Source organism: Pristiophorus japonicus, chromosome 1 (genome assembly GCF_044704955.1).
Source record: "Pristiophorus japonicus isolate sPriJap1 chromosome 1, sPriJap1.hap1, whole genome shotgun sequence".
NCBI lineage: Eukaryota > Metazoa > Chordata > Chondrichthyes > Pristiophoridae > Pristiophorus > Pristiophorus japonicus.
This window is the reverse complement of record NC_091977.1, coordinates 518,471,310-518,543,398: the sequence shown is the minus strand read 5'-3', so window position 1 is coordinate 518,543,398 and position 72,089 is coordinate 518,471,310.

Below are 72,089 nucleotides of genomic sequence, written 5' to 3'. Positions count from 1 at the left end.
GTCATCGACATGAAAGGGTGACCTCCGCAACCCTCGGGGAGTTGTAGGAGTTTGCAGAGCTTTGACGAAGGAAAACAATTAAATGTATTTTCGGCGAAGGTTAGAGGGGCTCTTTGAAATGGAAACCGGTCGAGCAGCAGCTGCGGTGAGCTGGGTGACATTGTCCCGTCACAACTGCACTGATGTGCGAAATATTAAAGCCCCTCATGGGAATTGTTCTGTCTGGGTGCTGCTCTTTTCCACGTTTCTCAATTAAGCTCCTGTACCCTGCCCCCCATACACTCCCCTCCGACCCACCATCTCGTTTCTGACATCCCCTGCGCTGAGCCCCAAGTCATGCAGGTCACACAAATAGACAAGCATTCCTTAATCCCCTCAGGTCACCATGAAAGAGAGAAGTGTTATTAACCAGGCTATCGGCTACACCTCGTTCTAATCCATTTCCCCACAAAAAGTTCAGGTTTCCGAGAATTCCCTTTGCAGCTCTCCAAAAATTGCTGGAGTAAAGACTCGGGCAACCTGTGTGGGTGGTTCAGGCTGCCAGAGTGCGTTTTTTTTCCCCTTCGGTGAGAGTTTTGTTTCCTACGTGTTTCTACCATGATCGTGTGTCTATGCTTCACCCATTCCCCTCCCCTGCCACTCCACCGTCAGGAATCCACACTGACAACCCAGAGCTGTGCCAGTGATTTGTAACTGTTGCTAGCTGCTGACCGTGTGGGAAGATATCCCTTGTAGGCTGGGTATGGCAAGCTGGTAAAAGCATTCTTTATAGACAGCTTTATGATTTTTGCTGCACCTAAGTACATCTTCCCACCGTGTCGGGAATCACCTGCATCTTATCGCTGACAAATACATTAATAGCACCGTTTTATTACTGCACTAGCCAAACATACTTTTACCCTGTAATCCCTTCATTCGTTTGCTGTTGTTTTTCAGAGTGTATAGAATTAAAGGCAGAATTCCATTCTTTTTGCAACACCACAGGCCAAATTATGCGCAACGCAACAGGTGCTTAAAATTTCCTTTAGTGGCAACAGAAAGAATACATTGGGGCTCCAAAATTCTCCAGAGCTCTTCCCAGGCTCCTACTACAAGCTCCCAGAGGATCAGCCCAGGTGGCCATTTCTAGCTGTTTACACCGTGGAGTCAGGGGAGGGAATCGAGACTGCGAGAAACGCTGAGGAATTTCAGGGCTATTGACTCTATGGAGGATAATTCTCAACTGCACCACCTGGACAGGAAGGAAGGTTGAGTGGATCGTTCACCCGTTATAGAACAGGTCTGATTTTCAAGGGTATGTCAAATCAGACATTCCCAGCTTCAGTGCAGAAATCATGACTAGAATTTATTTTTCACCTTATTTTATTACTAATGTCAGCTGTGTGTGGCTCAGTGGGTAGCACACTCTCCTCTGAGTCAGAAGGTTGTGGGTTCAAGTCCCACTCCAGGGACTTGAGCACAAAAATCTAAGCTGACCGTCTGAGGGAGCGCTACACTGTCGGAGGTGCCGTCTTTCGGATGAGACGTTAAATCGAGGCCCAGTCTGCCCTCTCAGGTGGACGTAAAAGATCCCATGGCATTATTTTGAAGAAGAGCACAGAAGTTATCCCCGGTGTCCTGGCCAATATTTATCCTTCAATCACTATAACAAAAGCAGATTATCTGGTCATTATCACATTGCTGTTTTTGGAAGCTTGCTGTGCGCAAGTTGGCTGCCGCGTTTCCCACATTACAACAGTGACTTTACAACTGGCTGTAAAGCGCTTTGAGACATCCAGTGGTTGTGAAAGGCACTATACAAATGAAAGTCTTTCTTTCTTTAATTTTATCCTAGCCGATTTATGAAAGTTCTCCGACTTAGCTTATTTTCTTCAGATGTTTTAGTCAGACAACTTGTCCTCACAGACTCCAGATCAAACCTTTTATGGGCGACTTTAACTCGGAAAAATTGGAAGGTGCGGGCCATAAGTGGGTGATGAACCGTCTGAACCCCGGTGTATAAGATTTTAACTCCTGGGCCCCATTTGCAAGCACTGACTCAGATTCCCTCCTGAAGCTGGTTGGAATGACTTCACCATCGGCAGGCAGTGGTTAGAATTTGGCCACCGCAGGGGACCCATGGAAATGGTTCCTGGCAAGGTAAATACAGATTGGGCAGGGGGGAGGGGGCAACCAGTCCACAATCGAGGGAGGGAGGTACACCCAGGGCAAGGGATGTCCAAGGTATCCTTGTTGTGCCAAGTGGAGAAGTCCTGCTCCTTCTGGCCCACAAGGAACCTTTAAGTATTTTTAAAAGATCACTTACCTGGGTCTGGATTCTTGCTGCCAGCATCTTTCATTGACCGGCCGAAGATTGTGCAAGCCATCGGACCCATGGGTAGAATTGCGTGCACATCCCAGTGACATCATCGGGATACGACACTACCATTTAAATTAGGTCACACTCTTCTGGGGCAGGTGGCCTTTCCATGCCTGAATTCCGGCAAGAAGAAATGGTGGGGGAGGGGTGCGGAAACGGTGCAAACGTCCCCTGCCATCTTACCCTCCACCACCCACACCCTTCCCGCTGGGCAAAGGGTTGGATTAAAATGGGCCCCTTTTGAATTGAAAAGTCCAGGTTAATAAGTCCGACCGAAGCAGTAAAATTTGAACAATTGTCTGCTAACTTCACACGGCTGCCAAACACACACAGGTCACACAGCATGCTTCTATTTGAATTGAGTGGCTTGGCTTTCCCCTTTCAAGCAAGCTGCCCCACAACCAATTGCACAATAGTTGTAACACCGTGTATCGTGACAGAAATAAAGAAATCAATGCCAAACTAAATCCTGAATCTTAGGCAAATCATGTCACAGCCTCTACAGCTGCCCAGCCAAGTTCAACTAAGTTAGCATCAGACCGGGGTCAAAGGTGCGCCTTCCTGGTCTACATGTTTTAATGAGCACAGCCTGAGCTATTAGCATAAGAATTTAGTAATACAGAACTCTGCAATTGCCTTCACTCGAAATGGCATTTTTGGAATGTTTCGTATGCAATCTTTATGTGAGGCCCGAGTGTCAAACATGCTTCAGAAACTCGAATAATATTAAAGACTGCTGGGGACTTGCACATCTCTGTCATCACGTTCGATGTGATCAATACCCCCCCTTTGTTTACAAACAAGAATTTCTGTTCCGAGAAGCACAAACCCCTTAGCACATGGAAGATCTAACACGCAGTTTCCAACTGCTCCATACTCAAGCGGCAAGGAAACAATTTGATTTGTAATACTGATGCAAATGAAAAACATACCCCAACCAGATTCCAGTATTATAAAAATAATGTATTTTTTCTAAAAAAAATATTAAAACTGATTACTTCTGTCATCTCCAATATTTCACTAATTTAATCTTCAATAACAGACTTAAAGCAGAGCACTGACAACCATGTCATCCACAGATTTTTAACAGATGTGCACTGACCCATATTTCTCTTTTTTTAACACAAAAGGGATTGGGCTTGTTATATATATATTTTGTAAAGAAACACAAGATTTCGAGCAGGCGACATGTTGCATTTACAGATAGAATTGTTGGAAATAGCTGGTTGGTGTTTGGATAGCTTGCAATGCCTAACCTGTCTCTGACTGAGGATCCATTGCAACAAAGCTATCGAAGAGACAATGTAGAATGTGTCTGGTGGGTGCACAGCCCAGGCAACCCTTCTCTCTCACATACTGACTGACTTGCTGTCTGTCCGTAGTATTATTTACAGCATTCACACTTTCTCTTCCATCACGCTCAAGCTATTTACCCAATTTTATAGATTTACGATACGTCCACTGAAGTACATATTAAATTAGCAGTAAAATACATAACAGAAGAACATACATAAAAAGGACAGGAATAGACCATCTGGTGCATCAAGTCGAGCCCATCCAAACACAGCCCACGTGCACCATTAACCCACAGCCCCAAGTTATGTAATCTCCTGAGACAGGCAAACATCAGGTAATTTAGGAAAACATTTAAGAAATTGCACTCTAACCCCCACCCAAAGGCAATCAAACAAACTCCAGCAGACCACAGTAGCATGAAGAAATCAAGCGCGGGCAGTGGAGAGAGCGTGCGGCAAACCTGTCCCACCCACCCTTTCCCCCAACGACTATCTGTCCCACCTCTGGCAGTGACTGTGGTTCTCGTATTGGACTGTTCAGCCACCTAAGGACTCATTTTTAGAGTGGAAGCAAGTCTTCCTCGATTCCGAAGGACTGCCTATGATGATGATATCCCCCAACCCTTCACCGATCTGCAATAATTAAAGATGCCCTCCACTCTCAGAAGTTTGCCCAGCTCTCTTTTGAAGGACCACAGAAGATAGATAGCTGTGGAGTGGGCAATGGTGCCTGACCTGCTGAGTATTTCCCACATTTTCTGTTTTTATGTCATGTTTCTGATGTTTGATGATATATCCTACAAGCGAAGAGTCAGTGATTCCGTTTAATGTAGGCTGTGAATGACTCCAAACACTTCAGTAGAGTTCAAAAAAAGAAAGAAAGACTTGCATTTATATAGCGCCTTTCACAATCACTGGACATCTCAAAGCACTTTACAGCCAATTAAATACTTTTGGAGTGTAGTCACTGTTGTAATGTGGGAAACACGACAGCCAATTTGCAAGCAAGCAAGCTCCCACAAACAGCAATGTGATCATGACTAGATAATCTGTTTATATTAATTTTAGGGAATAAATATTGCCCAGGACACCAGAAATATCTCCTCTGCTCCTCTTCGAAATAGTGCCATGGGATCTTTTACATCCACTTGGGAGAGCAGACAGGCCTCAATTTAACGTCTCATTTGAAAGACGGCACCTCTGACAGTGTAGCGCTCCCTCAGCACTGCACTGGAGTGTCAGCCTAGATTTTTTTTGTTGTGCTCAAGTTTCTGGAGTGGGACTTGAACCCACAACCTTCTGACTCAGAGGCAAGAGTGAGCCACAGCCGACACTGTAAGATTTCTAAATCTGTGGCATTAAATTGACAGTGAGACTGATTCTTTTAAAACAATTCAGAACAGTTTATTAAACACACACACATGCACATTTATCAGCAGTTGTCAGTTACTAGTTATAACAGATACAATGTTACAATAATGATTTATAAAAAGGTATACGTCACTTTCCTCTGGCTGGCTGGTTGAACACACAACCTGCTGTTTCGGCTGGTCTTTGAGCGGGCGTTTTGCCGTGTGCCCAGGAGAGGAGAGATAGAGCAGTCTGTCCTTGGGTTTTTATATCCCTTGGGTCCATTGTTCCTCCAAAAGCCTCAGGATTGGACCTTGGTTCCAGGGCAGTTCCTTATTGGCTCTCCTCACTCATGTGTCTGCTAAAGGGCCCAGGCATCCCTGATTAGGTCAATGGCTTTCCAATACACATCTTTAAGCTCTGTCCAGCCAGAAGACATGCTGGAAGTCTGTGAGCTTCCATTTTGAATCTTTCAAAACTGTCTTTTCGTATAATCTAATTTTTTAAACATTTATACATACACAGAATCAATTTTATCATAACTGAACACCTTTATTCTTACAGCACTGTGATAAAACACTAGATGAAGTTTCAATTCAACATTTGTAATTTTTCATGTAAACATTACAGCAGGATTTTAACTCCCGGATGGAAAGCACGGAAAAGACGCTGGTCTTGCCACCTAGCCTAGTCGATTTTAAAAGCTGAGCCTCATGGACATTTTGCCAGCCAGCCGCCTGCCCAAAGTAGAGGCAGCCAGCTGGCAGCTGCCCTGCGAAGATCGGGCAGCCTAGATGGCGCCCACCTGCATTGAGTTAAGCTGCGGGGGTGCTGGGCGATGAGAAAGGTATCGAGTGGTGAGTTGCGGGGGTGGGGGGGGTGGGTGTGCGGGGCATGCCAATCGGGGCAAGGGCCCAAACATTCCTACTGGGGCCCAGATAGGGGTTACCAACTCTGGTTTGACATGTTCCTGGAGGTTTCATCACACGACCTCCCATCTCCCACTGCCCCATCCCCACTATTGATCTACCAATTCATCCATTCTCATGACGCACTGCCTCCCCAAGCTAATTGACAAGCGAACAGACCCTATATTAGACGATTGAATGATTCTTGACTTCAGTCAATCTTCTCTTTTCACCAGCTCCAACATTTTTTTAATAACTATTAAGCAAAGTGCTCAAAGAAAATTTTATTTTCCTCCAGGATTACTCGCAGCAGTGCCCCAGAGATCAAACTTCAATTCCTGGAAGCTCCAGAACAATCCAGGAGCAGAGAAGCTCCTCCTGGCACTACAAAGATACATTATGTACTCATCTTTCAGGTCCTCTTCTTCTGCTACCGTAGGCTTTACTGGTCGAGGCATCCATGAAAAATGGTCCAAAGGTGGCCCGTTAAAATCTTCTAACTTCTCCCTTCATTTTTCTATTGATTATCCTGAGTCTACATCCTTTTGTTACCAATCTGTCAAATGGAAACAATCTTTCACTATTTATCTTCTCAAAACTCTTGCTGATTTTGAAAGCCTTTATTATCATTTAACCTACTCTGTTCCAGTGAAGAATGCTTCAACTTTCCAAACCTTTCTTCATAGCTACAACCTGTCTTTAAAGTGCGAGTACTAATAGAAAAGGCCGTTAAAAAGATGAATGGAAATAAGGATTCCATCCATAGGAGTATTGAATTCAAAAACAAGAAAATGATGTTGCAAAAGACATTAGTTAGGCCACAGTGGCATGCGGTTCCAGGAATCCCATTGGAAGAAGGATATTAGAGTGATGGAAAAGGTACAGTGAAGATTTGTTGAAATGTCAATGTATTTGTACCCAGATTCCTCTTTCCTCCATAAAAATGTTATCATTTATGATATATTTTCTTTCCCTATTATTCCAGAACTAGCAGTCACAGTCTAAGGATAAGGGGTAAGCCATTTAGGACCGAGATGAGGAGAAACTTCTTCACTCAGAGAATTGTGAACCTGTGGAATTTGCTACCACAGAAAGTTGTTGATGCCAGTTTGTTAGATATATTCAAAAGGGAGTTAGATGTGGCCCTTACAGTTAAAGGGATCAAGGGGTATGGAGAGAAAGCAGGAATGGGGTACTGAAGTTGCATGACCAACCATGATCATATTGAATGGTGGTGCAGGCTCGAAGGGCCGAATGGCCTACTCCTGCACCTATTTTCTATGTTTCTATGTTTCCTCCCATGTCAGCTGTGGCTCAGTTAGCACTCTCACCTCTGAGTCAGAAAGTTATGGGTTCAAATCCCACTCCAGAGACTTGAGCACAAAAATATAGGCTGACACGCCAGTGCAGTACTGAGGGAGCGCTGCACTGTTGGAGGTGCCATCTTTCAAATGAGACAATAAAACATCCCATGGCACTATTTCAAAGAAGAGCAGGGGAATTATTCCCGGTGTCCTGGCCAATATTTATCCCTCAACCAACACCACTAATACAGATTATCTGGTCATTATCACACTGCTATTTGTGGGAGTTTCCTGTGTGCAAATTGGCTACTGCGTTTTCTATATTACAACAGTACTTCATTGGCTGTAAAGTGCTTTGGGATGTCCTGAGTGTAATATAGAGCTCCACCTAGTGCACTAGTGTGGTAATGCAACTGCTGCTACAATAAAAGGGTCATGTGACAAGCCACATGATAAGTTCCTGATTGGAGCCATCATGTGTGTGTGCTTCAGTGATGTTGTAAAGAATATATCACATTGACAAATGAGGAGATGATTTCTGGATTCCCTAGCTGAAATTTTTGTTGGTGGATGATTTCTGCCAACCAACAGAGAGACTTTAAGAGGTACTTTGTTTTGCAGCACAGCTAAAAATCCAAGGTAAATTTCAAGCACACTTGGCTGAACTGTCAACATTGCCAGAGTCCAGATGGCAGCGCCTATGGGAATAATAGGGCACCTGGGTGAGCTCCATCATGACGAGAAACAGTCAGAGCGTACGTGGAGTGGCTAGAAATGTTTTTCACCACAAATAATCCCCGATGATTAAAACCATAACCGGGTGGTGTTGGAAAGAAAACAGGCTACTTTCCAGACTGAAGCAGGTCCCGAGGTGTATGCAACCCTGAAAGATTTGCTTGTCCCTTTCAAGCCAAAGAACACGCCACCGACTAAGAACAGCACTACAGTCCTGAGCCCCTGGAAATTGCCGAAATTGCTGAAAGTTATCGTTTTGGAATAATTGATGAGGGTATTAGTGAGTACATTGTAGCTTTATTTCGGAAACTTTCAGGACCGAGCATTGCGTGACTGCTTCATTTTTCATCCCACAAACAAAGCGATCAGAAGGAAGTTATTGACAACTCATAACTTGACTTTAGATTTAGCTTGTTAGACAGTTATGTCAATGGATATGGCCGACTAATATTCCAGAGAATTTCGTGCCATTTCCAGTCGTCAGACAACCAAGGTGAATCACTTGAAGGTTAAAAGTAACAGGCAGGTGGGTCACAAGGTCTCAGCAACTGGCCAAGGTAATCTCCAAGTTTGCGGATGACACTAAGCTGGGTGGCAGAGTGAGCTGTGAGGAGGATGCTAAAAGGCTGCAGGGTGACTTGGACAGGTTAGGTGAGTGGGCAAATGCATGGCAGATGCAGTATAATGTAGATAAATGTGAGGTTATACAATTTGGTGGCAAAAACAGGAAGGCAGGATATTATCTGAATGGTGACAGATTAGGAAAAGGGGCGGTGCAATGAGTCCTGGGTGTCATGGTTCATCTCACCTTATCGACATATCCTTCTATTCCTTTCTCCCTCATTCGGGTATAGTGGTTATGTTACTGGTAATCCAGAGGCCTGGACTATTGATCAGGAGACACACGTTCAAATGCCAACATGGCAGCTGGGGAATTAAATTCAGTTAATTTAATAAGTCTGGAACAGAAAGCTAGTATCAGTAATGGTGACCAAGAAACTACCGGATTGTCGTAAAAACCTATCTGGTTCACTAATGCCCATTAGGGAAGGAAATCTGCCATCCTTACTCAGTCTGGCTGACTGAATGGTGACCGATTAGAAAAAGGGGATGTGCAATGAGACCTGGGTGTCATGGTACATCACTCATTGAAAGTTGGCATGCAGGTACAGCATGCGGTGAAGAAGGCAAATGGCATGTTGGCCTTCATAGCGAGGGGATTTGAGTATGTAGGAGCAGGGAGGTCTTACTACAGTTGTACAGGGCCCTGGTGAGGCCACACCTTGAATATTGTGTACAGTTTTGGTCTCCTAATCTGAGGAAGGACATTCTTGAAATTGAGGAAGTGCAGCGAAGGTTCATCAGACTGATTCCTGGGATGGCAGGACTGACATATGAAGAAAGACTGGATTGACTAGGCTAATATTCACTAGAATTTAGAAGAATGAGAGGGGATTTCATAGAAACACATACAATTCTGACGGGAATGGACAGGTTAGATGCAGGAAGAATGTTCCCGATGTTGGGGAAGTCCAGAACCAGGGGTCACAGTCTAAGGATAAGGGGTAAGCCATTTAGGACCGAGATGAGGAGAAACTTCTTCACTCAGAGAATTGTGAACCTGTGGAATTCGCTACCACAGAAAGTTGTTGAGGCCAGTTCGTTAGATATATTTAAAAGGGAGTTAGATTTGGTCCTTACGGCTAAACGGATCAAGGGGTATGGCGAGAAAGCAGGAATGGGGTACTGAAGTTGCATGATCAACCATGATCATATTGAATGGTGGTGCAGGCTCGAAGGGCCAAATGACCTACTCCTGCACCTATTTTCTATGTTTCTATGTAACATCGTGCTATCAGTGCCTGGGATAACACATTGCTCAAAGTTGTCCATATGTGAAGGCAGAGTGTTTATTCTGAAAGAAAACTGGATATCTTGTGAAGGCATGCCAACTGAAGAGTAAACCAACTTTCAATGCTATAAGTAGAAATCGTCACATACAACATAACATTGAAGAGAAGCAACAGGACAAGTAGGTTCTGGAGATACACGTCATCAGGAGGGTATCTAACAACCATTCACGAAGTACCGTCATCCAAGTAGATGTTGCAGGAACCAGGATATCAAGGAAAAGCATAGTACCGGACTCACTATATCTGGACAAGTTGAGTAATTTTCCACTGGAGAAGTCGAAGATAGAGCTGCAAGGCTACTCAGGAGAGCAAATCCCAGCTGTAGGACGTATCACCGTACCGGTGAAATACAGTTTCAGAACTTGTCTCTCTTAGTAGTGGCAGGAGACAAGCCTGCCTTGATAGATAGAAATTGGGTGGGATCACTGAAGCTGGGATGGAATGAGATTTTTCATGTTGAAACGAGACATACATCGAAGGATGATGTCATCAAGCAAAACAGGCAGTCCGATCCAAGGTTTCAAGGCGAGTGTCAGGGTACAGAAGGAAACTAGACCACTTTATTGCAAGCCACATCCCGTACCATGCATACTCAAGGAGAAAGTTGAGCAAGAACTCAAAAGACTCGCGACTGAGAACATTATCTCTAAGGTAGATCTAAGTAATTGGGCTACACACATTGTTGTTGTACCTAACTCAAATGTTAATGTTGTCGCTATGTCCAGGTTGCCATCCCCTTCACAAGTTACACCTAATAGGGCAGAAGTGTTCTATTTTTCATACATTGACAAACTGCCAGTCATAGCTGAAGATATTGGTAGAGCAACCAAACGTAACCCAGTTTTGTCAAAGGTGTATGATTGCATAGCAAATGTATGGCCAAACCTAGTATCAGAGAAAGATATTCATGTTGCAATAATCATGGGTGATTTTAACCTCCATATTGATTGAAAAAATCAAATTGGTCAGGGTAGCCTTGAGGAGTTGTTCATAGAATGCATAAGGGACGGGTTCCTTGAGCAGTATGTAATGGAACCAACCAGGGGGCAGGCTATCTTAGATCTGGTCCTGTGTAATGAGACATGATTAATAAACAATCTCCTAGTAAAAGATCCCCTTGGAATGAGTGATCATAGCATGATTGAATTTCAAATTCAGATGGAGGGTGAGAAAGTTGTACTAAGCTTAAATAAAGGAGATTATGAAGGTATGAGGGCTGAGTTGGCTAAAGTGGACTGGGAAAATAGATTAAAGCGTAGGACAATTGATGAACAGTGGTGTACATTTAAGGAAATATTTCACAACTCTCAAGAAAAATATATCCTAGTGAGGAGGAAAGGGCATAAGAGAAGATAGCCATCCGTGACTAAAGAAATAAAGGACAGTATCCAATTAAAAGCAAGGGCATACAATGTGGCCAAAACTAATGGGAGGACAGAAGATTGCGAAGCATTTAAAAGACAACAAACAACGACTAAAAAAATGACTAAGAAAGGGAAAGATAGACTATGAAAGTAAACTAGCACAAAATATAAAAGCAGATAGCAAGAGTTTCTATAGGTATATAAAAAGGAAAAGAGTGGCTAGAGTAAATGTTGGTCCTATAGAGGACGAGACCGGGGAATTAGTGATGGGGAACATGGAGATGACAGAAACTCTGAACAAATATTTTGTATCAGTCTTTATGGTAGAGGAAACTAACAATATTCCAACAGTGGATAGTCAGTGGGTATAGCGGGGAGGAACTTAACACAATCACAATCACTCAGGAGGTGGTACTCAGGAAGATAATGGGACTAAAGGTGGATAAATTCCCTGGACCTAATGGCTTGCATCTTAGGGTCTTAAGAGAAGTAGTGGCAGGGATAGTGGATGCATTAGTTGTAATTTACCAAAATTCCCTGGATTCTGGGGAGGTCCCAATAGATTGGTAAACTGCAAATGTAACGCCCCTATTTAAAAAAGGAGGCAGACAAAAAACAAGAAACTATAGACCAGTTAGCCTATCATCTGTGGTTGGGAAGATGTTGGAGTCCATTATTAAAGAAGCAGTAGCAGAATTTGGTCAGGCAGAGTCAGCATGGATTTATGAAGGGGAAGTCAGGTTTGACAATTTTGCTAGAATTCTTTGAGGATGTAACGAACAGGGTGGATAAAGGCGAACCAGTGGATGTGGTGTATTTGGACTTCCAGAAGGCATTTGACAAGGCACCACATAAAATGTTACTGCACAAGATAAAAGTTCACGGGGTTGAGGGTAATATATTAGCATGGATAGAGGGCAGGCTAATGAAGAGAAAACAGAGAGTAGGCGTAAATAGTTCATTATTGGTTTGGCAATCAGTAACCAGTGGGGTGCCGCAGGGATCAGTGCTGGGACCCCAACTATTTACAATCTATATTAACGACTTGGAGGAAGGGACTAAGTGTAACGTAGCCAAGTTTTCTGATGATACAAAGATGGGAGGAAAAGCAATGTGTGAGGAGGACACAAAAAATCTGCAAAAGGACAGACAGACTAAGTGAGTGTGCAAAAATTTGGCAGATGGAGTAAAATGTTGGAAAGTGTGAGGTCATGCACTTTGGCAGAAAAGAATCAAAGAGCAAGTTATTATTTAAATGGAGAAAGATTGCAAAGTGCCGCAGTACAACGGGACCTGGGGGTACTTGTGCATGAAACACAAAAAGATAGTATGCAGGTACAACAAATGATCAGGAAAGCCAATGGAATCTTGGCTTTTATTGCAAAGGGGATGGAGTATAAAAGCAGAGAAGTCTTGTTACAGCTGTACAGGGTATTGGTGAGGCCACACCTGGACCTGGAATACTGCGTGCAGTTTTGGTTTCCATATTTACGAAAGGATATACTTGCTTTGGAGGCAGTTCAGAGAAGGTTCACAAGGTTGATTCCGGAGATGAGGAAAGGTTGAGTAGGTTGGGCCTCTACTCATTGGAATTCAGAAGAATGAGAGGTGATTTTATCGAAACGTATAAGATTATGAGGGGGCTTGACAATGTGGATGCAGAGAGGATGTTTCCACTGATGTGGGCATGATCTTAGAATAAAGGGCCGCCCATTTAAAACAGAGATGAGGAGGAATTTCTTCTCTTAGAGGGTTGTAAATCTATGGAATTCACTGCCTTACAGAGCTGTGGAATCTGGGACATTGAATAAATTTAAGACAGAAATAGTTCTTAAAAGATAAGGGGATAAGGGGTTATGGGGAATGGGCAGGGAGGTGGAGCTGAGTCCATGATCAGATCAGCCATGATCTTATGGAATGGCGGAGCAGGCTTGAGGGGCCGTATGGCCTACTCCTGTTCCTATTTCTTATATTCTCATGCTCTTATGTGGGGGTTGATTTATGAAGATAGGTTGAGTAGGTTGGGACTATACTCATTGGAGTTCAAAAAAATGTGAGGTGATCTTATCGAAACATATAAGATAATGAGGGGGCTTGACAAGGTGGATGCAGAGAGGATATTTCCACTCATAGGGGAAACTAAAACTAGGGGACATAGTCTCAGAATAAGGGGCCACCCATTTAAAACTGAGATGAGGGGGAATTCTTCTCTCAAAGGGTCGTAAATCTATGGATTTCTCTTCCCCAGAGAGCTGTGGAGACTCGGTCATTGAATATATTTAAGGCGGAGATAGACAGATTTTTGAGCGATAAGGCAATAAAGGTGTCATGTATCTTACATTATTATATATAACTGTATCCTAACATGCTATACATGACTGTAATAAGATATGACCTGTAACCACCAGCATACCTTACCACCAGGGGTGCACTTGCAAGAGACAGGTATATAAGGACAGGTCTCAGGCAAGTGAAGCATTCCAGAGCTGTGAAATAAAGGTGCAGGTCCAGAGTGACCTTGACTTCACTACATGCCCCGTGTGAATCTGTACTGAGGGGACAGGACTTTACAGTGGCGACGAGTTACGGGATTACAAAATCCACAGAATGATGAACAACGGATCAGATGAAAAGTACAATGCTGGAGACAATTGGGAGGACTTTATAGAAAGGCTCCAGCAAAGCTTTGTAACCTAAGACAGGTTAGGAGACGACAAAGCAGACAAGAGAAGAGTGGCTCGAAAACATACGCTTTAATGAAGGATCTGCTGGCACCCGAGAAACCAGCAAGCAAGTCGTTTGAAGAATTGAGCACACTGGTAAGAGACCACCTGAAGCCAGCGAGCAGCCTACACATGGCCAGGCACAGGTTCTACAACCACAGACGCTGTGTGGGCCAGAGCATACCCGACTTCGTGGCGGAACTTCGGAGGTTGGCTAGTTTATGTGAGTTCTCCGATGAACTGAGGAGAGAACTGCTGAGAGACTTTTTCATTGAAGGAATAGGCCACACATGCATATTCCAAAAACTCATAGAGACCAAGAACCTGACCTTAGAGGCAGCAGCACTGGTTGCACAGACATTCTTGGTAGGGGAAGAAGAAACGAGGTTGATTTACAATGCAGGTACGACAACTAACGAAATATCAGAACAAGAAGTTCACAGCATTAAATAAGCTGCTACCCCCACACACAGACAAAACCGGGAGAACAGGCTCTCGACAGCAGACAGTGGCGCCAGAAGCCATCAAGGGCCACAGGAACGGCCGTTCACATCTCATCAACCCACAATGCGAGCAATCAACTACAAACTGAGAGAAGCTCAAGAGAGATCAGCCAGACGCAGCTCATTCTTTGCAAGCAGTCTGTGCTGGAGGTGTGTGGGTGGGCATTCGTCAAGGGGATGTCGATTTCAGCAGGCTGTTTGCAGTAACTATGAATATACAGGGCATTTGGCCCGCATGTGCAAAAAAATGGCAGCTCGGCTGGTATACGAATCGGATGGGTCGGAAAGCGGACCAGAAGACGGTGGGGACAGTACCCGGGACACCGATGTACAGCAGGTCAACACGATCAATGGTCGCTGCTCCGACAACAGGACGCCTCCTATAATGATGAGGATCCTACTCAATGGGATATCTGTCAACATGGAGCTGGATACGGGAGCGAGTCAATCTCTCATGGGCGCTCAACAATTTGAACAACTGTGGCCACTTAAAAGAGACAGACCAAAACTCACAAGGGTCGACACCACACTAAGGACCTATACCAAAGAAATTGTACCAGTCCTCGGCAGCGCCATGCTCTCTGTCACACACAAAGGGACAGTGAACCGACTTCCCCTGTGGATTGTCCCCGGAGACCCCCCAGCACTGCTGGGGAGAAGCTGGCTGGCAAAACTAAACTGGAAATGGGATGATGTCCATGCCATGTCATTAGAGGAATGGACCTCCTGCTCAACAGCTATAAAGCGCTTTGAACATCTCTTTCAGCCAGGTGTGGGCACTTTCAAAGGGGCCAAAGTCCAAATCTACATCACACAGGATGCTAGACCGGTCCATCACAAGGCCAGAGCTGTACCCTATGTGATGAGGGAAAAGATTGAACACGAACTAGACAGGCTTCTGCGGGAAGGCATTATATCACCTGTGGAATTTAGCGACTGGGCAAGTCCCATCGTCCCAGTCATGAAGCCTGATGAATCCTTACGAATCTGTGGGGACTACAAATCTACCATAAATAGAGTCTCCCTACAGGACCAGTACCCGCTGCCCAGAGCGGAGGACTTATTTGCCACATTGGCTGGAGGTAAACTTTTCTCAAAACTAGACCTCACATCTGCGTATATGACGCAAGAATTGACCGAGGAATCCAAGCTACTCACCACCATCAACACACATCGAGGCCTTTTCATGTACAATCAATGCCCATTCGGCATCAGGTCGGCAGCTGCCATATTCCAGCGCAACATGGAGAGTCTGCTCAAGTCTATCCCGGGGACGGTTGAATTTCAAGACAACATACTTATCACGGGCAGGGACACCGACTCCCATCTCCGTACTTTGGAGGAAGTACAAAAGCGGTTGGATCGGGTAGGCCAAGAAATCCAAGTGCCTGTTTCTCGCACCCGAGGTTGAAATTTTGGGCAGAAGGATTGCCGCTGATGGAATCCGCCCAACAGAGTCCAAAACAGAAGCAATTCACCTGGCACCCAGGCCCCGGAATGTCTCAGAACTGCGCGCCTTTCTCGGGCTATTCAATTACTTTTGGAACTTTATGCAAAACTTAAGCACGCTGCTGGAGCCTCTCCACGTGCTACTCAGGAAGGGGTGAGATTGGTTTCGGGGGGACGCCCAAGAACGCGCCTTCAATAAGGCACGCAACCTTCTGTGTTCCAACAGTGTTTTGACTTTCTTTGACCCAGGTAAAAAGTTAGTTCTCACATGCGATGCGTCAGCGTATGGGTTCGGGTGCTTTTTGCAACATGTCAATAGTGCGGAAAAATTACAACCCAAAGCTTATGCCTCGAGGTCACTTTCGCGGGCGGAGCGCTGGTACGGAATGGTAGAGAAGGAGGCGCCCGCGTGCATGTACGGTGTCAAAAACATGCACCAATACCTTTTCGGGGCCAAGTTCGCGTTAGAAACTGACCACAAGCCCCTCACATCCCTCCTATCCGAGAGCAAGGCAATAAACGCCAACGCCTTGGCGCGAATTCAACGGTGGGCACTCATGCTGGCGTCCTACGACTATACCATAAGGCATAGACCAGGCACAGACAACAGGCGCATGCATGAGCTATCACTACAAGCAGACTGCCTGATGTGGGGCAGCCGAGTAGTCATGCCTCTGCGAGGCAGAGAGGCATTTGTCCGGGAGCTCCACCGCGAGCACCCTGGGATCATTCTCATGAAGGCCATAGCCAGATCGCACGTCTGATGGTCTGGTCTTGACGCGGACTTGGAGCTCTGCGTCCGAAGGTGCACCATTTGTGCCCAACTCAGCAATGCCCCCATGGAGGCTCCACTGAACCCCTGGCCCTGGCCCACCAAACCGTGGTCGCAGGTGCAAGTAGACTATGCGGGCCCATTCATGGGCAAAATGTTCCTCATAGTTGTAGATGCATTTTCAAAGTGGATCGAAGGCACCATTTTAAACTCGAGCACAACCTCCACCACTGTGGAGAGCCTCGCAACCATGTTTGCAACGCACGGAATCCCTGATATATTGGTCAGTGACAATGGTCCGTGTTTCACCAGCGCAGAATTCCAAGATTTTATAATTGACCACGGCATAAATCACGTCAAGACGGCACCGTTCAAGCCGGCCTCCATCGGCCAGGCGGAGAGAGCAGTGCAAATCATTAAACAAGGCATGCTTAAAATCCAAGGTCCCACGCTGCAGGGTCGGCTGTCACGACTGCTGCTGGCATACAGATCTCGTCCGCACTCACTGACTGGGATCCCCCCCCACGCTACTGTTGATGAAAAGGACTTTAAAAACAAGGCTCTCATTAATCCTCCCAGACATGCATGAAATCGTTGAGGCAAAGCGCCATAAGCTGACTGAGTACCATGACAGAAATTCGAGGGGGAGATGGAATGAGATAGGGGACAAAGTGTTTATACTAAACTATGGCTGGGGTCCCAAATGGCTTGCAGGGACAGTAACGGGCAAGGAAGGAAACAGGCTACTGGTAGTATAAATGGACAATGACAAAACCTGCCGGAGGCATGTAGACCAAGTCAAAAGCAGATTTACCAACAACACTGCGGAACCAGAGGCAGACTACAATGTGGAACTCGCACCACACCTGGTGGACAGTCAGAGGGAAGAACCTGAGGAAAGGGCAATCCCAACAGACAGCCCAGGCGAGTCAACAACAATCACACCAATCAAAACAGATAGCCGAGGCGAGATACCAGCAACCACACCCAAAGAAAAACAAACACCAAGGCAAACAACTGAACCACAACTCAGACGCTCCACGCGAGAGTGTAGACCACCTGAGAGACTGAACCTATAAAGACAATAAGACCTTGGGGGAGGGTGATGTCATGTATCTTACATTATTATATATAACTGTATCCTAACATGCTATACATGACTGTAATAAGATATGACCTGTAACCACCAGGGGTGCACTTGCAAGAGACAGGTATATAAGGACAGGTCTCAGGCAAGTGCAGCATTCCAGAGCTGTGAAATAAAGATGCAGGTCCAGAGTGACCTTGACTTCACTACATGCCTCGTGTGAATCTGTACTGAGGGGACAGGACTTTACAAAAGGGTTATGGGAAGTGGGAGCTGAGTCCATAATCTGATCAGCCATGATTTATTAAATGGTGGAGCAGGCTCGATGGGCCAGGTGGCCTACTCCTGCTCCTATTTCTTATGTTCTTATGTGACAAGTCACATGATGACAAATTCCTGATTGGAGCAATCTTGTGTGTGTGTGCTTTATTGATTTCGTAAAGAATATATCACACTGAGGTTGTGAAAGTAAGCTAGAAAAGTGATCGACCTCACTGCAGATTACAAATGTCATGCTTAAATCGCAATTTAATTTTTGAATGAGCCATCAGTGTCTCAACGAAAATTGCAGCTCGCAAAATATATATATTTAATTTCGTATTGGACTAACGTGTAAAGCATTCCGATTGCAGTCAATAATACTAATGTATAGATATTTGATTAATTTATAATATCTTAGCCTGCAATTATATAATTATAGTTCCAGAAACATGTTGGCAGCCTTTAGGAGAGCTTAGCACTGGCAGGATCCTCTGGATAGGGATCTGAGGCCTCATCGACCACAGCAGAGATGAATGTTGGCCTCAGAATTTCTGCAGAAAGGCCTCCTGGGAGCTCAGGGCAACTCTTTATGAAAACATCCTGGGGCAGTGTGCAAGAAGAACACTGGTTTCAGTTAAGAGTGGTGGGCAAATAGATCAGGCAGCCAATTGGCTCCAATAACTGTGCCCAGCATCATTGTATAATATTACATAGAAAACACAACGCAGAAGCAAACCTTTCGGCTCACCCAGTCTGTGTTGGTGTTACTCTCCACATCTCACATTACCACCCTATTCCCATATCCTTTTATCCCGCTTTCCTTCAACCACTTATCCAACCTATTCTTGTATGTTGACATGATTTCTGCTTCAATCACTAACTCCAGTGTTATATTATACAGTCTCACAACACTCTGTAAAAAAAAAATAGTTTCCTCTGCTCTGTGTCCTAAATCTTGCATATTTAATTTTATATTAAACTCATTTCATTAAAATCATATAGCACAGAAGAAGATCATTCAACAAATTCATGCCTGTGACGGCTCTTTGAAAGAGCTATCCAATTAGTCTCACTCCGCTGCCATTTCCCCATAGGCTGCCAAATATTTCCCCTTCAAGTATTTATCCAATCACCTTTTAAAAGTTTATTATTGATTCTGCTTCCACTCCGCTTTCAGGCAGTGTATTGACGTAGATGGAGAACTGGTTGGAAACAGGAAGCAGAGAGTAGGAATAAACGGGTCCTTCTCAGGATGGCAGACAGTGACTAGTGGAATGCCACAAGGTTCAATGCTGGGACCCCAGCTATTTACAATATACATTAATGATTTAGACAAAGGAATTGAATGTAATATCTCCAAGTTTGCAGACGACACTAAGCTGGGTGACAGTGTGAGCTGTGAGAAGGATGCTAAGAGGCTGCAGGGTGACTTGGACAGGTTAGGTGAGTGGGCAAATGCATGGCAGATGCAGTATAATGTGGATAAATGTGAGATTTGGTGGCAAAAACAGGAAGGCAGATTATTATCTGAATGGTGACAGATTAGTAAAAGGGGAGGTGCAACAAGACTTGGGTGGCATGGTACATCAGTCACTGAAGGTAGGCATGCAGGTACAGCAGGCGGTGAAGAAAGCAAATGGCATGCTGGTCTTCATAGCAAGAGGATTTGAGTATAAGAGCAGGGAGGTCTGACTGCAATTGTACAATGCCTTGGTGAGACCACACCTTGAGTACTGTGTGCAGTTTTGGTCTCCTAATCTGAGGAAGGATATGCTTGCTATTGAGGGAGTGCAGCGAAGGTTCACCAGACTGATTCCCGGGATGGCGGGACTGACATATCAAGAAAGACTGGATCGGATAGGCTTATACTCACTGGAATTTAGAAGAATGAGAGGGGATCTCATAGAAACATATAAAATTATGATGGGACTGGACAGGTTAGATGCAGGAAGAATGTTCCCGATGTTGGGGAAGCCCAGAACCAGGGATCACAGTCTAAGAATAAGGGGTAAGCCATATAGGACCGAGATGAGGAGAAACTTCTTCACTCAGAGAATTGTGAACCTGTGGAATTCTCTACCACAGAAAGTTGTGGAGTCCAGTTCGTTGGATATATTCAAGAGGGAGTTAGATGTGGCCCTTATGGCTAAAGTGATCAGGGGGTATGGAAAGAAAGCGGAAGTGGGATACTGAAGTTACATGATCATCCATGATCATATTGAATGGTGGTGCAGGCTCGAAGGGCCGAATGGCCTGCTCCTGCACCTATTTTCTATGTTACTATATTTCTATTCCAGATCATCACAACCTACTGTGTAAAAAAAATTCTCCTCATCTCACCTCTGGCTTTTTTTCCAATTACCTCAAATTTGTGTCCTCTGGTTACCAACCCTTCTGCCTCTGGAAATGGTTTCTCCTGGTTTACTCTATCAGAATCCCCCCCTAAGTTTGAACACCTCTTTTAAATCTCCCCTTAACTTTCTCTGCTCTAAGGAGAGCAACCCCAGCCTCTCTAGTTTCAGTCTAGGCTCCTCAAGCAGGAAACTGTGTGTGTCTATCTATCCTGTCACATTCCTTCATCATTTTAAACACCTTTATACAATTACCCCATAATCTCCTCTGCTCTAATGAAAACATTTCCAATTTGTGAGGTTTTGGCCCGGAATTTTCACAGGAGAAAACAGTTGGTTGGGGGAGTGCAAGTTGTATAAATCTAAAACCCAACCCCAACCTGTTTCCAAAACGCCCACTTTCACCTTTTACTCAGGTGGGATAGGAGGACGGGCAGCCAACCCTTTGCCAGGAGGTGGGTTGACAATTTAAATGTGATAATGAGGCCTGAAGTCTCCACTTTAACTGGCTTTGCAGGTTTAACTGCAGGCGGCTGGAGATCCCGGAGCTCTGGATTCCCGGTTGGCAGCAACGAGACGGCTTCAGCCTCGGGAAACTGTCCTTGTGGGCTGGGAGGGGCAGGAGTGCTTCCTGCCCCACAAACTTCCCCACCAGCAGCCTGCACTCCACGGATCTGTGTTCGGACATCGCCGGGCTTGCAACATGCCCGCGGGATTGCTACTCAGCCCCGAGGTCAAGAATGAGACCCCCTCTCCCATCCACCCCACAGCTTGGAGCACCACCTGCCCCACCCTCCCCCCCAGCTCCCATCCTGTGCCCAGCACCTACCTGGTCCTGCAGCCTTCTTGTCCATTCACCCCGCCTGACTGGAAGCCATCCTGTCAATCAACCCGCCCTTTACGTCACACGCACGCTGTGGAGTTAAAACACCACAGCACACCGGGGAACCTGAACTTTCGGGTTTCCCGCTGTAATGTATGCACCGGTGAGTATGCTCACAGGTTTGTAGAGCTGATGAGTTGTTAGCCAGTCACGTGATGTTCACAAGACTCAATAAAACCTCAGCCAGCTGGGTTCGGGGCATCCACGATGAGGCAGGTGGTTGTGAGCCTGCTGGATGAACTGGTAATGTGTCATTCATTCATCATTCATAGGCAGTCCCTCGAAATCGAGGAAGACTTGCTTCCACTCTAAAAGTGAGTTCTCAGGTGACTGTACAGCCCAATACGGGAATTACAGTCTCTGTCACAGGTGGAACAGACAGTCGTTGAGTGAAAGGATGGGTGGGACTGGTTTGCCGCACGCTCTTTCCATTGCCTGCGCTTGTTTCCTGCATGCTCTCGGCGATGAGACTCGAGGTGCTCAGTGCCCTCCTGGATGCTCCTCCACTTAGGGCGGTCTTTGGCCAAGGACTCCCAGGTGTCGGTGGGGATGTTGCACTTTATCAAGGAGGCTTTGAGGGTGTCCTTGAAGCGTTTCCTCTGCCCATCTGGGGATCGTTTGCCGTGTAGGAGTTCCGAGTAGAGCGCTTGCTTTGGGAGTCTTGTGTCGGGCATGCGAACTATGTGGCCCGCCCAACGGAGCTGGTCGAGTGTGGTCAGTGCTTCGATGCTGGGGCTATTGGCCTGATCGCGAACTGTGTAATGTGATTGTTAAATCTTTTGCTAATAAACCAACTATTTCTTAATAGCACTATGTTGCTATGAACTTGTAAGCAAAGAACCCATGAAGCAAATATATTACACCTGCCGTGCAGGTGGGAAATGGGAAAATCCAGCCCTTTGGCATGCGTTTGAATGTTTCCGTTCCACACACTTGTTGACCTCAGTCGGTCAGACATTTGCCGACTGTACCATACTGGGAGGGTTAGTGGAATTCAAGAACGCAGTTCAGAAATGACAGCATGTAGCATGTACTAAATGGGGGGAAATTTTAATCCCCAAGAATGTGTGTGATGGGGAAATAAATTTAGATTTTAAGAGCGGGAGCGCACCCCGGATTCAACGTGTCCACGTGCGCTTTAACGGAGACATGTTTGGATGCTGGCGAGAAACTTGCTCTCTGTAGTCGGGTATTCCCTAAATGGATGTGGGCGGATACTTATTGGTGCATTTAACGTCCTTAGACGACGTTACTGAGGTATTTTTAAATTGTTTTTAACTTGGCTCCAAATTTTACTTGAGCAGCACGGGTTTCCTGGAGCTTGTGACACTGACACCGAGCCACATAAGGAGATATTAGGGCAGACGACCAAAAGCTTAGTCAAAGAGGTAAGTTTTAAGGAGCGTCGTAAAGGAGGAGAGGTGGAGAGGTTTAGGCAGGGAATTCCAGAGCTTAGGGCCCCGGCAGCTGAAGGCACGGCCACCGATGTTTGAGCAATTATAATCAGGGATGTTGAAGAGAGCAGAATTAGAGGAGCTCAGATATCTCGGGGGGGGGGGGGTGGGGGGGAGTTGTGGGGCAGGATAGGGAGGGGTGAGGCCATGGAGGGATTTGAAAACAAGGATGAAAATTTTGAAATTAAGGCATTGCTTAACCGGGAGCCAATGTAGGTCAACGAGCACAGGGTCTGATCTTTGAGCACCTCGAGTCTCGTCACCGAGAGCAGGCAGAAAGCAAGCGCAGGCAGCGGAAGGGGCGTGCGGCAAGCCAGACTCCCCACCCATCTTTCCTTCAACGACTGTCTGTCCCACCTGTGACAGAGACTATAATTCCTGTATTGGACTGTTCAGTCACCTAAGAACTCACTTTTAGAGTGTAAGCAAGTCTTCTTCGATTTCGAGGGACTGCCTATGATGATGATGACGTTAGGACACGGGCAGCTGAGTTTTGGATGACCTCTCGTTTATGTAGGGTACAGCGTGGGAGGCCAGCCAGAGTGCGTTGGAATAGACAAGTCTAGAGATAACAAAGTCATGGATGAGGGTTTCAGCAGCAGATAAGCTGAGGCAAGGGCGGAGACGGGCAATGTTAGAGAGGTGGAAATAGGCGGTCTTAGTTATGCTGAGGATTTGTAGTTGAAAGCTAATTTCAGGGTCAAATATGACACCAAGGTTGCGAGCAGTATGGTTCAGCCTCAGACAGAAGTTGGGTAGAGGGATGTAGTCAGTGGGTAGGGAATGGAGTTTAGGTGGGGCCCCAAAACAATCGTTTCGGTCCTCCCAATTGGAGAAAATTTCTGCTCATCCAGAACTGGATGTTGGACAAGCAGTCTGACAATTTGGAGACCGTGGAGGGGTCAAAAGAAGTTGTGGTGAGGTAGAGCCAGGTTTCGTCAGTGTACATGTGGAAACTGACGCTGTGTTTTCAGATGATGTCACCAAGGGGCAGCATGTAGATGAGAAATAGGAGGGGGCCAAGAATAGATCTTTGGGGGACACCATAAGTAATGATGCAGGATCATGAAAAGAAGCCATTGCAGGTGATTCTCTGGCTACGATTAGTTAGATAAGAATGGAACCAGGCAAATGCAGTCCCACCCAGCTGGACGATGGTGGAATGGCATTGGAGAAGGATGGACTGGCCAACCGTGTCAAAGACAAGTCAAGAAGGACGAGGAGGGATAGTTTACCTTTTGTCACAGTCACAAAGGCTGTCATTTGTGACTTTGATGAGAGCCATTATGGCACTGTGGCAGGGGTGGAAACCTGATTGGATGGATTCAAACATGGAGTGGCGGGAAAAATGGGCACGGATTTGGGAGGCGACAACACGTTCAAGGATTTTGGAGAGGAAGAAGAGGTTGGAGATGAGGCGTTAGCTTGCAAGGATGGAGTCGAGGGTTTTTTTGAGGAGAGGGTTGATGACAGCAGATTTGAGAGACGTTCAACGCAGAGTAGAGCCACGGGGTTGAACCCAGTGTCAAATGTTTTTGATTGAGATGCAGTAGAACAGAAACATTTCTATTCCTTGTGGAGGGGTTCAGAGCATTATGATCATTTTTGTAACTCAACAGTCGTCTTTGTGCATTATTTATCCAGATGTGGAGACTGCGGCTATTTCCTGGACTCCACTCAGTCCTCAGAACTATCTTAGTCAACAGCTCAAAAAGGCATATTTTAATAATTTATTACAGGACTAATCTAAATTTCAATCACCATGACTCACTGGCACTATAAACACAAATATATTTCAAAAATGCCACTTCAGGAAGGAATTGAAGTGGGGAATGCTCCAGGCAGCAAACACATATCCTGTTGGCAGAGCCAGAAGCAACACTGGCTTCAAGAGCTGGCGGGGAGTCAGTGACCCATTTACCTGTCTTCAGTACTGATGGAGGTTCCATGCACACATTCCAAATGAGCAAATGTTAAATGAAGGCAAGCGTGAAACAGGAGATGGATTTAAAAGGAAAGTCAAAGCTGTTTTACTCTGCCTTCTGGGAGAACACGTATTCCATCCTCTGGGTTCACAGTCCAATTTTGGTTAGAACTTCTGTCAATCCCGGCTCCACATAATTCCCGGGGCTCTGCGGGCTACCACTCGCCTCCATAGACTCTCCTTACCACCTTGGTGCCTTCTGGGTCCAGCGAGCTTCCTCTAGGCCACCGACTGGCCACGTCGTCTGTAATAAAGAAGTGAGGCCTACAGACCAATTGTCTCCTGGTCCTGCACGCCTCTTTAGATGCGTGCAGTGTTCACAACAATGGGATCGTGTGTCCAATTCGGGAGTGATCCAATTTCTAGGCCAGTGCCTCCCTCTGAACTAGGGTCCAGAGAGGGTAGAACTGAGGATTACAGCTGGATGTGTGGCCAGGGGTGAGGGGGGGACTGTTGAGGTAACTTTTGGGAAAGAGTTAGTCAGCTTGGTCTTTTGGAGAAGTTGGGTGACTAATAGCTGCCAATCTGCAAAAGACCTTGCTCAACAATTCGTCATCATCATAGGCAGTCCCTCGGAATCGAGGAAGGCTGGCTTCCACTCTTAACATGCAGTCCAATACAAGAACCATAGTCTATGTCACAGGTGGGACAGATAGGCGTTGAGTGAAGGGGTGGGTGGGACTGATTTGTCGCACGCTCTTTCCGCTGCCTGTGCTTGTTTTCTGCACGCTCTCGGCGATGAGACTCGAGGTGCTCAGCGCCCTCCCGGATGTACTTCCTCCACTTAGGGCAGTCTTTGGCCAGGGACTCCCAGGTGTCAGTGGGGATGTTGCACTTTAATCAGGGAGGCTTTGAGGGTGTCCTTGTAACGTTTCCGCTGCCCACCTTTGGCTCATTTGCCATGAAGGAGTTCTGAGTAGAGCAATTGGCCTTTAATTGACCACAGGATGTACTAATGAAACCAGTTCCCCAGGGAGAGCAGCGGCTTTAAAGGGACAGAACAACTTAAACACAGATTCACCTTAGCAGCTAAACATCATGACCGTGCTCCAAACCCCAGCCTGGTTTCGAGCGACACCGCAGGAGCTCAATTAGTAGATCATTATTTTATAACACAATCATTGACACATAAACTATGCTGAAATGTTACCAGGTGATACTGTGCCAAAAATCTCACCAACCATTAGCACATGGCCTGAAACATTTAAATGCAAAATTCAACGTTTTAAATGCGGGACAATCTGGAAACTCCATTTCAGATTTGCCTCTCTAGCGTGTCAGCTGTGGCTTGGTGGGTCAGAGGGTTGTGGGTTCAAATCCCGCTCCAGGGGCTTGAGCACCAAAATCTAGGCTGAGATCCAGTGTAGTGTTGAGGGAGTGCTGCACTGTCTGAGGTGGCGTCTTTCGGATGAGACGTTAAACTGAGGCCCCGTCTGCTTTCTCAGGTGGATGTAAATGATCCCATGGCACTATATCGAAGAAGAGCAGGGAGAGTTATCCCAGGTTTCCTGGCCAATATTTATCCCTCAATAAACATAATATAAAACAGATGATCTGGTCATTATCACAGTGCTGTTTGTGGGAGCTTGCTGTGCGCAAATTGGCTGCCACGTTTCCTACATTACAACAGTGACTACACTTCAAAAGTACTGCTTTGGCTGTAAGGCGCTTTGAGACATCCAGTGGTCGTGAAAGGCGTTTAAAAAAAAAGCAAGTCTTTTCTTTCTCTCGACCTCTTTCCTCCTTTAAGATGCTCCTCAAAACCTACCACTTTGACCCAGCTTTTGGTCACCTGCCCTAATTTCTTCTTATGTGGCTCGGTGTCAAATTTTTTGTCTTATAATACTCCTGCGAAGAGCCTTGGGACGTTTTACTATGTTAAAGGTGCTATATAAATATAAGTTGTTGTTGTTGAAAAGTCGATGGTGTTGATGAGGCATTGTAAAGAAATGAAGTTATGACCATTTTACAATGCATTAGCTGGCTCCATATTGATTATAATTTATATATAACATGGTACAAAATTTCAGTTAAAAAAATCCGTGTGATATTTTTTGACAATCTGGTGCTACACTAACAGTTTGCCCAATCCTATTTTGCTTTGCTCTCATGCGATTTTAGAGGTAGTGTTTTCATTTTTCAGGGTTCTCAGCAAGTCCTGGCCTATCCTGCCTGCAAGGTCTGGCTCCAGCAGTGACAAAAATATAAGAAAGCAGATGTTCCCAAGATTAATAACAATGTTTTCTTTGTGTGGGAAAACGAACTGCTCAGTAATTTGGATACACATGGCTCTATAGCCTAGATCTTTGCAGTGAAGAATTTGGCAGTTTTCCGATGAACCAAAATTATAGCATCATAATAACAAGATTTTCTGGAAGCAGGTGGTGGGGGGTTGTGCGGGAGTGGGGGGGTGGAGGGGGGAGGGGAAACCAGTACAGAAATTAGATATAAGTGAAAAAAGAAAATTCTGCTTTCGTTGATGTTGATTCCAAATATTCGGGTTCTCTAAGGACATAGCAAACTCCCACACAAGTCCGGTGCCCAGCAGATCTGGGTCCCAAAGGAGATTGCAACGATTCTGATGACCTCCTAATGGAGCTACAGCAAGAGAGCACTGGAGCAGCCCCACTAACAGCTAGCGATGTGAATTGATAGATTGAAAACTAAAAAAAGATTGATCAACAGTTCTGAGAATGGGATAGAGATAAATATTTTTTGAAAAATTAATATGGCACAAATTGTTATGATTTTTTATTTTATTTATACATTAATGGGATGTGGGCATCGCTGGCAAGGCCAGCATTTATTGCCCATCCCTAATTGCCCCTGAGAAGTTGGTGGTGAGACAATTTCTTGAATGACTGCAGCCCTTGTGGTGAAGGTACTCCCACAGTGACTTTGCCTCAGCCGTTTGGTACAACTGATAGGCTTGTTAGGGCCATTTCAGAGTCAACCACATTGCTGTGGGTCGGGAGACACATATAGGCCAGACCGGGTAAGGGTGGCTGGTTTCATTCCCCAAAGGACATTAGTGAACTAGTTGGGTTTCTCCGACAATCCATAGTTTCATGATCACTATTACTGATACTAGTGTTTTAATTTCAGATTCATTTAATTAACTGAATTTAAATTCTCCCAGCTTCCATGGTGAGATTTGAACTCATATCTCTGGATTATTAGTCCAAGCCTCTGGATTATTCATCCAGTAACATAACCACTTTGCTACCGTACCCCTAGATCTGGAATGGGTGGTGGAAGCAGATTCAATAGTATCTTTCAAAAGGGTATTGATTATATACTTGAAAAGTAGAAATCATTCTATGCTGTATAATTCTATGATTCTATAAGTATTCATGTTCTTATTTTTGCTATTCAGCAACAACCTGTACTCAGATAAATTTATTTAACTCCATAAACTTTGTTCATTCAAATTGTTGTCCGTATCCTAATTTGCACTAAATCCTGTTCACCCATACCTACATTGGATCCCAGTCCATCAAAGCCTCAAATTTATAAATGCTCAGCTTTGTGTTTAAATCCCTCTCTATCTCTGTAACCTGCTCCAGCCTTACAAACCCTCTGAGAACTCTGCGTTCCTCCAACTATGACCTTTTGCGCATGACCTATATCTTTCGCCATCATTTGAGACCATTCCTTCAGCTGTCTCGGCCCTAAGCTCTGGAATTTCCACCCCAAACCTCTCTGCCTCTCCACTGCTTGCTCCTCGTTTTAGACGCACCTTAAAACGTACCTCTTTGACCAACCTAAGGTCTCCTTCTTTGCCTTGTTGTCAATTTTTGTGGGACGTTTTACTATGTTAAAGGTGCTATATAAATGCAATTTGTTGTTGTTGTGTTTAGAACGTAGATCGGTGGGGTGGGAATTGAAGCTAAACAGGAATCTAGAGCAGAGTTAGTTAGGTAAACCGACCAACAAAAAAAAAGCTTTTGAAGGTGGGAAAGATGAAGAAAAGTGCGGAGTTTGAAGCATCTGTCACGAGAGCAGAGTAGAAGGGAGGAACAGGGAATCCCAGACTCTCCAAAGCAAAGGGCTGGGATGTGGGCTGTGGCAGCAGTAGGAAGTAGGGTGGAATGAAAGCATGATGTGATGTGTAAAAGAGAATTTGAATGTGTGTTGGGTTAGCCAGTGTTAAACAATGAGGATGGGAGAATAGATGTAAATGGCCAAGTTCTGGGTGAGTTGGAGCATGTGTAGGGTGGAGTACAACGAAGAGATAATTGGAGAAATTGAGCCTGGAGGTAACAAAGCTATCAATGAGGGCTTCAAGAAGTGGTGTGAAATAGGGACAGACAACATTGCCGAAGTAGGCAGTGTCTGTGACGGGAGTGAAAGCAGCCAGAGAGAGGGATGAAATCATGGGCTAGGATGTGGAATTTCTAACTGAACATTGTTCTTCTGAACAAATAATATTTGATTAATTTGCCACTTCTGCACTAATTGCACAAGTTATACATTTAGAAACCTATTAGATATTAATTTCTACTGAAGCTAGAGGCCAAGGGTACAATCCAACCAAGCTGCTAAAATATAAGTTTCTTTAGTCTGCCAGCTACAATGTTACATGAAACGAACTTTGTCAATTTCAACTCACTTTCTAGTAGGTGTGTACCCATAAAGCTAAATTGGGATTAATTGGCATTAGACTGATAATCTTACTGAGAAAAACTATAAGGATGATTGCTGTTTGAAGTATGAATAAAATGGTGTTGGTGCACTGGACGTTACAATTCTGAGGTTTGAATGAGGGTGCATGTCTGGGGTAGAGTGAGCTTTACTCTGCATTTGGCCATCTTGTACCCGATGAGGGAATACCTGGGGCGGAAGAGATAAAATTCCTACTGTTATTGAAAAAAAGCCAACAAAAAGCCTGGTTCGGTGATTAGGCCAACTATTTTGTTAAAGTTATTGACAGGAAGAATTTCATCCTGTTGTTTCTGACACATTTTGATATGGAATGTCCAGATGGCGTATGACGGGCGGGGGTGAGGTGGGGGGGGTGGGGGGGGGGGGGTGCGGTTGTCAGGAGGTGGTGGGGTGAGTGGTGGGGGGGTGGGGGGTGTCCCGATCTCCTGCCATACCTTCGGCAGAAGGTTGACAGAAATCCCGGATAAATGACATCGTCGCCAACCTCCCATCAATGGAAAGATTGGGAGAACCTTCGCAGAAGGTTCAAAATGCGAAATAAAATGTACTCTCCAATATTGGTGTCTGTTACCTTGAGTTAACCAAAGTTAACCAAAATTAACCAAAGCTAATAAAACTATCTAAAAAAAAAAGAACAAGTATTAATTGACGAATGGTCATCGACCTGAAATCTTAACTGTTTCTCTCTCCACTGATGCATATTTCCAGCATTTTCTGTTTTTATTTCCAATTTCCAACGTTCTGCTTTTGTACTCATTTCCTTCTATTTCCGATCATCAGGCCACTGAACAAGTCAATCGGGTTCTTCCTCCATATTGTTTCCTCTGAATTCTACATTCCAGAGGCAGGACAAGCACTCTTACATTGCAAATGTTCGCCCTGGATGTATGCTGCTTTCAAATATCTCTCCAATTATTAATGACTCCTGAAGCCTTCAGATATGCTGTTTGCCACTTTCTAACCCATGATTTCAATCTGGCAGATTACATTACATTGCCAGATGGCACTGTATTTATACTTGTGACTAATGTTCCAGGATTTTCATGGGTCAAGTTTTTATTGAAATGTGTTCATGTTTATATTAGTGTTACAATTTCCATTAATTGAGTTTTTACATCGCATTATATTAATATTTATTCTTGTACTACATCAGAGTACAGCCATGTTTACAGTTATTTAAGTCTATCAAGGAATCTTTATCTGTTTAACACAGTGCAGTGTTAATCGGAAATAAAAATGAAATCCACTGTCACTCGAAACATCGCCTCACTTTTCTTTTCTCAGACACTGATGGACTTCACATTTCTATTTCAGACTGACAGCATTTGCTGTTTTCCATTCCCCATTCATTCGGTCATATCAGACGAGGGTGATAGGTGGGGCGTACAGGCAGGATTCCCATCTGGAGAGAAGCGAATGAAAGCATTCCAATATTCAGCAAAGTTTATATTTAACGAAAAGCACAATTCTGCCTTCCTGCCAGTGATCCTCCCATTGCTTCTTTTAAAAACGGAATTTGTTACTTTTATGGACAGTTTTAGAAGAGGCTCAGAGCCCAGCTGCAGGATTAGCATAATGGGTTCACAGCCCAGCTTTAAAAGGTTTTATTGCCCCTGGGATTTGTGGTTAGCTCTGCAGGGGATGATTCTATCATTGTTTTCTCTCAGTCCTCACAGAAGAACTGTCTTGTTTTCTCGAGCAATGGATGGAAAGCTGGCTTTTCTTTTGTTTTTAAAATGAAAATTAAAAATGTGTTCACAAATCCATACATCACGTTGCCAAAAATCATTTATGCGACAAAGAGCTGGCAAACAACACCGGTGGCCTTGATAATTCACTGCCTCTTTAGTGTTTGGTTTCTTGGCAACTGTAGCCTAGCATCAACCGAGTATTCTGGGATGACTGTTTACCAATTATTGTCATATGTGTCTCATTCGCAAACCACGCTACTGCCATAGGAGGAATTGGGAAATATAAAACAGGCACATCACACTGCACTTGCTGTAGTCCCGACAATGCATTTGCTAATTTCCAGCATATTATTGCTGCTGGTCGTGACATTAGTAACCCAAAACAAACCTCAAACGATTAAGATCTTTTTCCAATAAAAAAGATCTTCCAAAACACATTCATCATAACTTGACGAGGCAGTGAGGTGAGAACATGCTCTTCAATCAGTTCCAATGCATTAGTGCTGCTTCATGCCATCCAGTAACTGCTGGCTGTTGCCTTTTTTAGAACCCATCAAAAGGAAAAACAGAAAAAGCTGGAAATACACAACGGCCTGGAGTTTCTGCTCATTTTTTTTATTCGTTCACAGGATGTGGCCAGCATTTATTGCCCATCCCTAACCTCGAGAAGGTGGCGGTGAGCCGCCTTCTTGAATCGCTGCAGTCCCGTGTAGTAAATACCCGCTTGGGTATTCCCAATTTTTATTTGGCCAGCTCAGAAATGGAGGGGAGGAACGTAGAAAGTGAATGGGGGAAGCTGCCAGGAAAACGGGAGAGACAGCTAAAGTCAAAAGTTGTCAAAGTTAATGCTCAGACCAGCTGCAGGCGCCCAGGAGGGTGAAGAGATGTTACGATCCCTGGGGATTGTATTGGACATTTCAACAGAACATAGACACAGGAGTAGGCCATTCAGCCCCTCGAGTCAGTTCCGCCATTCAGAACCGCTGTAGTCCGTGTGCTGAAGGTTGCGTCGGTTCTTTCAATGCAATTCGCCGGTGATCGATCAAACCAGCGCAAAGGATCGAGGAATTCCAAGAGCAAATCAAGTTGCCGTCATCTTTCGCGCCGTTTTTTAAAAAATCGCACTAAAAGCAGGCCCTGCCCACAAAACTGGCTACGCCCCCAAATCGAATTAATCGCCATGCGAGGTTCCACTAATATCGCCTGTTTTCAGGACTTCGACAAGGTTTTTAAAATTAAACTGGTTTTGTTAGGCACAAGGGCATTGGTAGGCACCATTTTAGAAGCTTTTAAATATTGAAAAATATTTACGCTACTAAGAAACTGACCACTTACAGCAATGAAACTAGTAAATAGTTCTGTATAGTTTTTTAAAAGTCATTTTCAGTCATTTAAAATCAGGTAACTCACAGGTGGTGGACTAGACACTTAATGGCTCAATGGGTAGCACTCTTGCCCCTGAGTCAGGAAAGTTGTTGGTTCAAGTCCTACTCCAGAAACTTCAGCACAAAAATCTAGGCTGTCACTCCAGTGCAGTATTGAGGGAGTGCTGCACTGTTGGAGGTGTTGCCTTTTGGATGAGATGTTAAACCGAGGGCCTGTCTGCTCTCTCAGATGGATGTAAAAGATCCCACGGCACTATTTCGAAGAAGAACAGGGCAGTTATCCCCGGTGTCCTAGCCACTATTTATCCCTCAATCAACATAACACAAAAACGAGATTATCTGGTCATTATCACATTGCTGTTTGTGGGAGCTTGCTGTGTGCAAATTGGCTGCCATGTTTCCTACATTACAACAGTGACTACACTTCAATAATATTTCATTGGCTGTAATGCGCTTTGAGACGTCATAAAAGACGCTACATAAATGCAACTCTTTCTTTTATTTTTTCATCTTAAAAATCCTTATCAACATTGCAGATTCTGATGATACATCCTATCTGAAATGTTAACCTCTCTTTCTCTTTCAGGAGCTGACTGACTTCCTCTCTATTCTCAGCATTTCTTGATATTATTTCTGATTTTCAGGATTCATATGTTTTTTAATCTCCATTTTTTTAAATTCCAATTTGCTGCTCAATGCAAAGAGAAATCAGGAGACAGAAAAGGCATATTTGCTCCATTTCACAGAACAAATATGAAAATAAGAAAGCTGTGTCTTTTTTTCTCAAATTAGCAACCATGCTCTAAATACTTATAAGCCAATCTATGAACCATTGAGCTAAGTAGGTGTGAGGATAAGTCCATTCCTTTGCACGTGAATCCGTGTTTATTAGGAGAGAGAAAGAACAAGAACTTGCATTTATATAGCACCTTTAGTTCCAAGGTGCTTCTCAGGAGTATTATGAGATTTTTAAAAAATTGACACCGAGCCGCATAAGTAGAAATTAGCGCAGGTGACCAAAGGCTTGGTGAAAGAGGTAGGTTTTAAGGAGCGTCTTGAAGGAGGAAAGAGAGGTAGAGAGGCGGAAAGGTTTAGGTAGGGAGTTCCAGAGCTTGGGGCCTCGGCAACAGAAGGCACGGCCACCAATGGTTGAGTGATTATAATCAGGGATGCTCAAGAGGGCAGAATTAGAGGAGCGCAGACATCTTAGGTGGGGGGGGGGTGCGGTTATGGGGCTGGAGGAGATTACAGAGATAGGGAGGGACGTGTCCATGGAGGGAATTGTAATCAAGGATGAGAATTTTGAAATCAAAACGATAAACTAGTAATGCTGGAAACCTGGAAAAAAACAACACACAAAACATTGAAAATGCACAGCAGGGTAATCAGGATCTGAAAGAGAAAGATTAATAATTGAATACTTTATCAGAACTATATTTATTGATCTGAAGAAAAGTGAAGTTGTATGAAGAATCACCAGGCAATTTATTCATTGAGCATAGACACGTAAGTAGAGGAAGATGACTACAGTTGCCAGACATGCAGGCCAAATGTAGTTGTGGAATATTTAACAAGGACCATTTTATGTGTGCCTGGGATGTTACAATACAATATTTAGAAAGCTGGTTAAGGTGAATGTTATAAAGAAAGATTTGCATTTATAGCACTTTCATGCCCACCCGACATCCCAAAGCAATTTACAGCCAATTAAGTACTTTTTGAAGTGTAGTCACTGTTGTAATGTAGGAAAGGTGGCAGCCAATTTGCACACAAACAAGTTCCTACAAGCAGCAATGTGATAATGACCAGATAATCTGCTTTTTTAGTGATATTGATTGAGGGACAAATGTTGGCCAGGACACTGGGGATAACTCTCTACCACAGAAAGTTGTTGAGGCCAATTCACTAAATATATTCAAAAAGGAGTTAGATGTAGTCCTTACTACTAGGGGGATGGCGAAAAAGCAGGAATGGGGTACTGAAGTTGCATGTTCAGCCATGAACTCATTGAATGGCGGTGCAGGCTCAAAGGGCCAAATTTCTATGCAACTCCCCTGCTCTTCTTTGAAATAGTGCCATGGGATATTTTACATCCACCCGAGAGAGCAGACAGGACCTCAGTTTAATATCTTATTTGAAAGACAGTGTAGCACTCCCTCAGCATTGCACTGAAGTGTCAGCCTAGATTTTTGTGCTCAAGTCTCAGAGAGTGGGACTTGAACCTACAACCTTCTGACCCAGAAGTGAGAGTGCTACCCACTGAGCCACAGCTGACACAGTACACAGTATGTTTCATCTGCTTTTACTATACAAGGGCAGTGCTTCAAAAATTCTGCATTTCAAACTTATCAGAACGTGGGGATTTATTTCCACAAATGTTCTTTTAGGTATCTCAAGGCTTCTTCAGTTTCCTTGGACCAATGAAAATGGAACACAACAGTCTTTGTTGCCACACTATGGAGATAATCGCTCGCAGGTTGGGGCTGCCACGATGCTCATGGCCACCGCTCGCCGCTCCTTTTATGGCCCCGGCCTACTGCGACATACCACTGCAAGGTACAGCGCAGGTTGCAGGAGGGTGCCGGAAGCAAAGAGGGACATCATCAAGGTCCAGGTCGGTGATTGGAGAATGGACAGGTACAGCAGGAGCGGCGAGGTCAGGGCGAAGGAGCGGCGAGAGATTGTAGAGGAATGTGATCGGGGCCCAGGAGAGGCGTGAATTCGGGACCAGAAGAGGCGAGGGCCCAGGGGCAGCACGGGCCAGCCCACACTGCGATACGTGTGCGCACTAGGTCTGTGCAGCAGAGCTGGTCTCCAGTCGTCTTGGTTAATCCTTGCCACTGGACCAAGACCTAGCTCTGTCAAGCCCGTGTGGTGGCTGGTGTGCAACGGCCACCACACGATAAAAAAATCCACGCACAGGTATCTTCCACCCTTCAACATGTAGTTCAGGACCTGGAATATTAGGTCCTTCATTGAAAGACATCTGAACTCATCCTTTTTTGGCATGGCAGCAAGTCATCTTCGTTTCGAGGGACTGCCTATGATGATGATGATGGAGGTAATGTTTTATATTTTCTGCAATTACTGTGGTGCTTATTGAATTTTACACATATTATTCACTTTTTTTTTGAGATAATGGCCAATGCATTTCATAGAATCATAGAATCATACAACACAGAAGGAGGCCATTCAAACCATCGTGCCTCTGCTCGCACTGTTATAATGTGGGAAACATGGCAGCCAATTTGCAAACAAGCAAGCTCCCACAAACAGCAATATGATAATGACCAGATACTCTGCTTTTGTTATGTTGATTGAGGGATAAACATGGCTGGGACTCCGGGGATAACTCCCCTGTTCTTATTTGAAATAGTGCCATGGGACCTTTTACGTCCACCTGAGAGGGCAGACAGGGCCTCGGTTTAATGTCTCATCTGAAAGACGGCACCTCCAACAATGCAGCGCTCCCTCAGTATTGCACTGGAGTGTCAGTCGAGATTTTTGTGTTCAAGTCCCTGGAGGCGAGAATGCTACCCACTGAGCCACAGCTGACACCTATAAGTATATATCAACTTCCCGTTTGAAAGTTACTATTGAATTTGCTTCCACCAAACCTTCAGGCAGCGCATTCCAGATCATAACAGTTCGCTAAGTGAAAAAAATTCTCCTCATCTCCCCCAGGTTCTTTTGCCAATTATTTTAAATCTGTGCCCTCTGGCTACCAACCCTCCTGCCAATGTAAACAGTTTCTCCCTATCTACTCAATCAAAATGCACTCATAATTTTGAACACCAAATTTGTTTGCACTTCTGAAGTTGTCAGCGTGGATTTCAGCCCAAGCAACATACCTTTGAATTTTATGAACTTTGATCAGATTTTGAACTATAGAATATGATTGTTTTCCACATCCTCAATCCATACAAAGGGGTGGAAGTTATGTTACAGTGATAGGTTAATTAGGTTGGGCCTATACACATTTTGGAGCTCAGAAGAATGAGAGGTGATCTTATTGAAACTTGTAAGATAATGGGGGCTTGACAAGGTGGATGCAGAGAGGATATTTCCACTCATAGGGGAAACTAAAACTAGGAGACAGTCTTAGAATAAGGGGCTGCCCATTTAAACCTGAGGTGAGGAGAAATTTCTTCTCTCAGGGCTGTAAATCTATGGAATTCTCTGCCCCAGGGAGCTGTGGGGACTGGGTCATTGAATATATTTAAGGCGGAGATGGACAGATTTTTGAGCGATAAGGGAATAAAGGGTTATGGGGAGCGGGCAGGGAAGTGGAGCTGATTCCATGATCAGATCAGCCATGATCTTATTAAATGGTGGAGCAGGCTCGAGGGGCCAGGAGGCCTACTCCTGCTCCTATTTCTTATGTTCTTATGTTCTATATAAGACTCTGGTTAGACCCCATTTAGCGTCCTGCATTCAGTTCTGGGCACTGCATCTCAGGAAGGATATATTGGCTTTGGAGTGGCTGCAGCGCAGATTCACCACAATGATACTGGGGCTAAAAGGGTTAAATTATGGGGACAGATTGCATATACTAGGCTTGTATTCCCTTGAGTATGAAAGATTAAGGGGTGAACTAATTGAGGTGTTTAAGATAATTAAAGGAGTTAGGGTAGATAGAAATAAACTATTTCCTCTGGTGGGGGAGTCCAGAACAAGGGGGCTTAACCTTAAAGTTAGAGCTAGGCCACACGGGGGTGATGTCAGGAAACACTTCTTCGCACAAAGGGTAGTGGAAATCTGGAACTTTCTCTCCCAAAAAAGTTGTCGGGGCTGGAGGTCAATTGAAAATTTCAAAGCTGAGATTGATACATTTTTGTTAGAGAAGGGTATTAAGGGATATAGAAACATAGAAAATAGGTGCAGGAGTAGGCCATTCGGCCCTTCGAGCCTGCACCACCATTCAATATGATCATGGCTGATCATGCAACTTCAGTACCCCATTCCTGCTTTCTCTCCATACCACTTGATCTCTTTAGCCATAAGGGCCACATCTAACTTCCTTTTGAATATATCCAAGAAGCTGTCTATCTCTGTCTTAAATTTATTCAATGTCCCGGCTTCCTGAGGCAGTGAATTCCACAGATTTACAACCCTCTGAGAGAAGAAATTCCTCCTCATCTCAGTTTTAAATGGGCGGCCCCTTATTCTAAGATTATGGCCCCTAGTTCTAGTCTTCCCCATCTGTGGAAACATCCTCTCTGCATCCACCTTGTCAAACACCCTCATAATCCTATACATTTCTCACCCCATCAACATATCCCTCTATTCCTTTCTCCCTCATGTGTTTATCGAGTTTTCCCTTCAATGCATCGATACTATTCGTCCCAACCACTCCACTGATAAACAGTTGCATATGGAAACATGAGAGAATTTTTTTCGCTTAGCAAACTGTTATGATCTGGAATGCACTGCCTGAAGGTTTGGTGGAAGCAAATTCAGTAGTAACTTTCAAACGGGAAGTTGATATATACTTATAGGTGTCAGCTGTGGCTCAGTGGGTAGCATTCTCGCCTCTGAGTCAGAAGGTTGCAGATCCAAGGCCTACTCCAGAGACTTGAGCACAAAAATCTAGGCAGACACTCCAGTGCAGTACTGAGGGAGTGGTGCATTATTGGAGTTAAAATACAGATCAGCCATGATCTAATTGAATGGTGGAACAGACTCGATAGGCTGAATGGCCTACCCCTCTCTCTATGTTCCCATAAAATGGCATGGGAGCATACCCGCAAGGGGGAGGAGCTAAGTTATTTTGGTTGCAACAGGCTGTTGGATGTGCCACCCTTCGGTGTTCTTGGCACTGTTCTGTATCTCACTTACTGGTGTATTACTGTAGTGATACCCGCCCTCCTGTATGGCTCAAAGACATGGACCATGTACAGTCGACACCTCAAGTCGCTGGAGAAATACCACCAACGATGTGTCCGCAAGATCCTGCAAATCCCCTGGGAGGACAGACGTACCAACGTTAGTGTCCTCGATCAGGCCAGTATTGAAGCACTGACCACACTCGATCAGCTCCGCTGGGCAAGCCACATTGTTCGCATGCCAGACACGAGACTCCCAAAGCAAGCACTCTACTCGGAAGTCCTTCATGGCAAACGAGCCAAAGGTGGTCAGAGGAAGCGTTTCATGGACACCCTCAAGGCCTCCCTGATAAAGTGCAACATCCCCACCGACACCTGGGAGTCCCTGGCCAAAGACCACCCTAAATGGAGGAAGTGCATCTGGGAGGTTGCTGAGCACCTCAAGTCCCATCGCCGAGAGCATACAGAAATCAAACGCAGGCGGCGGAAAGAGTGTGTGGCAAACCAGACTCCCCACCCACCTGATACGTCCTTACTGCACAGTATAAATGCACACGAGGCCCATGCTTGAGAGAAGGTCAGTCTGTGACCTGTCCTTTATTCTTTAGCACTCAAGTGATGGAAGTGGGTGGAGCTTCCCCTTTTATATCTGAAGGTCTAGGTTAGGAGTGTCTCCCACAAGTTCACCCCCTAGTGGTCAGTGTTCTCACAGTGTACAACTTAGGTCAAATTATACATGGGTTACAATGCTGGTTGAATACATGACATCACCTCCCCCCAAAAGTCTTATTGGGATCACAGGTTGAGTCTCTCTGGTGGTGTACGCTCCCTTGTAGAGCGCCTGAGTTGGGGCTCCGGTTGTTGGGCGCTGACTTGAGTGTCTGCTGTTTGCGGTGCCTCAGGCCTGTCCGGACTGCCCACAGTGACTGGGCTCTCCTCCCTTTGGTTCCTGTGTTCGGTCACCTGTGGTGGAGTGAACTCTACATCGTGTTCTTCCTCTGCTTCTTCTATGGGGTTGCTGAACCTCCTTTTTGTTTGATCCACATGTTTGCGGCAGATTTGTCCATTGGTAAGTTTAACTACCAGAATCCTATTTCCCTCTTTGGCAATCACAGTACCTGCAAGCCATTTGGGTCCTGCAGCGTAGTTGAGGACAAAAACAGGATCACTTACATCAATACGTCACGCCCTCATATTCCTGTCATGGTAGTCATATTGTGACTGGCGCCTGCTCTCGACAATTTCTTTCATGGTGGGGTGTATAAGGGATAACCGGGTTTTGAGCGTCCTTTTCATTCGCAGCTCTGCGGTTGGAACCCCTGTGAGCGAGTGTGGTCGGGATCTATAGGCCAACAGGAGGCGTGATAAGCGGCATTGTAGGGAACCCCCTTGGATTCTGAGCATCCCCTGTTTGATTATCTGCACTGCTCGTTCTGCCTGGCCGTTTGAGGCCGGCTTGAACAGTGCCTTTTTAACATGGTTAATTCCATTGCCTGCCATGAAGTCCTGGAATTCAATGCTTGTGAAGCACGGGCCATTGTCGCTGACCAAGATGTCCGGTAGACCGTGGGCGGCGAACATTGCCCGTAGACTTTCTACCGTGGCAGAGGATGTGCTTGAATTTAAAATGTCACACTCGATCCATTTGGAGTAGGCGTCTACTACAACCAAAACATTTTTCCCATGAAAGGACCTGCGTAGTCCACATGGATGCGTGACCAAGGCTTGGCGGGCCATGGCCAGGGGCTAAGGGGGGCTTCCCTGGGCGCATTGCCCAGCTGGGCACACGTGTTGCACCTGCGAACACAAAGTTCCAGATCTGCGTCTATCCCTGGCCACCAAACGTGTGACCTGGCAATTGCCTTCATCGTGACAATGCCCGGGTGCTCATTGTGGAGTTCTCTGATGAACACCTCTCTGTCCATCTGGGGCATGACTACGCGGTTTCCCCACAGTAAGCAATCGGCCTGAATCGAGAGTTTATCCTTGCGCCTGTGAAATGGTTTAAATTTCTCAGGGCATGCCCTGTACGTGGCTGCCCAGTCCCCATTCAGGACACATTTCTTGACTAGAGACAATAGCGGGTCTCTATTTGTCCAGACTTTAATCTGACGGGCTGTCACGGGTGAGCCTTCGCTTCCAAAAGCTTCAACAGCCATGACCATCTCAGCAGCATGCTCGGTAGCCCCTTCAGTGGTGGCTAGTGGGAGCCTGCTGAGTGCATCGGCGCAGTTTTCGGTGCCCGGTCTGTGCCGAATTGTGTAGTCATAGGCAGCTAACGTGAGTGCCCACCTCTGTATGCGGGCCGATGCGTTTGCATTTATGGCCTTGTTGTCGGCCAAAAGGGACGTTAGGGGTTTGTGATCTGTCTCCAGCTCAAATTTCCTGCCAAACAGGTACTGGTGCATTTTCTTTACCGCATATACACATGCGAGCGCCTCCTTTTCTACCATCCCGTAGCCTCTTTCTGCCTGTGACAAACTTCTGGAGGCATAAGCTACCGGCTGTAACTGACCCTTGGCATTGACATGCTGCAACATATACCCGACATCATAGGACGACGCATCGCACGTTAACACAAGTTTCTTACATGGGTCATATAGCGTTAACAGGTTGTTGGAATATAACAAATTGCATGCTCTATTAAAAGCCCTTTCCTGGCTGTCCCCCCAGACCCATTCGCGACCTTTGCGTCGGAGCACATGTAGTGGCTCTAGCAGTGTGCTCAATTTGGGAAGAAAGTTACCAAAATAGTTCAGGAGCCCCAGGAATGAACGCAGCTCTGTCGTGTTACGGGGTCTGGGTGCTCTCTGGATCGCTTCCGTCTTGGACGCAGTAGGGCTGATCCCGTCTGCTGCTACCCTCATCCCCAGGAATTCTACCTCTGGAGCTAGGAAAATGCACTTCACCTTTTTCAGTCGCAGCCCTACCCGGTCCAGTCTGCGTAGCACCTCCTCCAGGTTGTGGAGGTGTTCTTCAGTATCGTAACCCGTAATGAGGATGTCGTCCTGAAAAACCACCGTCCCTGGAATCAACTTGAGGAGGCTTTCCATTTTTCGTTGGAAGATCGCGACGGCTGAGCAAATCCCGAACGGACATCTGTTGTACTCAAACAACCCCTTGTGTGTCGTGATGGTGGTCAGCTTCTTCGACTCACTCGCCAGCTCCTGGGTCATGTCCAATTTTGAAAAAAGTTTGCCACCGGATAGCGTCGCAAAGAGGTCTTCCGCTCTCGTGAGCGGGTACTGGTCTTGGAGTGACACCCGATTGATGGTGGCCTTATAATCGCCACATATCCTGACCGACCCATCCGCCTTGAGCACTGGCACAATCGGGCTCGCCCAGTCACTGAATTCGACTGGCGAGATAATGCCTTCCCTCAGCAGGCGGTCCAATTCGCCTTCTATCTTTTCCCGCATCACGTACGGCACCGCTCTGACCTTGTGGTGTACTGGCCTGGCGTCCGGGTTTATGTGAATCACTACCTTGGCTCCCATGAAAGTGCCAATGCCGGGTTGAAATAATGAGTCAAATTTGTCCAGGATCTATGAGCATGATACTCGCTCCACAGAGGAAATTGCATTGACATTGCCCCATTTCCAGTTCATGACAGCAAGCCAACTCCTCCCCAGTAGTGCGGGACCATGCCCCGGGACAACCCAGAGTGGCAGTCTGTTCTCCGAATCTTTGTGGGTCACGACTACCGTGGCGCTGCCTAGCACAGGAATGATCTCCTTTGTGTATGACCATAGCTGTGCGTCAATCGACGATAATTTTGGCCTCCTGGCCTTGGACGCCCACAACTTGTCGAACTGTTTGATACCCATCAGCGACTGGCTGGCCCCCGAGTCTAGCTCCATTGATACTGGGATGCCATTGAGGAGCACTTTCATCATTATCGGTGGCGTCCTGGTGTATGAACTGTATATGTGCTCCACATGAACTCTCTGAACTTCAGCTTCCAGCGATTTCCCCCAGCGTTCATTTCTGCAATTTCTGCAGGTATTTTGCTCACCTCTGCAAACTCTGGCTGAGTGTGTGCATCCAGCATGAGCTGCTGTTTGAAACAAAAGGTCCCTTGCCAGTCGATCGTCCCTGACTGCCCCTGTGACTGTCCTTGAGTGCGCCATTAACAGGTGTTGATGGCCCCATTACTGGCCGCATTGTCCCTTGCAATGGCGTGAATCGCCATTCAGCTTGCCATTGTCTCTGTCGAACTCCCCTTCTGGGTTCGACTACATGTTGGGGCATGCCCGACTGCCCTTGTCTGCCTGGAGAACTGTGGGCTGCTTTAACAATGTTGAATCTCTGTCCCAACCATTCCTTAACACGGTATCTCTCGTCTGTTCTGCTAGTGGCCATGCTCGCGTGGTTTAAATCCCAGTTTCTTGTCGCCATTGATACGTCCTTACTATACAGTATAAATGCACACGAGGCCCATGCTTGAGAGAAGGTCGGTCTGTGACCTATCCTTTATTCCTTAGCACTCAAGTGATGGAAGTGGGTGGAGCTTCCCCTTTTATATCTGAAGGTCTAGGTTAGGAGTGTCTCCCACAAGTTCACCACCTAGTGGTCAGTGTTCTCACAGTGTACAACTTAGGTCAGATTATATATGGGTTACAATGCTGGTTGAATACATGACACCACCCTTTCCCTCAACGACTATCTGTCCCACCTGTGACAGGGACCGTGGTTCTCATATTGGACTGTTCAGTCACCTAAGGACTCATTTTTAGAGTGGAAGCAAGTCTTCCTCGATTCTGGGGGACTGCCTATGATGATGATGATGCCCTGGACCCTGTTAAGGGAGTGCCTTGTTGTATAAACTATATCCAAAACAGGTTCCTTCATTCCTTGATTTGACTTTATCTGACAGACAAAGTGACAGTTTGTTACATTTTTTAATCAGGTGATTAAAAAAATGAAACAAAAGGTTTTTCTTCTTTGGATCATGTGCCCTTGAGCATGAGATTAATAATCATGAACAGTACAGTTTATGACTGAAGTATTGTTCAAAAATTGTGTAAGGAATCTAACATAGCGTAGTATTTTACTAATTCCCATAAACAGATAGCTACAATTCTCAAAAATATGATTGGGTGCTTAAATGGTTGTATGTCACTAACATTAGTTACATCACCTAACTTAAGAGCCCCTTCATGACAGTTTAAGGTATTTAAGATAAGGTTCAGTCTGTCCTCTGTAGGCTCAGTTGCTCGGCAACTCTGTGTCTCCGCAGCTCCATTGATATAAAGTTATGGTGGTGGCAAAGGATGCCTTCCTTTACGGCTAAGTCCAGTCCTTCTGCTGTTCTAACATGTCTGTTCTGTATTTCTTGATTGTCAAGCAAAGTACAGAAAAGACTTTGGATGTTAAGTGTTGGTAGTGTAAGATTTAAACACTAAGAGAAGCACTGTCTAGCAGATGTCAGCTCAGTGGTAACTCTCTCGCCTGTGAGTCATAAGGCTGTAGGTTCAAGTCCCACTCCAGAGACTTGAGCACATATTCTAGGCTGACACTATCGGAGACGCAGTCTTTCAGATGAGATGTTACATCCACCTCTCAGGTGGATGTAAAAGATTCATGGCATTATTCAAAGAAAAGCCGGGGAGTTATCCCTGGTGGTCCTGGCCAATGTTTACCCCTTAACCAACCTTCACAAAGACAGATGATCTCATGACTGCTTCTGTGATCTTGCTGTGTACAAATTGGCTGTTGTGTATCCCTGCATTACACAGTGATTACACTTCAAAAGTACTTCATTGACCGTAAAGCACTTCAGGACGTGCTGAGGTTGTGAATAGGCGTATATAAATGCAAGTTCTTTCTTTTTTCTCGTGCCAGAACTTCAGGAAATAGTGTGCAGGATGTCCCTGCGCTCAAATTAATAATTCAAATGAAGCTTGTTTTAGGCGAGTGATTCTACCTCTGACATTTCCTGCCCACAGTTAATATCACGTGGCACAAAGTGGACAAATATCGTTTGTGGAGGAATTCTACCCAATTTTCCAATAGGGTCCACCCAATTAACACCACAATCGGAAAATCCAGGCGTGAGTGCCTTAACTTCACAACAACAACTTGCATTTCTATATTGCCTTTAACGTAGTGAAACATCCCAGGGTGCTTCACAGGAGTATTCTGAGATAAAAAAAATTTGACACCGAGCCGCTTAAGTAGAAATTAGCGCAGGTGACCAAAAGCTTGATCAAAGAGGTAGGTTTTAAGGAGTGCCTTGAAGGAGAAAAGAGAGGTGGAGAGGTTTCGGCAGGGAGTCCTAGAGCTCAGGGCCTTGGCAACAGAAAGCACGGCCACCAATGGTTGAGCGATTATAATCAAGGATGCTCAAGAGGGCAGATTTACGGTAAGTTAAGATGCTGTTTATTTGGGATTTCTAATGTTGAGTACTAGAGTTGCTCTACTAAATCATCTCCTTAAATGGCTTGCGTCTGTGCTGGAAGATTCTATGCTTCTATATGAAGTGTTTGTTCGCTAATAGTGTCATTTTGAAGTATGTGGAAGCATGTAGTGAACTTTTCTGCTGCATTGCAAATGCTTGTTAGTTTAACGAGCAGCCTTACAGTTTGTTTAAAAAAAGCAAAACATATCTGTGCGGTATTTATTGCTTGATTTCTAATGAGCTGAAGAGTAAGCTAAAAAACATGGTCCGATCAACTCTTATCACCCAATCAGTTTAATAGAGTGGCCATTGATTCATCAGAGACAGTAAATCAGATTACAGAGTCAAAGGATACAATGGAAATGAAAATAAATGAACAGACACTGACAGCACAATGGGCTAAGAATACTAACTGCGTGAGAGAAGATGAAAGGAAAATAAGGAGTCAGCAGGGTGCTAAGAGCAAGAAAAGCATTAAAATAGCAGTCAATTCCTCATCCCTTTAGCAGTGAAATCCTGAATCTCTTTCTGTATCTTGCAGCATCACAACAAGCTTTCATTAAATGTGAAAGGGTGACTCAGACATGGCCATGTTGAGAGTCATTAGTCCATCAGCATTTTCATAAGAACATAAGAAATAAGAGCCAGGGGTAGGCCATTTGCCCCCTCGAGCCTGCTCTGCCATTCAATAAGATCCTGGCTGATCTGACCTTAGCCTCAACTCCACTTTCCTGCCTGCTCCTCATAACCCTTTACACCCCTGTAGTTCAAGAATCTGTCTATCTCCACCTTAAACATATTCAATGACCCAGCCCGCACAGCTCTCTGGGGTAGAGAGTTCCACAGATTCACGACCCTCTGAGAGAAGAAATTCCTCCTCATTTCCATCTGAAATGGGTGACCCCCTTATTTTGAAACTATGCCCCCTAGTTCTAGATTCTCCCACGAGGGGAAACATCCTCTACATCTACCCTGTCAAGCCCCCTCAGAATCTTACATGTTTCAATAAGATCACCTTTCATTCTTCTAAACTCCAATGAGTATAGGCCCAAACTGCTCAACCTTTCTTCAAAAGACAACCCCTTCATCTCAGGAATTAACCTAGTGAACCTTCTCTGAACAGCCTCCAATGCAAGTATATCCCTCCTTAAATAAGGAGATCAAAACTATACGCAGTAATCCTTCTTTTTCTTCTTAGGCAGTCCCTTGGAGTTGAGGATGACTTGTTTCCACACTAGAAATGAGTTCTCAGGTGACTGAAGAGTCCAATGCGTGACCTACAGTCTCTGTCACAGATGGGGCAGATAGTGGTTGGAGGAACAGGTGGGCGGGGTGCCTAGATTGCCACGCGTTCCTTGCGCAGTCGATATTTGGCTTCAGCTTGCTCTCGGCGATGAGACTCGAGGTGTTCAGCGCCTTTCCAGATGCTTTTCCTTCACTTTGGGCGATCTTGGGCCAGGGATTCCCAGATGTCGGTGGGAATGTTGCACTTTTTCAAGGAGGCTTTGAGGGTGTCCTTGAAGCGATTCCTCTGCCCACCTGTGGCTCGCTTGTCATGTTGAAGTTCCGAGTAGAGTGCTTGTTCCTGCAGTACTCCAGGTGTGGTTTCACTAACACCCTGTACAGTTGTAGCAAGACTTCCCTACCTCATTTTCCATCGCTAATAAATACCACATGGCAGCAATTTGTGTGCTCTGCTGGGTCACATAGAAACATAGAAACATAGAACATAGGTGCAGGAGTAGGCCCTTCGAGCCTGCACCACCATTCGATAAGATCATGGCTGATCATTCCCTCAGTGCCCCTTTCCTGCTTTCTCTCCATACCCCTTGTTAGCCACGGTTGAGCCACCTTCCCCATTTTATTTTTACTCCAGACACGGATGTACAATTGCTGAAGTTCATCCAAGTGATCTTTAAATGTTTGCTATTGCCTATCCACCGTCATATCTATAGAAGCTTTTGCAGTCATTTTTTATGTTCCCGGCAAGCTTCTTCTCATACTCTATATTCCCCTCTTAATTAAAACCTTTGTCCTCCTCTGCTGAATTCTAAATTTCTCCCAGTCCTCAGGTTTGCTGCTTTTTCTGGCCAATTAATATGCCTCTTCCTTGGATTTAACACTATCCTTAATTTCCCTTGTTAGCCACGGTTGAGCCACCTTCCCCGTTTTATTTTTACTCCAGACACGGATGTACAATTGCTGAAGTTCATCCATGTGATCTTTAAATGTTTGCTATTGCCTATCCACCGTCAACCCTTTACCAGTCTATTCTAGCCAATTCACGCCTCAAACCATCAAAGTTACCTTTCCTTAAGTTCAGGACCCTAGTCTCAGAATTAACTGTGTCACTCTCCATCCGAATAAAGAATTCTACCATGTTATGGTCACTCTTCCCCAAGGGGTCTCGCACAACAAGGTTGCTAATTAGTTGTTTCTCATTACACATCACCCAGCCTAGGATGGCCAACTCCCTGGTTGGTTCCTCAACATATTGGTCTAGAAAACCATCCCTAATACACTCCAGGAAATCCTCCTCCACCGCATTTCTACCAGTTTGGTTAGCCCAATCAATATGTAGATTAAAGTCACCCATGATAACTGCTGTACCTTTATTGCATGCATCCCTAATTTCTTGCTTGTTGCTGTCCCCAACCTTACTACTACTGTTTGGTGGTCTGTACACAACTCCCACTAGCATTTTCTGCCCCTTGGTATTTCGCAACTCCATCCATACCGATTCCACATCATCCAAGCTAATGTCCTTTCTTATTATTGCTTAATTTCCTCTTTAACCAGCAATGCTACCCCGCCTCCTTTTCCTTTCTGTCTATCCTTCCTAAATGTTGAATACCCTTGGATGTTGAGTTCCCAGCCTTGGTCACCCTGGAGCCATGTCTCCGTGATGCCAATTACATCATACCCGTTAACTGCTATCTGCGCAGTTAATTCGTCCACCTTATTCCGAATACTCCTCGCATTGAGGCACAGAGCCTTCAGGCTTGTCTTTCTAACACACTTTGTCCTTTTAGAATTTTGCTGTAATGTGGCCCTTTTTGCTTTTTGCCTTAGGTTTCTCTGCCCTCCACTTTTACTTTTCTTCTTTCTATTTTTTGCTTCTGCTCCCATTCTACTTCCCTCTGTCTCCCTGCATAGGTTCCCATCCCCCTGCCATATTAGTTTAATTCCTCCCCAACAGCACTAGCAAACACTCCCCCTAGGACATTGGTTCTGGTCCTGCCCAGGTGCAGACCGTCCGAAGTTTATACTGGTCCCACCTCCCCCAGAACCGGTTCCAATGTTCCAGGAATTTGAATCCCTCCCTGCTGCACCACTCCTCAAGCCACGTATTAATCTGAGCTATCCTGCAATTCCTACTCTGACTAGCACATGGCACTGGTAGAAATCCTGAGATTACTACTTTTGAGGTCCTACTTTTTAATTTAGCTCCTAGCTCCCTAACTTCGTCTTGTTTTTTACCTATAGCATTGGTACCTATGTATAGAAACATAGAAAATAGGTGCAGGAGTAGGCCATTCGGCCCTTCGAGCCTGCACCACCATTCAATAAGATCATGGCTGATCATTCCCTTATTACCCCTTTCCTGCTTTCTCTCCATACCCCTTGATCCCCTTATCCGTAAGGGCCATATCTAACTCCCTCTTGAATATATCCAATGAACTGGCATCAACAACTCTCTGCGGCAGGGAATTCCACAGGTTAGGAACTCTCTGAGTGAAGAAGTTTCTCCTCATCTCAGTCCTAAATGGCCTGCCCCTTATCCTAAGACTGTGTCCCCTGGTTCTGGACTTCCCCAATATTGGGAACAATCTACACGCATCTAACCTGTCCTGTCGCGTGAGAATCTTGTATGTTTCTATGAAATCCCCTCTCATCCTTCTAAACTACAATGTATAAAGGCTCAATTGATCCAGTATCTCCTCATATATCAGTCCAGCCATCCCGGGAATCAGTCTGGTGAACCTTCGCTGCACTCCTTCAATAGCAATAACGTCCTTCCTCAGATTAGGAGACCAAAACTGAACATAATATTCCAGGTGAGGCCTCACCAAGACCCTGTACAACTGCAGTAAGACCTCCCTGCTTCTATACTCAAATCCCCTAGCTATGAAGACCAACATATCATTTGCCTTCTTCACCACCTGCGGTACTTGTATGCCAACTTTCAATGACTGATGAACCAGGTCTCGTTGCACCTCCCCTTTTCCTAATCTGCCACCATTCAGATAATATTCTGTCTTTGTGTTTTTGCCCCCAAAGTGGATAACCTCACATTTATCCACATTATACTGCATCTGTCATGCATTTGCCCACTCGCCTAACCTGTCCAAGTCACTCTGCAGCCTCTTAGCGTCCTCCTCACAGCTCACACCGCCACCCAGTTTAGTGTCATCTGCAAACTTGCAGATATTACACTCAATTCCTTCATTCAAATTATTGATGTATATTGTAAAGAGCTGGGGTCCCAGCACTGAGCCCTGCGGCAGTCCACTAATCACTGCCTGCCATTCTGAAAAGTACTCGTTTAGCCCGACTCTCTGCTTCCTGTCTACCAACCAGTTCTCTATCTATGTCAGAACATTACCCCCAATACCATGTGCTTTGATTTTGCACACCAATCTCTTGTGCGGGACCTTGTCAAAAGCCTTTGAAAGTCCAAATACACCGCATCCACTGGTTCTCCCTTGTTCAATCTAGTAGTTACATCTTCAAAAAATTCCAGAAATTTTGTCAAGCATGATTTCCCTTTCATAAATCCATGCTGACTTGGACCAATCCTATCACTGCTTTCCAAATGCGCTGCTATTTCATCCTTAATGATTGATTACAACATTTTCCCCACGACTGATGTCAGGCTAACCGGTCTATAATTACCCATTTTCTCTCTTCCTCCTTTTTAAAAAAGTGGTGTTACATTAGCAACCCTCCAGTCCATAGGAACTAATCCAGAGTTGATATACTGCTGGAAAATTATCACCAATGCATCCACTATTTCTTGGGCCACTTCTTTAAGTACTCTGGGATGTAGACTATCAGTCCCCGGGGATTTATAGGCCTTCAATCCCATCAATTTCCCGAACACAATTTCCCGCCCAATAAGGATATCCTTCAGTTCCTCCTTCTCACTAGACCCTCGGTCCCCTAGTACATCCGGAAGGTTATTTGTGTCTTCCTTTGTGAAGATAGAACCGAAGTACTTGTTCAATTGGTCTGCCATTTCTTTGTTCCCCATTATAAATTCACCCGAATCCGACTGCAACTGGTTCAGCTATGTCAACACAGTGGCTAGAACAGCAGGACAGAGACTGGGTACTCTGAACAGTGGCTCAAAGTCTTTCCACCATTTATAAAGTCAGGAGTGTGATGGAACACTCACCACTCGCCTGGATGGGTAAGACTGCAGCAACGCTCAAAAAGCTCGACACCAACGTGAAGAAGAAAGCCCATCCCCACTGTCTCAGAGAAAGTAGGGAGGGGCAATAAATGTGACCTTGCCAGCGTCACTCACAACCTAAGAGAAAGTTTAAAAAAAACATGCAGGACAGTGCAGTCTGCTTGATTGGCGGCCCTGTCATTGAACTCAATAGCTACTCCCTCCACCACTGTACTGTCTACAAGAGCAGCAACTCACTAAGCTCACCTCAGCAGCACCTCTCAGCTGCATGACCTCCACCACCGAGAAGGAGAAGTGCAGCAAGATCATGGGAACACCATCACCTCCAAGTTACGCACTGTCAAAATGGACATGTACTGCAGTTCCTTCATTGTTGCTGGGTAAAAATATTGAAATTCCCCGCTTAACACCATGGTGCGAGCACCATCAGCACAAGGACTACAGCAGTTCAAGGAGGCTAACCCTAAGCTGCTGCCACTTTCACACCGCAACTAGGAATGGCCAATAAATGAGGTCTTGCCAGCATCTCTTACATTTGAGAATACGTTTTAAAGGAATAGCAAGAGTCACTGGCCTTGAAATAGTGCACTGGGACACAAGCAATCAAATGCTCAATGACTTTGTTTGAAGTTCCTTCCTCAAGTTGCTTTAATGGAAGCATCCCATTTATTAGAAACAGGTTAATGTTTCTGTTAAAATAGCGCAGGAAAGGATTTCATATCAATGAATTAAGTGCTCATACATTGGTGTACCCATGGTGCCATTGCCTTTAAGAGAGAAGAGGGAGAAAATTAGAATGCAGAATTATATCCACACATCTAACACTTATTTGGACTCAATCTGCATAAATAGAAGTTTGCAAAAATGGGTGAACCTTATTTTTAATGACGTTGCAGTCATTCATGAAAGTGCAATAAGCGATCTGTCACAACTTTAAAATTATTGCATATAACTTCTTTTTAATCGAGCTATTTGCACTTTATTGTATTATTCAAACCTTTTAAAAAAAAATTAGATTGATTTGATTTGACCTTTCCTAAAAAGACAAAAGAAATGATTTCATTGTAAAACTTATGTCAACCTTCTTGTTTCTGCTGCTTTTTTATAGAGCAGCTTTCTGAACATGGGTAGAGCAAGAGATTTATAGTACCCTTCAATCTGTCTTTTATAAATGGCTTACGATGCACTTTCACAGAGATAAAGGTGGATTATGGTTCTTTTCAAAAAGAGGAACACTTAGAAGGAGGTTTTCTCAATAACATTGTCTGGCTTTGATGTGGAGTAAAGTATTACTGTGACCCTGTCTTCAAGGAAAAACACAGATGACAGTGGGCTGTACAGCGGTTGGAGCAGTTACAAAAATATAACTGCTAAACCATCTAATGATGCAGTAGTTTCCTTTTAAGTGGGTACACGGACTGTTCAGTATGACAAAAAAACTGACATAGCTGGAGAAATGTTGACTTAAACATATCACATTAAAACAGAAACATATGTAGGTGATAATATTCCCTTTGGTATGCCCCAACGATTCGGTGCCAAAGTATTTATTAATTTAATCCATAAGGATATTTGCAGCAATCCTTTTGCTCTGCACCCATGCACAATTTTATATTAGCTGTAAAATGTGATTTAAAATATGATTTGAAATCTTATTTGGAAACCAGCAGAAGACATACATTTTCATAAGTGCTGAGATATGTTTAAGTGAACGGGCTGTTTCAGCCTTGGCACAGGGGTCACTGGCCATGATTTTAACTCTAGGTTGTTTCTCATGGGTGGGTGGCAAGTTGAGTTAGTAACTTAGCCTCTTCGGCAGAAAACAGGCCTGGGGGTATATTCTCCCCCTGGGACTGTGCAAGATAGCTGTAGACTGCAGGATTCTAACAATGGACTCGTCAGGTGCGCAGAAAAGTGTCAAATTCAATCCAGATAAGTGTGAGATAATGCATTTGGGGAGGGCTAACAAGGCAAGGGAATACAAAATAAATGGTAGGATACTGAGAATTGTAGAGGGACAGAGGGACCTTGGAGCATAGGTCCACAGATCCTTGAAGGTAGCAGGAAAGGTAGATAAGGTGGTTTAAGAGACATACAGGATATATGCCTTTATTAGACGAGGCATAGAATATGAGAGCAGGAAGGTTATGCTTGAACTGTATAAAGCATTAGCTAGGCCACAGCGAGAGTACTGTGTACAGTTCTGGTCACCACATTACAGGAAAGATGCACTAAAGAGGGTACAGAGGAGATTTACGAGGATGCTTCCAGGACTGGAAAATTTTAGCTAGGGGGAATGATTAGATAGATGGGGGTTGTTTTCTTTGGAACAGAGGAAGCTGAGGATAAGACTTGATTGAGGTGTGTAAAATTATGAGGGGCCTAGATAGACTGGATAGGAAGAACCTATACCATTTAGCAGAGGGGTCAATAACCAGGGGATACAGATTTAAAGTAATTGATAGAACGATTAGAGAGGAGTTGAGGAGTACTTTTTTCACCCAGATGGTGATGAAGGTCTAGAACTCACTGGCTGAAAGGATGGTAGAGGCAGAAAAACTCAACACATTTAAAAAATACATGGATATTCATTTGAAGTGCCGTAACCTGCAAGGCGATTGACCAAGAGTTGGAAAACGGGATTAGGCTGGGCAGCTCTTTTTTGGACGGGACAGACATGAGGTGTTGAATGGCCTCCCTCTTTGCTGTAACTTTCTATAATTCCATCAATTCCACTAGTCCACGTCTCACAGGAAGTGAGCGGGATGAGCCTGTCACCCTCTGAAAAATTGGGCGGTTCTTGAATGTCAGGGATTGTGGATGCATTGGTTGTAATTTACCAAAATTCCCTGGATTCTGGGGAGGTCCCAGCAGATTGGAAAACTGCAAATGTAACGCCCCTATTTAAAAAAGGAGGAAAACATCTGTGGTTGGGAAGATGTTGGAGTCCATTATTAAAGAAGCAGTAGCAGGACATTTGGAAAAGCATAATTCAGTCAGGCAGTCAGCATGGATTTATGAAGAGGAAGTCATGTTTGACAAATTTGCTGGAATTCTTTGAGGATGTAACAAACAGGGTGGATAAAGGGGAACCAGTGGATGTGGTGTAGTTGGACTTCCAGAAGGCATTTGACAAGGTGCCATATAAAAGGTTATTGCACAAGATAAAAGTTCATGGGGTTGGGGGTAATATATTAGCATGGATAGAGGATTGGCTAACGAACAGAGAACAGAGAGTCGGGATAAATGATTCATTCTCGGGTTGGTAATCAGTAACTAGTGGGGTGCCGCAGGGATCAGTGCTAGGACCCCAATTAGTTACAATATATATTCACAACTTGGAAGAAGGGACCGAGAGTAACATAGCCAAGTTTGCTGACGATACAAATATGGGAGGAAAAGCAATGTGTGAGGAGGACACAAAAAATCTGCAAAAGAACATAGACAGGCTAAGTGAGTGGGCAAAAATTTGGCAGATGGAGTATAATGTTGGAAAGTGTGAGGTCATGCACTTTGGCAGAAAAAATCAACAGCAAGTTAATATTTAAATGGAGAAAGATTGCAAAGTGCCGCAGTACAGCAGGCCCTGGGGGTACTTGTGCATGAAACACAAAAGGATAGTATGCAGGTACAGCAAGTGATCAGGAAAGCCAATGGAATCTTGGCCTTTATTGCAAAGGAGATGCAGTATAAAAGCAGGGAAGTCTTGCTACAGCTATACAGCGTATTGGTGAGGCCACACCTGGAATACTGCGTGCAGTTTTGGTTTCTTTACTTACGAAAGGAGATACTTGCTTTGGAGGCAGTTCAGAGAAGGTTCACAAGGTTGATTCCGGAGATGAGTGGGTTGACTTATGAGGAAAGGTTGAGTAGGTTGGGCTTCTACTCATTGAAATTCAGAAGAATGAGAGGTGATCTTATCGAAACGTATAAGATTATGAGGGGGCTTGACAAGATGGATACAGAGAGGATGTTTCCACTGATAGGGGAGACTAGAACTAGAGTGCATAATCTTAGAATAAGGGGCCGCCCATTTAAAACTGAGATGAGGAGAAATTTATTCTCTCAGAGGGTTATAAATCTGTGGAATTCGCTGCCTCAGAGAGCTGTGGAAGCTGGGACATTGAATAAATTTAAGACAGAAATAGACAGTTTCTTAAACAATAAGGGAATAAGGGGTTATGGAGAATGGGCCATGATCGGATCAGCCATGATCGTATTTGTTGTGTCCTTAGATGCTCTAGTAATGACTCCATGAGGCAATGTGTTGTACTTGAACTGTAGTGACCTTAGTCCTTTATTTGTTAACTCCAGAGTGAGGATCACACCTGGTGGCCTGCCTTTTATACTAGGCCTGGCACACCTGTACAGATAACCTACAAGTCCCCCACTGCTGTGCCCTCTGGTGGCATACCTTGTGATAGTACCAACAGTAGCCATATAGGATACATGACACCACTCTCCCCTGAGCCTTTAGTGCAATTCGCCTCTGCATTGATGGTGCTCTGGGCTTGGCTCTATGTGGGCTCTGTCTGGTTGATCCTTTGCAGGTCGTTTCAATCTTGGGTGAGTGGTTGGTGCAGTAAAGTGCTGGTGGCTGCTGTTTGTGTGTGTCCCTGACTACTCCATTCTCCCCCCTCCCCCCCACATCGATTATGGCAGAGGCTCTTAGCATTCATATACATTCAAGTTCAGGAAAACAGGTTTGCATTACATTTGTGGTTCCGTTGTGAGACAAGTATGTTAGACTGGTGAGATGCCTTATCGATGCAATGACCGGTGCATGAAGACAAACTAGTTCCAGAGCTGCTGGGTTGTGTCCCTGCAGTCTGGTGGTGGCTCAGTGCCCAGTGCTGGCAGTGGGAACTTGGTTGGCTCGAGTTGCCTGCTCTAAAGGCTGTTGCCGTGGTCCCTAGCATCGAGCCGGTTCACAGATGTCTGTGACCTCCCTGTCCTTTCTTTGCGCCCTGGGTCGCTGCTGTTTCTTGAGGAGCTGTCGCCTAGCAGTGCACAGGGAACTGCTGACTCACTGGCCTGGCCGTTGTTTAGTTTGGGATCCTGGCAGGTCCCGGTCCCCTTTGGGGGAACTGTGGTGAGTGACTCTTCGTTTACGGGTATGGCCTTGGTGGCGATGGGGTCTGGGGGCTGCGCCTTAGTACAGTTTGCTCTTTCAGGCTCGTGGCAGTTGTTGCCATCGGGTGCCTGAGAGGTGGAGCCGACCAGGGGCATGGTATCGATACCGGTGCCGTTGCCCTGCCGAGGTCGCTTGCTCTGCAGCTCGTGTGTGTTGGCTGCTTGTGCCACACTCCATGGTGTATGACTCTGGTCCCCAGGACATAGGCTACAGCATTAGGTAGCTCGCTGGACCTTTGTGCTCCCGATGGGTGTCTGCCCGCTGTATTGGCTGCATGCAGTTGAAATCCTGCATCGCACAACTTTTCATTACTTATGATGGACTCAATCTGTGGGTCCGATTGCGATCGCGCGACTTTTCCTCGTTGGTTGCATGTACACAATTCAGATTATCAGTTACATATTTTACATGATCAGTTACACATTTTGTCTCTGACTTACAGTTACTATTACATTGCTTGAGTGAGTGGAACAGTCCCTTTAATTGTAGTGGGTTGCAGGCGTCCTTTAAGAGAACCTTGTTTTCTTTACCCCAAGCCGTTTCTCCGTTTGGTGCCACGTGTTGCTCCATCAGCGCTGCACTTCGTGGTCTGGCCATGGCCATCTTTTTCTTCAGCGCCTCACCTCGTGGTTTGGGCGCCATCTTTCCTCCATCCCCGATGTTGACTGTGATGATCCTCCTCTCCCCGGGCTCTGCCTCTGAAGCTGGGAAGTCGTCTCTGGATCCGATTTTCTTCCTCCGGAGTCCTGCCACTGGAGCCTGGAAGGCGCATTCGGGTCGTCTCAGCTGGATCATCTCCACGCAGTCGTGCTGAGCGGTCTGTGTCTCGGGTGCCGTGCTGGTCTGCTCTCTAGTGCCAGGTCCACCCTCAGGTGAGGGCTTGCTTTGCCTCTGAGCGCAGAGGACGTCGATCGCTGGAGGGGTGAAGTCTTTCCACTTCCAGTGAATCTTCTTCATCCACCTTCTGCCGAGCAGCGTTGGTCCATCACCTGCAACAATCCATAGAGGTAACTTGTGCACCGCGTTATCATGGAGTACCTTTTACATTCGCACTACCAACGACTGGGATGATTTCATCGGTGTAGATGCGCAGCTTTGCCTGAACCGGGACCAACTTGGGTCGTTCAGACTGATTGTCCCATAGCCTCTCAAAGGCTTCTTGATTCATCACTGACTGTCTCGCCCCCGTGTCCACTTGCATGAAGATTGGAATGCCATCTATCTTGACGTCCATCTTCAGCGGGGAACACTCGGTGGTGTAGGTAAACATGCTATGTACCTCCCCGTGGGGCTGGGCTGCCTCTCTGCCTATCGATTCATAATCCGCACTGGATTCATGGCCATCTTCAGACTCTTCATCGACACAGTGAGTCATATTTCTCTTACACATTCACTGAAGGTGGCCCTTTGTGCTGCAGCCTTTGCATACATAGTCTTTAAAGTGGCACTGGTGAGCCCTGTGATTCCCTCCGCAACGCCAGCATGGTGCTACTCGATTAGCCCCCCTCTACGGACTCTGAGTTAAGGGACTCGGGGGCCTGTTCTCTCTTTCCTGAGAAGGTTCGCGCTCTACAGTCCAGCCTCTAAACGGCGCCACTCTGTGTACAGTACCTGCTGGGTTTGAGTCCTGAGGCTGAGTTATCTGCCTAGAGCCGCAGGTCGAGGTTATGATGGTCTGGCTCACAGAGATGGCCTTCTGCAGTGTGACTGTGGTATCTGCCGACAGTAGCTTGTGAAGAAGGCCCTCATGGCCAATTCCAATGACAAAAATTCCCGCAGCGCTTCGTTGAGGTGTTTACCAAACTCGCACGGAGCCGCCAGCCTCCTGAGGTCTGTGGTGTACTTCGTGATTTCCTGGCCTTCGGGCCGTCGGTGGGTATAGAACCGGTGTCTGGCTGTGAGGATGCTCTCTTTGGGCTTGAGTTGCTCATGGATCAGGGTTACGAGCTCCTTGTACGTCTTGGTCGTTGTCTTCGCTGGTGCCAGCAAGTTCCTGACGAGGCCATTGACGTTGGGCCCACAACTGATTAGCAAGATAGCTCTGCGCTTATCAGCCAGTGTGGCCGGGCCATCTCCTGCCAGGTCGTTTGCTGTGAAGAAATGTTCAAGCCTCTCCACAAAGGCATCCCAATCATCACCATCGGCGAACTGTTACAACGTACCAAGGTAGCCATTTTCGCGTGAAAGTTTGTAATCTCGTCGCCAGTTGTTGTGTCCTTAGATGCTCTAGTAATGACTCCACGAGGCAATGTGTTGTACTTGAACTGTAGTGACCTTCGTCCTTTATTAGTTAACTCCAGAGTGAGGATGCCTTTTATACTAGGCCAGGCACACCTGTACAGGTAACCTACAAGTCTCCCACTGCTGTGCCCTCTGGTGGCACACCTTGTGATAGTACAAGCAGCAACCATGTAGAATACATGACTGTATTAAATGGCTGAGTAGGCTCGAGAGGCCGTATGGCCTACTCCTGCTTCTATTTCTTATGTTCTTATGTTCGCCGGCACGCAGCTAAGTGTGGGGCAAGGAATTCTGGGGTCTCTATTTTCTATATTTCTATGTCTTGCAGTCGGGAAGGGAGAGGAGTCTGGGGCAGGGGAGGCCTAAAACCTCTTTGTGGGGCCTGAAGGCGCACTCCTGCTTCTCTTGTCCCGACAAAGGAAGATATGGCCTACTCCTGTTCCTATTTCTTATGTTCTTATCTTTTGTGCCCTCTTTGTCTTCTTGGCAGACTCTAACTGTCGGGAAAGCCTCCGTGATTTCCGCACTCAAGTCCCGAGTTAAAATTGCAGTCGGAGCCCAAGGACCCAGAGCCACATATTTAAAGAAGTATCCAGCCCTTGCCACCTGCTCAGAGGAGCTGGTAAAATTCAGGATCGGTGCAAAGCAGGCGGGAAATGTCGGCTCAGCCCACATCCCAGGAACGAATGAAAAAAAAGGTTGGAGTCTGCGTTGATAGAAACATAGAAACATAAAAACATAGAAAATAGGTGCAGGAGTAGGCCATTCGGCCCTTCGAGCCTGCACCGCCATTCAATTAGTTCATGGCTGAACATGCAACTTCAGTACCCCATTCCTGCTTTCTCACCATACCCCTTGATCCCCCTAGTAGTAAGGACTACATCTAACTCCTTTTTGAATATATTTAGTGAATTGGCCTCAACAACTTCCTGTGGTAGAGAATTCCACAGGTTCACCACTCTCTGGGTGAAGAAGTTTCTCCTCATCTCGGTCCTAAATGGCTTACCCCTTATCCTTAGACTGTGACCCCAGATTCTGGACTTCCCCAACATTGGGAACATTCTTCCTGCATCTAACCTGTCTGAACCCATCAGAATTTTAAACGTTTCTATGAGATCCCCTCTCATTCTTCTGAACTCCAGTGAATACAAGCCCAGTTGATCCAGTCTTTCTTGATAGGTCAGTCCCACCATCCCGGGAATCAGTCTGGTGAACCTTCGCTGCACTCCTTCAATAGCAAGAATGTCCTTCCTCAGGTTAGGAGACCAAAACTGCACACAATACTCCAGGTGTGGCCTCACCAAGGCCCTGTACAACTGTAGCAACACCTCCCTGCCCCTGTACTCAAATCCCCTCATTATGAAGGCCAACATGCCATTTGCTTTCTTCACCGCCTGCTGTACCTGCATGCCAACCTTCAATGACTGATGTACCATGACACCCAGGTCTTGTGGCACCTCCCCTTTTCCTAATCTGTCACCATCCAGATAATAGTCTGTCTCTCTGTTCCTGCTGCACGAAGCTGTCGGGGTCACTGCCAAGCGGTCGATCGACTATTTGAGGGCAATGTCACTTCCAGGGCGGGGACCAGGCGGTGCACGCTCTAATTACATCATTACCGCCGTTCCCACAGAAGCGGGGCGGATACCTTCTCCGCCTCAAAAAATCACGAGGGCAATATCCTGATCGTCGGAGAGTCCGCCCCGACTGGGCAGAGACTATTTCCACCCCGTTACCGCCGGAAACTGCTCTTAAAAAAAAAAGGGACAATTTCAGCCCCTATGGGTTCTGTCTGACAGATCGCTCTATAAACCTATACTACTTTGAGTTACTAGTCTGAATTATGTTGTCAGCAAGGATTCTGAACTGAACTTGAAGGGGGCATCCCATCCTGGAAAGAGAGTCTAGTCTGCACAACAAATGAAACACACACAGCTTGCTCCCACTTAATTTTACATATTCCAGAGGCAAAATAAAGTAGAACACCAACTGATTAAGAACGTAAGTTGGTTTCACTGGACTTGATTTCAGCTTCACGATTATACGTTTCAGAATGCTCAATGATGAATGTAATGCATGACCGCTTCGTTATCCAGTGTGTAAAAGAAACCACAAAAGGCAGTATAAAACCTCTGGCCTGATATTGGTAAGTGACCCAGATGACATATTGATCAAAGAATGATCAAGTTCAGCATGATCTGCGATCAGAAACACAGAGGACTGGGAGCCAGGTAATTTAAAAGGGCTAACTTCAAATGAATAGATTTGGTGGGGTTATTCAACAACACTTCACAAGATTCAAGATAAATACAGATAAGGAATGCCATTAAGCCCATTTTAGTTCGCCCATCCATAAAATCCCATAATTTCCCCCCTCCCTCTTCCATTGCGCCACAAAGTGTTTGTCGAATAATTTTAGGGTTTTCACCTGGACAAAACGGCTTTTGTGTGAATCAGAATATCCTAATGTCAATCCTAAATTTCGACGCTCATAAACTAGTGTGAAACTATTTTCCAGATTTACCCTTTCCATTATTATTTTATAAATGTTCTTATTTGTTCATCGGGTGTGGGCATCACTGGCAAGGCCAGCATTATTTATTGCCCAACCCTAATTGCCCTTGATAAGCTGGTGGTGAGCTGTCTTCTTGAACCGCTGCAGTCCTTGTGGTAAAGGTACACAGTGCTGTTATGGAGGGAATTCCAGGATTTAGACCCAGCGAAGATGAAGGAACAGCGATTTTCTTCCAAGTCAGGATGATGTGTAACTTGGAAGGGAACTTGGCGGTGATGGTGTTCCCATGTGCCTGCTGCCCTTGTTCTTCTAGGTGGTAGAGGTCACGGGTTTGGAAGGTGCTGCTGAAGAAGCCTTGGCGAGTTGCTGCAGTGCATTTTGTAGATGGTACACACTACAGCTACAGAGCTCTGGTGGTGGAAGGAATGAATGTTTAAGGTGGTGGGTGGGCTGCCAAACAAGAGGACTGCTTTGTCCTGGATGGTGTTGAGCTTCTTGATGTTGTTGGAGCTGCACTCATCCAGGCAAGTAAAGATGACAGAAATAGGAGGATAGAGAAGATGAATGCGTGGCTGCAGAGATGGTTCAGACGGGAGAGCTTTAGATTCCTGAGGCATTGAGACCGTTTTTGGGGGAGGTGGGACCTGTATAAGCCAGACAGGCTGCACCTCAACAGAGCTGGGACCAGTATCCAGAGGGAGGGTTTGCCAATGCTGTTGGGGAGGGTTTAAACTAGCTTGGCAGGGAGATGGGAACCGGAGATTTGATTCAGTGGGGAGAGAAGCAAAGCTGGAATTGGGCAGCAGGGAAGTAGAAAGTGAATTTGGAAGACAGAGGAAACAAGGGCTGGAAAATAGACAACAAGGGAGTTTGGCATCACTAAATGATACATACGTCAATGCAAGGAGTATAGAGAATAAGGCAGATGAGCTGAGAGCACTGATGGACACTTGGGAGTACGATGTTATAGCTATTACTGAGACGTGGCCGAAAGAAGGGCAGGTATGGTAGCTCAACATTCCTGGTTACAGGGTTTTCAGATGGGATAGAGAGGGGGGTAAAAAAGGAGGGGGGTAGGAAATTCTGGGGTCTTGCAGTAGGGAAGGAAGAGAGCGGTCACAGTATTAATTAAAGAAAGACTTACTGGTGTGAGAAGGGATAATATGTTAGAAGGGTCATCAAACGAGGCCGTATGTGTTGAATTGAAGAACAAAAAAGGGGTCATCACACTACTGGGAGAGTACAAAGAACCCCAAATAGTCAGAGGGAGATAGAAGAACAAATATGTGAGCAAATTGCTGTGAAGTGCAAAACCTATAGAGCTATAATAGTGGGATATTTCAACTACCCTAATATTGGGCTCACTTTTCCCCAAAGCTTTTTTTTTGGTGTACTTGAAGAGTTACGACCGTTTTTTGGGGGCCCAAGTACGCCAAAAAAAAAGTTCTACGTTTCCCCGCTGGATTTCTTCATTTTGGCATGGCCTAACCTTTCCTTTAGTTTTGGGGGTGGAGCCTTGATCTGCGCCAAAAAGATCGGGTTGCCATGGTAACCAGGGACACAATGTGAGCTGAGGCTGCAAACTGAAACATACAGCCAGCTCGCAACACATTAAAACATATTGCATCAACTTAAAAACACATTAAAATATATTGCAGCAACTTACCTCCAATTATTAAAGCCAGTCCCGCTCCCCGCCTCTAGCCCTGGCTGAAGGGCTTGCCGGTCTGCTTCCCTAGCCCGCCCCAAGTCCCTTGCCGATGCCGGTCCAGCTCCAGCTCTACCACCTCGCCCCCCGCCCAACCCCCGCAGCCCCGAGTGCCTTGCTGGTCCCGCTCCCCGCCCCGGATTGGAAAGCAGCTAATGTAACGCCTCTGTTTAAAAAAGGGGGCAGACAAAAGGCAGGTAACTATAGGCCGGTTAGTTTAACATCTGTAGTGGGGAAAATACTTGAAACTATCATTAAGGAAGAAATAGCGGGACATCTAGACAGGAATAGTGCAATCAAGCAGACGCAGCATGGATTCATGAAGGGGAAATCATGTTTAACTAATTTACTAGAATTCTTTGAGGATATAACGAGCATGGTGGATAGAGGTGCACCGTTGGATGTGGTGTATTTAGATTTCCAAAAGGTATTCGATAAGGTGCCACACCAAAGATTACTGCAGAAGATAGAGGTACGCGGAGTCAGAGGAAATGTAATAGCATGGATAGAGAATTGGCTGGCGAACAGAAAGCAGAGAGTCGGGATAAATGAGTCCTTTTCGGGTTGGAAATCGGTGGTTAGTGGTGTGCCACAGGGATCGGTGCTGGGACCACAACTGTTTACAATATACATAGATGACCTGGAAGAGGGGACAGAGTGTAGTGTAACAAAATTTGCAGATGATACGAAGATTAGTGGGAAAGCGGGTTGTGTAGAGGACACAGAGAGGCTGCAAAGAGATTTGGATAGGTTAAGCGAATGGGCGAAGGTTTGGCAGATGGAATACAATGTCGGAAAGTGTGAGGTCATCCACCTTGGGGAAAAAAAACAGTAAAAGGGAATATTATTTGAATGGGGAGAAATTACAACATGCTGAGGTGCAGAGGGATCTGGGGGTCCTTGTGCATGAATCCCAAAAAGTTAGTTTGCAGGTGCAGCAGGTAATCAGGAAGGCGAATGGAATGTTGGCCTTCATTGCGAGATGGATGGAGTACAAAAGCAGGGAGGTCCTGCTGCAACTGTACAGGGTATTGGTGAGGCCGCACCTGGAGTACTGCGTGCAGTTTTGGTCACCTTACTTAAGGAAGGATATACTAGCTTTGGAGGGGGTACAGAGACGATTCACTAGGCTGATTCCGGAGATGAGGGGGTTACCTTATGATGATAGATTGAGTAGACTGGGTCGTTACTCATTGGAGTTCAGAAGGATGAGGGGTGATCTTATCGAAACATTTAAAATCATGAAAGGGATAGACAAGATAGAGGCAGAGAGGTTATTTCCACTGGTAGGGGAGACTAGAACTAGGGGGCACAGCCTCAAAATACGGGGGAGCCAATTTAAAACCGAGTTGAGAAGGAATTTCTTCTCCCAGAGGGTTGTGAATCTGTGGAATTCTCTGCCTAAGGAAGCAGTTGAGGCTAGCTCATTGAATGTATTCAAGTCACAGATAGATAGATTTTTAACCAATAAGGGAATTAAGGGTTATGGGGAGCAGCGGGTGAGTGGAGCTGAGTCCATGGCCAGATCAGCCATGATCTTATTGAATGGTGGAGCAGGCTCGAGGGGCTAGATGGCCTACTCCTGTTCCTAATTCTTATGTTCTTATGTTCCTAGCCTTGGCTGAAGGGCTTGCCGGTCCCGATCCCCACCCCCCGACCCCTACCCAGTCCTGAGTGCCTTGCCGGTCCAAATCCCCCAGCGTCCCTTGCCCCCACCCCCCCCAGCCCCGAGTGCCTTGCCAGTCCCACTCCCCCCCCACCCTTCCCACCGCCCCCCTAGCCCCAAGTGACTTGCCAGGCCCCTAGCACTAGCCAAAGGGCTTGCTGGTCCTGGTCCCTCCCACCCCCAGCCTGAGTGCCTTGCCGGTCCGATACCTCGCTTGACCCTGGCCCTGAGTGCCTTATGCCTTATCGGTCCCGCTCCCCGCTCCTAGCCCAGGCCAAATGGTCTCCTCCCTCCCAGTCCCCGCACCTAACTACATACGAAAGGCTTCCCCCACCCCTCACCCCTCTCCCCGTCCCCCCCCACCCTCTCTCTCCCTCTCTCTTACCTTTTCTGCTGCTGCTGTCCGGGCATCTGCTGCACTTACCTGCGCCAATTTCCTTACCTGTGCCGATTTCTTTAACTCTCTGGATGGTTTTTCTGCAGGGGCCACATACGCTGGCCTAAGCAGAACTAGAATAACTCTCAGCTGGCCAAACTTCCCTAAATAGCCAGAATTGGCGCGGGTGGCAGGTTACGCCCTTTGGCTGAAAAAAAAAGTATCTAAAAAAATTGTAACAAGCTGAGTTACGCTGGTGCAAATTGATTGGGGAAACTGTGGATTTTTAACTTCAGCCAAAAAAAGCAGCCTGCTCTGAAAAAACGGTGCAAATCACTGGAAAATTGAGCCCTAAAACTGGGAAAAAGGTAATGTGAATGGTACAGCGGGTACAGAATTCCTAAAGTTCATTCAGGAGAACTTCTTTAGCCAGTATGTAACAAGCCCAACAAGGGAGGGGGCGGTTCTGGACTTGTTTTTGGGGAATGAAGAGGGGCAGGTGAAAAGGGTATCAATGGGAGAGCATTTTGGTGCTAGTGATCATAATTCAGTAAGATTTAGGATAGCTATGGAAAAGGACAAAGGTGGACCAGGAACAAAAGTTCTCAATTGGGGTAAAGCCAATTTTGCTGAAGTGAGATGGGATTTGGCCAAAGTGGACTGGAAACGACTATTTGATCAGTATCAGAGCAGTGGGAGGCATTCAAGGAGGAGATCCTGAGGGTACAGAGCAAGTATGATCCCTTAAAGAAAAAAGGTGGGCTAAAAAAATCTAGAGCCCTCTGGATGTCAAGGGACATACAGGGTAAGATAAAGAAAACAAGGAAAGCTTTTGACAGATACCGAGTACTCTATAATGCAGAAACTCTAGAGGCGTATAAAAAGTGCAGGGGTGCAATTAAAAAAGATATCAGGAAAGCAAAGAGAGGGCATGAAAGAATGTTGGCAAGTAAAATACATTACGAGCAAGAGGATATCTAGAGAAAGAGTGGGGCCTGTTAAAGACTATAAAGGAAATCTGTGTGTGGTGGCAGAAGACGTGCGTATGATTCTTAATGAATACTTTGCATCTGTTTTCACAAAAGAGAGGGACGATGCAGACTTTGAAATGAGGGAGGAGGAATGTGAAATATTAGATGTGATAAACATAGTGAGAGAGAAAGTATTAAGGGGCTTAGCAGCTTTGAAAGTGGATAACTCCCCAAACCTAGATGGAATGTATCCCAGGCTGTTAAGAGAAGCAAAAGAGGAAATAGCAGAGGCTCTGACAATCATTTTCCAGTCCTCTCTGGCTGCAGGTGTGGTGCCAGAGGTCTGGAGGACTGCTAATGTTGTACCTTTGTTTAAAAAGGGAGAAAGGGATAGACCGAATTATTACAGGCCAGTAAGTCTAACCTCAGTGGTGGGAACATTATTGGAAAAAATACTGAAGGGCAGAATACATCTTCATTTGGAAAGACATGAATTAATCAAGGACAGTCAGCACGGATTTGTTGAGGGAAGGTCGTGTCTGACTAACTTGATTGAATTTTGAGAGGAGGTAACCAGGAGGGTCAATGAGGGCAGTGAGTATGATTTAGTGTATATGGATTTTAGCAAAGCAGACTGGTCATGAAAGTAAAAGCCCATGGGATCCAGGGCAAAGTGGCAAGTTGGACCCAAAATTGGCTCGGAGGCAGGAAGCAAAGGGTAATGATTGATGGGTGTTTTTGTGACTGAAAGGATGTTCCCAGTGGGGTTCCGCAGGGCTCAGTACTAGGTCCCGTGCTTTTCGTGGTATACATCAATGAGCTAGACTTGAATATAGGGGGTATGATTAAGAAGTTTGCAGATGATACAAAAATAGGCTGTGTGGTTGATAATGAAGAAAAAAGCTGCAGACTGCAGGAAGATATCAATCAACTGGTCAGGTGGGCAGAACAGTGGCAGATGGAATTTAATCCAGATAAGTGTGATTTGGGGAGGGCTAACAAGGCAAGTGAATAACATTAAATGGTAGGATACTGAGAAGTGTAGAGGAACAAAGGGACCTTGGAGTGCATGTCCACAGATTCCTGAAGGTAGCAAGCCAGGTAGACAAGGTGGTGAAGACGTTATATGGAATGCTTGCCTTTATTAGTCGAGGCATGGAATACAAAAGCAGGGAAGTTATGCTTCAACTCTATAAAACACTAGTAAGGCCACAGCTAGAGTACTGTTTGCAGTTCTGGTCACCGCATCACAGGAAGGACGTGATTGCACTGGAGAGGGTACAGAGGAGATTTATGAGGATATTGCTGGGAGTGGAGAATCTTAGCTATGAGAACAGATTGGATAGGCTGGGTTTATTTTTCTTGGAACAGAGGAGGCTGAGGGAGACCTCATTGAGGTGTATAAAATTATGAGGGGCCTAGATATAGTGGATAGAAAGGGCCTATTTCCCTCAGCAGAGGGGTCACCAACCAGCGGGCATAAATTTAATGTAATTGGTAGAAGATTTGAGGGGAATTTTTTTCACGCAGAGGATTGTGGGGGTCTGGAACTCACTGCCTGAAAGGCATGGCACATTTAAAAAGTATTTGGATGTGCAGGGTTACAGACCTAGAGCTGGAAAGTGAGATTAGGCTGGATAGTCTCTTGTTGGCCGGCGTGATCATGATGGGCCGAAATGACCTCCTTCAGTGCTGTAAACTTCTATGATTCTATGATTCTATGATTTCCCTTTCATAAAACCATGCTGACTCTGCTTAATTGAATCATGCTTTTCCAAATGTCCTGCTACTGCTTCCTTAATAATGGACTCCAGCATTTTCCCGACAGATGTTAGGCTAACTGGTCTATAATTTCCTGCTTTCTGTCTGCCTCCTTTTTTAAATAGGGATGTTACATTTGAGGTTTTCCAATCCGCTGGGTCCTCCCCAGAATCCAGGGAATTTTGGTAGATTACAACCAATGCATCCAGTATCGCTGCAGCCACGTCTTTTAAGACCCTAGGATGCAAGCCATCAGGTCCAGGGGACTTGTCTGCCTTTAAGCTCATTATTTTACCGAGTACTACTTCTTTAGTGAGAGGGATTGTATTACATTCCTCCCTCCCTATAGCCTCTTGATTATCTACTACTGGAACGTTTTTAGTGTCTTCTACCGTGAAGACCGATACAAGATATTTGTTCAAAGTCTCTGCCATTTCCCTGTTCCCCATTATTAATTCCCCAGTCTCATCCTCTAAGGGACCAACATTTACTTTAGCCACTCTGTTCCTTTTTGTGTACCTGTAGAAATTCTTACTATCTGTTTTTATATTTTGTGCGAGTTTACTTTCATAATCTATCTTCCCTCTCTTTATTTTTTTTTAGTTGTTCTTTGCTGGCTTTGAAACGGTTCCCAATCTTCTGGTCTCCCACTAGTCTTGGTCAATTTGTATGCCCATGTTTTCAATTTGTTATCATCCCTTATTTCCTTAGTTAGCCATGGGTAGTTATCCCTTCTTTTACAGTCTTTCCTTCTCATTGGAATATATTTTTGTTGAGAGTTATGAAATATCTCCTTAAATGTCTGCTACTGCATATCAACCGTCCCATACTTTAATGGCCCATAAATCGCGATCTCCCCGAGTCCGTAAGGAGTGTGTACGGAACCGGGAAGGCAACTCAAAAGCCGGTTTTCAGCACACAATGCGCATGCGCTGAAAACCGGCTTTTCCGATCTGTCAAGCCCTCCACATCTCGGGAGTGAGGACATTTGCATGGGCAAGATTGTGGTATTTACCCATATATTGCCCAGCAAATGTCCTGAAAACTCTTGTGCCTGATAAAAGCAGGCACATAGCCTATTTTTACAGATGTAAGAGTTTTAAAACACAAAAACATAATAAAATAACATTTTAAAAACTCATTTTATTATTAAAAACCCTGCCTACTACAGTAAATTTATTTTAAACCATAATTAAAAAAACTTTTTTAAAAATTGGAATATTTTTTCTAAGTCATTTATTAACTTTAATTTGAATTAATTTTAATTATGTGAGATGTGTTTTTTTTTATTATGGTGTTTAGTGTGTTTTTTTCATTAATAGCAATGAGAACTCGTAGATACGGAGTTCTCATTGCTATTAATGAGAATGCTGTGGAATACTGTACCTGATTGGTTGTGCATTCACAGTGACTGCACCTTCTGCGTGGGAACCTCGAGGATGGAACCGTGGGAAGAGAAGGCCTTCCCACCGGAATCCCAGGTGCCTCCGGGACCACCAGGTACTTTTGTAAAAATTCTCCGGTTGGAGACGTTCGTCCGAATGAAGCCTCCGACCGGAATTTCAGGGCCAATCTACTTTCCCAGTCCAATTTAGCTAATTCTGTTTTTATATCTTTGTAGTCTCCTTTGTTTAAGCTAAGGTTTGAGATCCAACTTTCTCACCCTCCAAATGAATTTCAAATTCAACCATTCCTGGAGGATCCTTTACTAGAAGATTGTTTATTAATCCACAGTACCAGATCTAAGATAGCCTGCTCCCTGGTTGGTTCTGCAACATATTGTTCAAGGAAATTATCCCGGATACACTCTGTGGACTCTTTCTCAAGGCTACCCTGGCCAATTTGCTTTGTCCAATCAAAATGAAGGTTAAAATCGCCCATGGTTATTGCTGTTCCTTTTTTGCAAGCCTCCATTATTTCTTGATTTATACTCCGTCCAACAGTGTAGCTACTGTTAGGGGGCCTATAGACTATGCCCACCAGTGATTTTTTTCCCTTGTTACTCCTTATCTCCACCAAAACTAATTCAGCATTTTGACCTTCTGAACCAATATCGTTTCTCACTAACGCACTGATCTCATCTTTTATTAGCAGAGCTACCCCACTTCCTTTTTCTTTCTGTCTGTCCTTCCGAATTGTCAAATACCCCTGAATATTTAGTTTCCAGCCTTGGTCACCTTGCAACCACGCCTCAGTAATGGCTATCAGATCATACCCATTTGTATCTATTTGTGCCGTCAACTCATTTATTTTGTTACGAATGCTGCGTCCATTCAGATAAAGAGCTTTTAAAATTGTTTTTTCACTAGTTTTTTCTTGCTTTGACCTCACTTTCTGATCCATTTTTATGGTATTTACATTCTGTCCCTTCCTGTCTTGCTCTGGTTTTCATTTCCCCCAATCCTACCCTGCTCTATTGCCTTCTCCTTATTCTTTGAATTTTTAAATCTCCTCTCACCTGAACCCTCCCCCCCACCCCTCCACTAATTTAGTTTAAAGCCCTTCCTACAGCCCTCGTTATTCAATTCGCCAGGATCCTAGTCCCAGCACAGTCTAAGTGGAGCCCGTCCCAACAGAACAGCTATCTCTTACCCCAGTACTGGTGTTAGTGTCCTACGAATCAAAATCCATTTCTCCCACACCAGTCTTTGAGCCACGTGTTTAACTCTCTGATCTTATTTACCCTATGCAAATTTGCTCATGGCTTAGGTAGTAATCGAGAAATTATTACCTTTGTGGTTCTGCTTTTTAATTTGGCCCCTAGCTGCTCATAATGGAACCTCTTTTTTTGTCCTACCTATGTCGTTGGTACCCACCTGGACCACGACAACTGGATCTTTCTCCTCCCACTCCAAGTTCCTCTCCAGCCCGGAGGAGATGTCCTTAACCCTATGTTAAGTTCATTTTTGGACCCTTTAAAATATGTACATTTCTTTTTCAAAAAATTACATTTTTGTTTTAAATAATTAATTAAATTCCATTTTGATTCATTTTAAATATGCGATGTTTTAAAAAAATTTATTTTAAGTGTTGTGTGTTTTTGAGGGTATTCCCATTCATACGTTGTAGTGGTAGAGAACAGTATCATTAGGGGGATAGATACTGTTCTCTGCAGCCAAGAGCATGAGTCCTGAAGGCTGTGTTTACAACCCTCAGATCTCAGAAACATTATTCTTGGCTCAGGATAAAGGCTTGTCAAGACCAAGAGTAATCTATTCTACATAAAAACTGTATCATTATGTTACACGAAACCATTGTACTGTAACAAAGATAAGATCAAAGCAAGGTAAAGCCCATCCACACTTGAACATGTTCATCGCCTTGACCTCAATAAAAAGTGTGTGTACTTGTCTTTAATGATTAACTTATTTTCTCTAAGACAATCTATTAAACAATGAAGCCACTGAGCATTAATGCTTCTGAGTTTAATTTTATGACCTAACCAAAACCAGTGGTATATTCATTAAAAGCAACCTGAAATGAAGAATTCTCTTTGTTGCTGGTTTAATGAATAAAATAATCAAGGGTCTGACTTTATAAAATACAGGTGAAGCAGATCAGAGGGCTCCATCTCTTTCTGCAACCACTTATCTTATGCAACATCATCTACAAAGGAACGTGCAAACAATGATAAGAAGCAGAGGGAGATTGAAAAGCAGGAGAATATGGGATAAGAATGGCATGTATTTATGGCAAGATAAAAGTTAATTATAAGCCACATCTGTCAAAGAAAAGTGGTGCCTGTGCTTTGAGTTGGGCAATAACCTTAACATTTGTGAAACGTATAATTTTATTGGTAGCCTCCGCGGATTAAGGATACCACATTTTATATTTGCGAATTCATGAGCTAACAGAAGCTCACAACTGATCACTGTCAAATTTACGTGTGGATAATCTAGGTTTTATTGTCTCACACAGTGCAATGCTGATGATACCTTGTGACGTGAATGTGTGGAAAGTAGGCAATGGGTCAATTGCTGCCCTCGCTGAGATCCGCTAGTTTAGCACAGATTGGACTTTCTGGTCTCCATGATTTTCAGACACACTGTGTAATATCAAAGCAGCTAGGTTCGAGGTGGCATATTTTCAATACCTGTATAATTGTTTATTTTATTTATTCCTTCATGGGATGTGGGCGTCACTGGCAGGGCCAGCATTTATTGCCCAACCCTTATTGCCCTCAAGAAGGTGGTGGTGAGCCACTGTTCTTTGGTGCAACTGAGTGGCTTTCTGGGCTATTTCAGAGGGCAGTTAAGAGTCAAGCACATTGCTGTGGGTCTGGAGTCACATATAGCCCAGACCAGGTAAGGACAGCAGATTTCCCCTTCCTAAAGGACATTAGTGAATCAGATGGTTTTTTTATGACAATCTGCTAGTTTCATGGTCACCATTACTGATACCAGCTTTTTATTCAATTAACTGAATTCAAATTCTCCAGTTGCCGTGGCGGGATTTGAACTCATATTGCTGGATCATTAGTCCAGCAATACTAGTCCAGTAACATAACCACTATGCTACCATACCCCTATGTATATCACAGGATTCCAATATTCATGTAATAACCACTATGCTACCATACCCTGTATAATTGAGCGATCCATAGTTGTCATTATACCAAAAAATGCTGCTGGCTGTTGATTACTCTTTCGATTAATCCCTGGAATAAAGTTTACTTCAAATTCTGATCATCATTGTTAATTTAATTAAGCTTTTCAGGATTATATGCCTTCAACTAAGTCATGCAAACCATCTTTTTCCACATTTTTGCCCTTATGAATTCCCTTGTCTGACAAATGATGTCACTAACAGATACTTCAGAGTACCTTCTAATTATTCTTCTCCTTGAGGGGATAGGAGTAAAGACATCTTACTGCAATTATATAGGGCCCTGGTGAAACCACACCTGGAGTATTGTGTATAGTTTTAGTCTCCTTACCTAAGGAAGGATATACTTACCAAAGAGGGAATGCAACAAAGGTTCACCAGACTGATTCCTGGATGGAGGGGATTGTCCTATCAGGAGAGATTGGGTAGACTTGGCCTATATTCTCTAGAATTTAGAAGAATGAGTGGTGATCTTATTGAAACATACAAAATTCTTACAGGGTTTAATAGGGTAGAAGCAGGGAGGATGTTTCCCCAGTTTGGAGAGCCTAGAACCAGGGGTCACAGTCTCAGAATAATGGGTCGGCCATTTAGGACTGAAATTAGGAGAAATTTCTTCACTCAGAGGGAGGTGAATATTTGGAATTCTCAACCCCAGAGGGCTGTGGATGCTCAGTCGTTGAATATATTCAAGTCAGAAATCGATAGATTTTGGGGATATTAAGGGAATCAAGAAATATGGGGATAGTGCAGGAAACTGGAGTTGAGGTAGAAGATCAGCCATGATCTCATTGAATGGCCGAGCAGGCTCAAGGAGCCAAATGGCCTACTCCTGCTCCTATTTCTTATGTTATGTTCTTAAAGTCAGAAAAATTAATTATAAGAAATAATTAGAACTTTTTAGCCTTGAAAAGAGGGAAGTGAAAGAGGATCCTTTAGGATTTGAAGAGCCCGAAGTTCGAATGCGGCCACTCCACTGGCACAAGAGCAGCACATCCACCCAAATATAAAGCCCTGGGCCTAATCCCAAACTAT